At 27.2% G+C, this 72,089-nt stretch overlaps 3 protein-coding genes and 1 pseudogene across 3 annotated transcripts; 3 read left to right on the top strand and 1 right to left on the bottom strand.

Annotated features, from left to right (window-relative positions):
- The first annotated feature begins 19,687 nt into the window (after window positions 1–19,687).
- LOC115706418 (protein BIG GRAIN 1-like B) lies at window positions 19,688–21,148 on the top strand. Its single transcript, XM_030634068.2, has one exon. It carries the CDS (start codon window positions 19,847–19,849, stop codon window positions 21,002–21,004), a length of 1,158 nt encoding a protein of 385 aa, XP_030489928.2. The 5' UTR covers window positions 19,688–19,846; the 3' UTR covers window positions 21,005–21,148.
- A 13,329-nt stretch (window positions 21,149–34,477) lies between these two features.
- LOC115702424 (serine/threonine-protein kinase STY17-like) lies at window positions 34,478–44,692 on the top strand. Its single transcript, XM_030629886.2, has 5 exons — window positions 34,478–34,774; window positions 36,602–36,859; window positions 38,000–38,525; window positions 40,643–40,785; window positions 44,370–44,692. The coding sequence occupies exons 1-5, from the start codon at window positions 34,580–34,582 to the stop codon at window positions 44,592–44,594; spliced, it is 1,347 nt and encodes a 448-aa protein (XP_030485746.2). The 5' UTR covers window positions 34,478–34,579; the 3' UTR covers window positions 44,595–44,692.
- A 402-nt stretch (window positions 44,693–45,094) lies between these two features.
- LOC133032467 (protein ALP1-like) lies at window positions 45,095–46,628 on the bottom strand (annotated as a pseudogene).
- A 315-nt stretch (window positions 46,629–46,943) lies between these two features.
- Window positions 46,944–48,134, top strand: LOC115706154 (uncharacterized). The gene is made up of 2 exons (XM_061106424.1): window positions 46,944–47,234; window positions 47,323–48,134. Exons 1-2 carry the CDS (start codon window positions 46,944–46,946, stop codon window positions 48,079–48,081), a joined length of 1,050 nt encoding a protein of 349 aa, XP_060962407.1. The 3' UTR covers window positions 48,082–48,134.
- The last annotated feature ends 23,955 nt before the right edge of the window (window positions 48,135–72,089 follow it).

Here is a 72,089-nt window from a genome sequence, read left to right as displayed (position 1 = left end):
TATGAGGTGCACGTGACAGATAGAGACTCAAAGAAAGCTGCACGTGGGTCGCACCATATATGTAATATGTATATATATTATATATATGAAAGGGTTTTAATTTATTATTTGAATTAATGAGAGAGACAAAGAGATAGCTCTAAGAAAAAGAGAGCCATTTTTGGCTATATATGATGTATTGCATGCATATCAGAACAAATTAAATTATTTATTAGATGTGAAAGACTCATATAATACAAATCCTAGATATATAAATATATCTAGTCAATATAAAATGTGGTTATATAACAGAATTTTTAGTTTATGAAAAATTATTGGATGATTTTTTGTAAAAATAAAAAAAAATAACAAATTATTATTATTATAACCATTTGTACGGTATACATTTAATTAACAAAGTTGTGAGTTGTGGTTTAGGATATATATATATATACTAAAAACTTGTTTGTGTTTCATATATCGATCTCAGCCATGTCACTATCAGGTTTCATCATTTTCATAAATTCATACTCCAATTAATTAGCTAGTTTTATCAATAATTTCCACGCACAAATTTATATGAAAGAAATTTATTTTAATATTCTTACCTTTATTATCTATAGATATAAAAAATACTCCTACTTATATATTTTTCTTTCTTTTTTTACCTGTACTCTCATCTCATCTCAAAATTTTTTATTTTTTTGTTACTTAATTAAAATATCTTTTGTAAAATAAAAAAGTTGTTCTACAGTTCAAATACTATTGTGTGGTATATATTTATTCTATATAAAATTAAAAAAAAAAACAAATTATTAGATGTTGCCACGTAAAGGGTCAGCATTCATGTAATTTTTTTTTTTTTTTGAGATGAAGCATCCATGTAATTAGTCAAACCTAAATATAATTAATCCACCTAAAGTGTTGCAATTAATAATAAATTTGCTCATATTGTTTATTTTTTTATTAAAACTTATTTTCAAATTTTGCTATTTACTCCGAAAATCTAAAGCTAAATAATAGTATAATAATAGTATAATAAAATTTTTAAATCACTATTAAAATTATTGCAATGATCCTAATGTCATTTTCATTAATTCCAAAGATAAATTTAGGACGAATTATAATTTTTTTTAATTACTATTACAAAGTATAATAGTAATTTTTGTTTTTATTTAAATCACTATTATACTTTCAAATTTTAATGATTATCACTACATTGAGTATTATTAATTTTAAAATTGTGATATTAAAAAAAATTAACATAATTGACACGTAACATCTATCTAGTATATATATACCTTTCAACTGCCCTTTAAATTTTCTGATTTATTATCGAAAATTATACTTAAGCATATTGATCACGTCACAAACTATATTATATATATTATATATTTTGGGATTAAATATGTGTTTTGTTCACTCCATGAAATAGTTGAAATATTCTAGATCAGATGATTATATATTAATTATTAATTAGTTAAACCAAAAATTATTGTTTTAAAGAAAATTGTTACTTTATTAATTTTTTTATTAATTTTTTGTTAATTTTTTAACAGCACTTAACTTTCAATATTTAAAAATAGTAATGTGATATATGTTTAGGGTTCTATATGCTATCGATCCCCATAAGATGGGAAAAAGGAGATAAAGTTTAAATATTTAGGTATTATTTAAGTTTAAATTAAATATTTATATGATGAGATAATAACTTTAAATTTAAACTATATTAAAGAGTAATATTTTTTGTTTTATCAAAAAAAAAAACTTTATTAATTAAAATATAAAAATAGAAACAAATAAGGTCAAAACCTTATTACAAACTACCCTTCCCTACTACCAAGACCGATCCTGAAATTTAGTGAGTTTAATTTAAGGACAAAATAAATATTTATGGGGCTTTAGGCGCAAGCATAGTCCAGGGCGACCAACCCTGCCTGCCTATCCTAACATTACATAATACATACTCAGGGCCAGTCCTAGGCATAGGCGGGCTAGGCCCGTGCCTAGGGCCCACTCATTTTAGGGGTCCAAATAAAAAAAATAACCTTTTAAAAAATACAATATATATTTTTAGTAATTTTTAAAAATATCATTTATCTTTATATTAAGGGTCTAATTTTTTTTTTTTGCCTATATATAACCCATTTCAACTCGAAACCGGCGATGTGCATACTCTTAAATAACTATATTATATAATATAAAAAAGAGATTAAATTAAATTATTAATAAGGGGTTTTAATTATTATTACTTATTATTTAGTATAGTCAGTTTCATGCATGGCCATGCATTTATATATCACGTACGTACTCTATACACGTAGTTTTTTTTTTATCTCTTATATATAATTATAATTAGGGCTCCTAATAATATATTAAGTTATATATCTAATTAAGGTATATCCCTTTAATTATTATTTGATTATAACGTGTACAAATCTTCAGACAAAACGGGTTTTGAAAACGTTGTATGCCTCATACGTACCAGACAAGATCCTCCGAGGGTTTAAATTACATAATTAATTAGAGATAATGATATTTTTGTTTTTATTAATGCCTTGAGAAAATTATAATACAAATTATTTATTATATAACTTTATACATAATATAGTTATTTATTATTATTAGGATATATATAAATATAAATATATCATACCATGATTGGGTATTATCCATGAATGGTTACTAATCAAATTTAACTATAAATATTAATTTTAAAAATATCAAATCATCGAATTTTGATCTAATAACGAATAATGAAATCATAAATTTGAATTTCTATGCTTAATTTAACTACTTAATTAAAAAAAATATAAAAAAAAATATCTCTTTTTAATTACACTATTGTTGAGCGTCTGCCTATTGTTGAGTGCTCTGTGGCAGTTACAAGTCCTTCAAGGTTTTCAGTTTTTTACAGTTTTTTTTTTTTTCTGGTTTCCATCTTTCTTCTTTCACTAAATCAACTTCAATCTCCTTCCTGGGTGTAATTGCTACTGTAATTTCATCCCACTCCATTGCCTGACAGTTGTGTAACTTTCCCTCATCATGGATCTGTTGAAAGATAAAATGAAGGGCAAGATTAATCTTACAGAGGAGGAGGAGACTGTGTTTGCATTTGATCTGGGCGAGCCTTTTCAGTGTGGGTCTGAAATTGAAAGTGTCTTATATGCCAGAATTTTAACAACAAAAAAGGTATGGCTCACCACTCTTCAGAGGCAAATGGCTGAACATTGGGATGGTAGGTTCCCTGTCAAAATTTCTGAAGATGAAGATATGTTCTTACTAACATTTGGTTGTGAGGGTGATAAGCAAAGGGTATTGAATAAAGAACCCTTCCATTTTTAGAACCATCACATAGTTCTGCATACGCCAAATGTTTGTGAAAATGTCTCCTCAACAAACCTTATTTACACACCCTTTTGGGTGCGAATATACAGGTTGCCCTTCATGAGTAAAACAAAGGAATTGGCAAAGGCACTTGGGAACTTAATTGGTGAATTCATTGAAGTGTTTGATGATTCGTTAAATGAAGGATGGGGTTCCGTTTTTAAGGGTGCGAGTCATGATCGATATCACCAAACCACTAAAAAGAGGGCGAATGATAACTCTTTCACAAGTTCGGGATCAATTTTGGGTTGAATTTCGCTATGAACGATTACCCGAATACTGCATGGAATGTGGAAGAATTGGTCATCCATACAACAAATGTATCACTTTTCTTGAGAAGCTTGACAATGGTGAAGAACCGGAACTTGAATACAGACCCACCATGAAAGGTTCAGCACTCCCAACTTCAGGCTATGATCGGTATCGCACAGATTTTGCAAAAGGAAACGCTTGGCCTCTCCTCACACGTTTGGCCCGAAACACTTTGACATCCACTGTACCACTACTTAATGGTCGAACTCAACCACAACCAAGACAATTATTTCTTGGAGAATCTTCACAGCATGACATCAACGTGCCAACAAATTCCCAAAACAATGCTATTCTCACAAACCAGAGGTTTCAGCCATTTGCCTCTCATCAACTAAGGGATGCACAAGGGAGTCCAGTAATGCTACAAACTCAAAGTACTGCTGTTAATTCATACCAGATGCAGCAACATCTCACCACTGACCAAACAAATTCTGCTCAAAAGAATCAAGGAAAAGCCACACACAACACTGCTATTATGTCTAATCTGATGCAGCAGGGACTTTTTTCCAACAAAGTCAGTGATGTTCAAGGCAATCATATGGCTTCTACTACTGGTAAATCGAGTATCTTTACTGATAATCTTACACCAGTTACCCACACATCTGTGTACCAGTCAAGCCTGAAAACTCATATCGCACCAGTAATTGGAAACAAGAGTAATATCACTGGCCAAGACTCTCCTAACCCTTCTGAACTAGATATGGTTATTGATCTCTCAAGCATATATATGCCACTTACAGGGCTTGGAATCAACTCTAACACATTTGCCACTTACCCACCTATTAACCAAAACTCTATAAACCATAACAAAGGTACCTTGACTGCATCATTCACCAACTCTGCAACATCTTCATCGGTTGTTGTTTCAACTCGGGCAGAGAGAGATAAGGAAAATAACTCTCCAAACTGTAGTGTCAAAAGACAGCCAGAGGGAGGATCACTTCGAGACACTCTTAAGAGGTGCAGAGGCAATCAACCAAGTGTGTTCACACCAACCTTGTCAGTTGAAGATGAACGAAACCAGCATGTTTCTACTGTAGATATGGATTCTACTGGTTATCCTGACAACGCTGCGGAGGTTGTGTTCCAGCCCCGCAAACAGCCATGAAACTCCTTAGTTGGAATGCGCGTGGTTTGGGGAATCCTAGCGCACTTCGTCATCTCCGTCTGCTTGTAAAAGAGCAATCCCCACATGTACTTTTTTTAATGGAAACTAAGTTAGGTCCAAATGTTGTTTCTCACTTTCGTAATGTATTACATTTTAATAATGGACTTGAAGTCCCTAGAGTAGGTTTGGGGGGTGGGTTAATGTTGCTTTGGAAAGATGATGTAGATGTATCCCTTTTGAATTTTAATACAAATGTATTTGACTGTTACATCAGCTTCACTAATCAACCTCGGTTGCATTTTACTGCATTTTATGGATCTCCTTCAGTCCAGTTACGACCACAAACTTGGACTCTCTTGGATAGACTAAAAGATGTTGCACCTTTATCACCATGGCTGGTAATTGGTGATTTCAACGAGATCTTATCTAATGGAAACAAACTGGGAGGGGCTTTACGTATGAAGTGCAAATGGATGATTTCAGACGAACATTGGATAGCTGCCACCTACATGAACAACCTTTTGAGGGTGACCCATACACATGGATTAAAGGAAGACATTCTGTGGACACAATTAAAGAGCGATTGGACTGGTGTTTCGTGAATGACTTTTGGACAAACACATTTGATTCCATTATGACACACCATTTGGATTATTACAACTCCGATCACAGAGCTATTGCAGTCCATGTTAACCCGATTCATAGTGAAGCACACCAGCAACAAAGACATACTCGGTTCAGGTTTGAGCAACTTTGGCTTAAACATGAAGAAGCCTCCAACATCATTCAGCAACAATGGCTCTCTTCAAACTCGGGTACTGCCATGGAAATTTTTTTGAACAAAATTGGAGCTTGTGCTAGTTCTTTACAAAAATGGCATGTATCTAAGTTTGGAAACTTTAAGAAGAATATTGCTAAAGCACAACAGCAAGTTTCAAACTTGAATAATGCTGTGACTAGAACATCTTCTACAATGGATGAATTGAAGAAATCTGAGAGTGTTCTTGATGAATTATTGGCACAAGAAGAAGAGTATTGGCAACAACGATCTAGAGTCGATTGGCTACAAAGTGGAGACCAAAACACAAAGTTTTTCCACGCACATGCCTCATCGCGTAAAGCAGGAAATAAAATCTCTTCTCTCATGGACTGCAATGAAAATAAAATAACATCAAAGGCTGGAATGACCACTATTATACAAGATTATTTCAATGATCTCTTCTCAGCCTCAACGATTGATCTTCAAGCCTTGGATCTTGTGACAGCCACCATTCCAACAACAATTAATGCAGAAATTAATGACACACTCACTCAGCCTTTCACTGTAGCCGATGTTACAAATGCTCTGAAGACAATGAGTCCTGATAAGAGCTCGGGAAGCGATGGTATGTCAGCAATGTTCTATCAAAGTTATTGGCACATTGTGGGTAATTCCGTCACTGATGTGGTTTTAGGGATACTCAATGAGGGACAAAGCATGGAATCGATTAATAATGCCATTATCACACTGATTCCAAAGACCAACTCACCTGCTGCTATGACGGATTATCGCCCTATAAGCTTATGTAATGTCATTTACAAGCTTGTATCTAAAATGATAGTCCTGCGTTTGAAGGATGCTTTACCGCTTGTAATCTCAGTAACTCAAAGCGCCTTTCTCTCCAATAGGCTTATAACAGATAACATTTTGGTTTCTTTTGAACTCGTGCACCGTATCCAACACAGAACAAGAGGTGGTAAAAGTTACTTAGCACTCAAATTAGACATGAGCAAAGTGTTTGATAGGGTAGAGTGGCCTTTTCTTTGGGCAGTCATGAAGAAAATGGGCTTCGATAGTAACTGGATTGCATTGATACAGAATTGCTTGACCTCATCAAGCTTATCATTCTCCATTAATGGGGAAGTTACAGGCTATGTCAAACCGTCAAGAGGTCTACGCTAGGGCGATCCCCTTTCACCATATCTTTTTCTGATCTGCTCAGAAGGACTCTCAAGACTACTGCAGCATGAAGAAGCTATTGGTAACCTCCAAGGACTACGCCTTACTAGGAGAGCACCTTCTATTTCTCATCTCCTTTTTGCGGATGATAGCTTGCTTTTTTGTGAAACAACAAATAGTTCTGCATTGGCAATCGACAGAACACTAAACTTATATCATCGTGCTTCGGGTCAGATGCTTAACAATCAAAAATCGGTAATGTCCTTCTCTCCAAACACTCCAGTTGCTTCGAAATTTTTTTTCCAACAAACACTGAACATGCCGATTAGCGAGTGTCATGAGCGTTATCTTGGACTCCCTTCGTACTCTGGCCGGGACAAAAAAGAGCTCTTTAGTCATATTAAAGAACGAGTTTGGAAGTTGATGCATGCTTGGAATGATAAATTGTTTTCAGTTGGGGGAAAAGAGGTTTTGCTCAAAGTCGTTGTTCAATCAATTCCAACCTATGCAATGAGTTGCTTTCGCTTCACGAAAACTTTTTGTCAACAATTGGAAAGCATGATGGCTAATTTCTGGTGGGGTTCGAACAAAGATGGATCCAAAATTCATTGGAAAAGATGAAAATTGCTTTGTAAGTCGAAATTTGAAAGAGGGATGGGCTTTCGATCTTTCGTTCATTATAACCAGGCGCTCTTGGCCGAGCAAGCATGGAGAATTTTCGAAATGCCTACATCATTGTTAAGTCGGCTTCTAAAATGCAGATATTTCTCCAACAACTCTTTTTTGGAAGCTAACCTAGGCCATTCTCCTTTGCTTACATGGCAAAGCATCCATTGGGGTCGTGAACTTCTTCTCAAAGGGCTCAGATTCAAAGTTGGAAATGGTTTTAATATTCAGTGTGGACAAGACAAATGGATACCTGGTTTTACTGAGTTTAAACCCATCACTTACACAGGACCTACCTCTATGTTGATTGCTAATTTCATAACAGAAGAAAGGGAGTGGAATATAGGGCTGCTGGAAAATTATTTTGGTCAGTTAGATGTGGAAAAAATTATCTCAATCCCGCTGAGTTTCTTCCCTACTTCAGACAGATTAATATGGCATCACACAACCTCGGGCATATATACAGTAAAGTCAGGCTTCCACTTAGCTGCTGCCTTAGATGAACAACCAGAAGCCTCGGCTTCAGATTTAAATAGTAAATGGTGGAAATCCTTTTGGCACTTGAAACTTCCATCCAAGATCAAAATTTTTGCTTGGAAGGTCATGCACAATGCCATCCCAACTGTTGCTGCTTTACATCGCAGAAAAGTTATTGACTCGGCTGCATGTTCCATGTGCTCTAATGCTTGGGAATCCATAGGCCATGCTCTATTCACTTGCTCACATGCCAAATCGACATGGAAACACTCGGGTTTCTCCATGGATTTCAGGAAAGCACAAATCATGCATGATGGTGATTTTATTTTTCACCTCTCCACTATACACTCACAACCAGATTTTGAGTTTATCATTTGCACTATGTGAGCAATATGGTCGCATCGAAATAAAGTGCTACATGGAGGAGTTTTTAGAGAAGGGAAGATTACAGCAAGATTTGCCAAAGACTACCTAGGGAAGTATCATGCTTCTACAACGCAAGCCCATACAACACCAGCTGTAACAAGTGTCTCACCTACTGCTGTACACACCAGTAAAAAACCAGCAAGCAGAGACACTCCATGGCAGCCCCCTCCGGCATCAGGCTTGAAGCTCAATGTTGATGCAGCCGTTAATGCTACCTCGAAAACCTTGGGAGTAGGTGCCATTGTACGGGATCATAAAGGCCTTGTTGTTGCTTCCATCTCAAAGCCTGTCCAAGGGTGCTTCCGTTCCGATGAAATGGAAGCTAAAGCTCTATTTCATAGTCTCAGTTGGGCAATCCAGCAGCAGCTACAAGTCACACATATTGAGACTGATGCGCTAAGAGTCTTTAATGCTTTAATTTATACATCTACAGATTTATCTTGTTTTTCAGATTTAATCATAGATGTTTGTTGTCTTTTGTCCTTTTCCCTGAAGCTACTATTTCTCATGCGATGAGAAATGCTAATCATGCTGCTCATGGTTTAGCAAAGCATGCTTTAGAGTTGGACCAAGACATTTGTTGGGTAGGAGAAATTTCCTATCCTATTTTCACTACTGTTGTAAATGATTGTTAATTTATAATAATAGTGAAACTTTCTCAAAAAAAAAAAATTACACTATATCAAAAATATGTTCATACAAAAATATTTAATTCATATACTTAACTTTTTTTTTTCTTATTTTTTTTGCTAAAAAACTTTTTAATTTTCTTTTTTACCGATGGAACAATCTGAACCCATATGATATAAAAATGAGAGTTTTTTTTTAATTAGATAAAAAAATCAAGCATAAAAACTCAAAATTTTCTAATTTTACCCATTCATGGATATTAATACCCATTAAAAGTGCACCTATATATATATATATATATATATCAACAACGCCACAAATTTGTGAAATATGAAAAATTTACTGTTTTTTTTTTTTTTGAATGAAAGTATGGCATTTTATTAATAAAGTGAATCATGTTTAACAACTCTTCACGAGAATTATCATGAGAAAATACGCGAACTGGGGAATAACAAGCACTACGCGCCAGAAAATGTGCGGCCTTAACAAACTTTAAAGAAATAGAACCCAACTCAGACAAGAGTTTCTTACAATCCCAAGCAACCCTCCCAAAGGTGGATGGCATTTGTGTAGTGCTGCTTATACCTTGAACAACCAACAAAGAGTCGGTTTCAAGGGACACATTATGCCAACGGTTGCCTTTTATCCAACTTAGTGCCTCCTTGATTCCACAAATTTCTGCAATTTCAAGAAAAATATTGCCAAAATCGCATTTGGAACCAGCTTCAATGATTCTACCTTCACTGTTCCTTGCTATGAAACCTTATTAATATAATGGTTTATATGCAATTAATATAATATGTACTATGTTGCATCGTACATTAATTACGAAATTATTTGTTTTCTAATTTATAAATATATATCTATATGTTATTAAATCTACTTTTATATCAATTAATAATAATAATGTTATTACTTTTGTAATTGATTGATGTATATCCATTTAATTAATATTAATTTATATATATTTTGTATATACAATATAAATATACAAGATCAATATAAAATAAACTATCATAAATTAAAAATATATATAATTCACAGCTGGAAATTAAGAAAGACTGTATCTATACATAAATATAAATACTTATTAAATATCATGACCTAATAGTATAAATTTTATCTATTATTCTTAAAAAAAAAAACTGTATAACTCCCTATTTATTTTAGCATATAAGATCTTTCTTATTTTTTTTTATCATAATTTGCTATATATATGTTGTAATTATTTAAAATTAAATTTATTTGTAATTTTTTTAAAAAATTTGAATGTTATATACAGGCCATTACTCCTAATGTGAGACGAAGCGGCCGCTTAGGCCCCCGACAAAAAAATAATTAAAACAAGAGTTAGTTATTAACAACTTTGGAGGCGAAGAGTTCAAATTTCAACATCTCCATCTTTTATATGCAGAAGTCTCAATTTTTATTTTTGACTAAAAAAAATCACAGAGAGCCGACCTTGAGAGTATATATTTTCATGGGTAGTTAGGTTTTACTATTTTGGTTGATTTTGTGTATGTGGACGGTCTCGACTCGATCGTTACTTATAGTATTAGGTTTTGATTGTTGTTTAGTTTTAATTGTGCAAATGAAAACCTTTGTGTTTTTTAGCATAATTTTTATACTGTTAAGTATGTAAGTGAGTTGATTAAGTAGAGCATTAAAGTTCGTTTTGGTTGTTTAGGTAGCAAGAAAATATCTTCAAAAGATGTACATGTAAACAATTGATAATATTTCCAGGTCTGAGCTTGTTTTAACTTTTGTTGTTGGGAGTTGTTTAATTTAGTGAGAATTCTTCCCCTTTCATCAAATAAAAAAAGTTCAATCAATTATTTATTATGCATATAAAATAAGCAATCATGCACAAAATATTTAAATTTTATTTTTAATATTAAAAACTATTTTAATTTTTTAAAAAGTAAAGAATAGTCCTAAAATGTTTTATTTTATTTTTCTGTGATAAAATAACTAAAAATGTTATACATTATTTATTCAAATTTTACAAAACAAATTAATTAAAATCTTAAAATCACCTAAACTAACATTAAAATTAAAGGAATATATTTTATTTAATAAAAATATTAGTTTTAATTAAAAAAGAACATTGCTATTGAGTTGTCCAACACCTTTTATAAGTTACATCTTACAATTAATTAATAATATTTGTTATTTTCTTAAATTACATAAAATTTAATACTTAATTATACTAATAATAATATAATATTAAATAAAATATTACACATCAATAATATTTTTTAAAAATTTAAATTATATATCAAACATTAAAAATTAATTATTTACGATATTCTCAAGAAAGTGGTAATGAGAATAAACATAAAACACGTGGCGAGATTTGATAGGAGAAGAGAAAGAGAGGTGTTCCTAAGTGGGAAGCTAATAAATGATTGAGGATGACACGTGTACGTTATGCTGCAAAAAATAGTGCCCTCCCGTGGCCACACGTGTCAGTAAGTGCAGTTAATGGTTCACGTGCCAGTGCGTGGTCCCCACGCTCTCCCTCTCACGGAACCATCTCTATTGGGTCCCACACACTTCACACATCTGCATCTCCTTTTAATATTATATATATATATTTATTATATTAATTAGTATTTTTTTTCCCGAACTTTAACATGAACAAAATTATGCTCTCTAAATTTTTTTAGCCGTTAAAAATTATCCCTAAACTATTGAGATTATTAGATTTAAGGATTTTTATCTAATTTTAGTAAAGAAAATCTAACATAGATGAAAATTTAAAAACATGATTTAGTACATATCACAGTTTGAGGGGTATAATTTGATAAATATCAAAGTTTGTGGAACATGGTTTAGTACATAAACAATCACTGAAACAGTAAAATTGAATGAAATTAGACAAAAATCCTTAAATTTAACAATCTTAATAATTCAGGAGGAATTTTTAACGGCAAAAAAAGTTTAGGATACATGATTTAGTATATGTCAAAGTTCGGAAAAAAAAATACTAATCAACCTATTTATTATTACAAAATTCTAAATATTATTAATAGTTATATATTCACTGAGAAAATAACAATTCTTAAAAAAGATAAAAGAAAAATAATAATGGGTAAGTTTAATGTAAATCACTTTAATAGTAAGCACGTTTAATTGAAATAGAATAATTAATATAAAAATAAATTAGTTTAAAATATAAAATAATCGAAAAGAATATATTTTATTTTGTCATTTACTAAACATCGGAAAAAAAAAAATTAGAATCATTTTATTTTATTTACAAAACTAAAAAATGTAAATAAAATACTTTAATTTGACTATAAATGGTCATTGTTAGAAATACAATGTAATTGACTTATGCATAAATAGACTCCCTTTTATTTTTTATATCGTAAACTTGATGTATTCTATCTTCTAATCGAATCTTGCTAAAACTTCAAGTGCTTGAACTCCCTTCAATCTCCTCGAAGAGTGCTTGCTTCCTCCCGAGGCAAGACTTGAAAAGCAATCTCCCGAAAGTTTTGTAAAACCTTCTCCTGAAGGTAGCTTTGTTATTCTTCTTCTTTGTAGGTTGAATACAGACTCAAGACAATACAAAATACCAATAAACAGAGTAAGAGTCAAACAAACTCTTCTCTACAAAACAAAGACTCTCTTTTCTAAAGATATGAGTGAAATACAAAGATACAAAAGAGGTACAAGACCTAGCTGCTATAAGTGTATTTATAATAATATACACCTTATTGACAGCTCACACACACAAGACCATAACGGCCACTAGACAATTCTCTAAAATAGATCTTCAATCAGTCCAGGAATTTCTAATTCTATACCTACAGAATTGTGAGTAGTAAGTACGAATTTCCTTTTATAGAAAAGTAAAATTTTGCTCTAGTTTTATCCTCAAAAAATATGATCAAACAAAATAGGAAACTCATACAAGATCAAAATATCACATCATGGATAGCTAGATAGAAAAAAATTAAGTAACCAAACTTACTATTTTTATCTTATTTTTCATAAATAGAAAAGCTATATACAACTTTCATTCCAAAAATAAATTGATTAACATAAAAGTCAAATACAAAATATAGAAACTAATTTAATTACCACAGCCAAAATTAAACAATAAATAATAAATATTTCTATCACATTAAAGATGTCAAAAATGGAATTAACAAATATATTAATATATATATATACATATTATCAGTAGTTAATTTTTATTTTTTTTATCATTTTTATTAAAAAAAAACCAAGCCATAATATACATAGGTGAAAAAAAGGAGTTTGTACCATAAAAATCTATAAATACACTACATAATTCCATTTTAATAATTTTTATGTTTCATAAAATATATATATCTTTAATTATATTAGTAATTTTTTTTTAAAAAAAATATACTTATTAAATAAAAATAAATTATATTTAAATATTATAACAAAAAAAATTATGAAATTTTATTAGAGAAAAAAATAAAAAGAAAATTATACATAAATCCTAGCAGAAATGACTTATTAAATCAATCAATCAAGCACTAATTAACTATATTTTTATTGAATAAATTTAATATCATTTTTCTTCCATCAAAATATATTTTTCAAATTCCATAAATATTTGTTTAAATAGATAGGTAATGATTATTTGACAAATATATTTGTATATGGTACTGCATCATTTCAAAACTATTGACAAAAGTTACATCATTATATAATTATCTTCAATATTTTTCATACAAATTATATCAGTAGTACTACATATACATAAATATCATTTTTTTTTGTGATAAATATCAATTGTGAGAAATCTGATAATCAGTGATTAATATTATAATTCTTAACACATGAATAATATTGAAATTCTCCCAGCCATATGTATTTTCTTTTTCTTTTGTATAATTGTTTAATTGTTTCATTTAATTTTTGTTTGAATATTAATTGCTGGTGTAATATTATCATAATTAATAATTGAAACTAGTATGTAAAGTATATAATTAAAGATTGTAGACTTGTCTTCCTATTGATATAACAGTACTAATTAACTTTAATTATTTTGAAGATTAATAAAATCAAAAAGCATACGTTTACATTAATAAATTAATGCATATATATATATATATAATACATATAATATAGAGTGTGTGCAATTAAACTCAAAAAATTAGACAAAAAAAAAATCCCTAAAATGTATCTTAATTTTTTGATCTAATTAATCCCATTTAGTTGTATTTTGTACTTCAATCAGTCGTTGTATATAATTTCATTGCTATATTGAGTTATAACTTGTTGTCTACATATATAAATATGTATATTAATTTGCTTAAATTATAAATTTTCAATTTCATATAGTACTTATAAATTATATAAATGGAATAAGTATTAAGTACGTACAATCATAGTTATCTGATAATTAATAATTAATAATCATCATATGAGATTTTCAAGTTACGTACGTACGTACGTAAATAATATTTAAAAATCAGTGAAATTATATTTCATGCATAAATATATATAGATCATTAATTTTTATTTATTTATTTTTTTTTTAAAAAAAGCAACGTAAAAAAAAATTATTTGGACCTCACAAATTTATAAATACATCTCATTTCAATAATTTTTATCTATATTATTACATAAAATATATATCTTTATTAATTATTATATTAGTTTATTTTTTAATTTTTTTTATTCCAATTCATATTCTTAAAAAAATCTAACTATAGAAAAAATTATATTTTAAATATTATAACAAAGAAATTAAAATAAAAAAAATATTATAAACATTATACATGATTAATTTAAAAAAATATAAAAATAAAATAAGTATTACAATTAGCACAAAATAATGTAAGAAATTTTTTTTAAAAATATTAAGAGTGATTTTTAAAAATTATTTAAGCCTAACATTTTATTTTATTTTTTTTTTTGAAAATTAAGCTTAACATTAAAATGGATGGTCTCCAATTCTGAACACAGCACCAAACATGGCCCTACCAAATAATAAATCACTCTCCAAAGATCCATTGACATCAGATTTGGAAAGTACATCTTTAGGATTATTATTGTCTAACCACTGTTGGAATATGAAAATAATAATTAATCAATGTATATATATGAACTTATTATAATCTTTATAAAAATAAATAAATAAATAGGGTTACAAAAATCCTTCAATTTTGGGTTTCAAAAATCAGTACGTACCCACCATGTCTTGGATTGGATGATCACAAAAAAATTCTATATTTTTGAGGAAAAAAACATGCATGTGATGTTGGCAAGGATTATGGGGGCAAAGGGGCAAACCCTATAGTTTTGGTAATATATTTTTATATATATATATATATATATTTATATATATACATTTATATGAGTTTTGGGGGGCAAAGTGGTAGGGTTGCTTTGGATCTTTGATGTAATTCCAAAACCCAAATCCTTTTCAGACTTAATAATGTTGTTTCCATTATAGGGAAATTCTTAAAAATATAATTTATTTATGTTTTATTTATAATTTTATTGTAAAATTTTTATTTATAAAAATATATTTTATGCAGTAAAAAAAAATGACTGATGCATTAATTTATTATAAAAAAAATATATAATTTGAGAAATTAAAAATATATATGTGGCTATTTTAATGTGGTTTGCACTAAACAATCATCACGTTTGTTAAAATTAAACTTAGCAGAAGAACTAATAAGTTAAACAAACAATTAATCATAGGACACAAATATACATAAATCATAGTTTCGGAAGCAAAAACCCTAAAAGAAACCTGGTCCTCTATATATAAATGGGGATAAATATATATAATGTTATTACATATCCTTCTCACCTTAGACCTTGCTATATATATAATATATATATATAGATGAATATGTATGTATAAATATAGTTAAATGTTAGATCAGAAACCGTGTTTTGAGTTATGCTCAGTCTTTAACATTCTGGGACTTTCACTGCCATATATTAATAAACTTTAATTATTAAGCTTTTATTCTTCTTAGAGACATATAATAATTAATATATCCAGCTAGCTATGTAGTACTATGATATATGTAATTAAATGTGTTCATTATTATTTGGCTACTAGATCTTATTACGATTTAATATAGTGCTTCATCATGTTACGAAAATAAAAGATAAAAATTTGGATTTCTCACTGTGTACAATCTATGTGTTGCACTAAAAAGAAAAATCACATTTAAAAAAATTAAATTTTTTTTCAATTAATTAAATAATAAAAAAGCCCCCATAAAATAATTATAATTTTTAATTAAGTAAATATAAATATCTTTTATAATAATTAATTAAGCTCGTAGAATAAAAATCTTAATTTAACTTTCGATTTTAGATAAATACCTAATTATATTTTAATTCAAAGTCAAAATTGAGTTTGTTCTTAATTAATTAATGAGTAATTTATACTTATGTTTAACTTCTGGTTTCAAATAAATACTTAAGTTTATTTTTTCACAGTAATAATACAATTATATATATTTTTGGAACTTTCGTAAGTATCAAATCAATATCAACATTTTATTTTCTTATTAATATATTTAAATGAATTTTTAAGTAAAAAATAAAATTTAATGACCTGAACTAATCATGGATTGTCATATAGTCATTGACTTGACATTTAAAGGTCAGATACCTACTGAAGTTTTAATAATATAATTTTTAAGCATTATTATCGTTAAAAATTAAACTTAATTAAGGCTAATTAGCAATTTTTTCCCCTAAACTTTGACATGTACTAAATCATGCCCTTGAATTTTTTTGGCCGTTAAAAATTCCCCCTGAACTATTAAGATTGTTAAATTTAAGGACTTTTGTCTAATTTTAGTAAAAAAATTCTAACATGGATAAAAGTTTAGGGGGCATGATTTAGTACATATCAAAGTTTGAGAGGCATAATTTAGTAGATATTAAAGTCTTGGGAGCATGTTTTAGTACATAAACAATCACTGAAACAGTAAAATTGAATGAAATTAGACAAAAGTCCTTAAATCTAACAATCTCAATAGTTCAGGAAGAATTTTTAACGGCTAAAAAGGTTCAGGAGTATGATTTGATGTATGTCAAAGTTTAGGAAAAATTACTAATTAGCCCTTAATTAAATACATTTATCTACAATTGAAAATTAAATTGAGATATTTACACTATAAATTACTATTAATTAATTATAATTATACGTATATATGTCCATTATAGACATGCATGCATGTGATCAGATCAATGCTTTATAATTTTTCTTTATTTTTTTTTTATCAAAATGTAAAAAATAAAAATAAATCATATATAGTTAGAGAGAGACAGAAAGGCTCCTCTGTTTAAATTGTTCATGATTAAAGCTAAAAAGAAATAATTATAAATTTTTAAGGCTCCCTTGGATTTATAAGTTATTTACCCCAAAGGTTAAAAACAATTAATATATAAAAGAAGGGATATATAATTAATTACTGTCATTAATTTCTACATTTCGATCCTTTTTTTTTTTGGTAATAGAGCTTGATCAATATCTACCTTTTTTATTATTTATTTATGTATTAAACTTGAATTCAACTATTGTTTCAAAATTCAAATATTCATAATAACATATTATATGTTTGGTCTTTTTTAGAAGATCTAGCAACTTTTTGGTAAAATGTTTTCTTTGTATTTTGTAAAATAGTCTGCGAATAGTATCACTCATTATTATTTAGCTTGAGATTTATGTTCTAATTATGATGATCGTAATTTTTTGGAGTCTACTATTTACAAGATGTTTATTCAACTTGTTTGGTTAATCTTTGATCAATTGAATAAAATTATTTTTTTAAAAAAAAATAAATAAATAATAGCTTTGAAAGCCGCTCAAATTAAATTAGTAGTTTGTGTACCTAACAAACTTAATTATATATCGTACATGATTAATTAAATAAGTTTGTTGTATATAATATTCATTTAATTTCTATATACAATTAATTAAATATTGCCAGTATATACTCTAAAAGCTATACTAATTTATCATTATTGTTATATATATTTCAAAAAAAAAAAGTTAATTTACCACGCGTATAAGAAAAAATAATCGTGAGTGTAACAAAATATATGAATTATATTTTCTGCATGATAAACTATTTGAAGTTTTTTGAAAATTTATAATAAGTGGTCCTAAATAATTATTATTACGTACACGATCATAAAAAAATTAACTAAGAAACTCTTTTTTTAGTATGCTGAAACAGATAAGAGGAGCCTACTACTAATTGGACCCTTTATTTTATTAAATGACAAAATAAACTTTATATTTTTCAAAATGGTAAAAATAAGATCTTGAGCTTAATTTTTAATAAATTTACTTTTTAATATAACCAACTATAGGATAATTTTGATACAAAAAATGTAACCAGTTTTATCATAACATCTATAGATTAGATTATTATTAAGTTTTATTTTGATAAAAAATTAAAGCATTGTTCTATTTGTATAATTTTAAAAAGTAAAAAGTCTATTTTATTATTTAAGAAAATAAAGAATCTAATTAATAATTTTTGTAAAAACACAAAGTTGAATCGAAGATGATATTTATTCTAAATTTTTTAATATATATATACATAGTATATTATTTGTTTTGGAAATAATAATGGTCTTTTATTGACGAACGAACAATTTCAATTTGATCGAATGTAATGTCCAATCCATTATTTATTATAATTACTTTAGGACAAAGATAACAAAAAAAAGAGAGAGATATTGTTGGAGAATTAATATATATGTAATAATATATAAATGTTGATTCACTTATTCTAATTATTATTAAATTTCCCCATAACTCAAGGTTACCCTAATTTATAAATTTTGGATAAGGTTTCAATGAAAAAACAATTAAAATAACATAATTTTAAATAAAAAAACTCTATTAAAAAATAAAAATCGTTATGAAACAATCCTTAAAAATGTGAGATAAACACAATATATTATTGTACATATTCAAGACTTTGTGAAGAAAAAAAATTATTTACAAATCTAATATTATAATAAAAAATGTATAAATTAACAATAATAATCATAGCTCGAGAATTTCTGGTTCGGCATCCATAACATTATTTTAATTTATTTAATATCACGTGTAAATTTTTTAAAAATTTCAAATAATTTACAGTGTTAAAAATAAAATTTAACAGCTACTTACCATTTATTATGCAGCAAAATATTTAAACGCTAAAAATTTACAAATATCTATATCTTATATAATTATAAAAAAAAAATTAAAAATTGTTTTAAATTTCAAAATAAATAAAAATATATATACTATATAGACGCATAACAATTTTCTTTAAAAAAAAAAAAGTAGCACATTTAATAACATCTTCAATTTCTTCCACCAATAAAATTCATCAACTGAATTTAATATGAAAAATAAGTGTTGAATTCGTAAATTTAAAAATAGAATTAAAAAAAAAAGGTAAAATTCCTCTGTGACTAATTAATGCCCTTAACTCGAGCTAGTTCCGAATCTCATGCCGACATTTGGACCACCTATTATTACAGACTCCACACATATTCCCATACACCTTAACCACACCCAATAAAAACCCAACTAAAAAATCGGTTTAAAATTCGAAACTTTAACTTCAGGGACTAAAACTCAATTTCCCATAAAACCAGGGGTATAATTATAGAAACAAAATCCACGTCAGCAGATTACAACCTGGCTCCTACTCCAGCTAGGATTGAAATGCACGCGCGTGATTAGACACTCTCTCTCACTTTCTCTCTCTATAAAAGCTCTCTCTCTCTCTCCCCTTCGTTTCACCAGCGTGCAGTTTAGTTCTCATTAGCCTTTCTCTCTCTAAAATCACTTCGCTCTCTCTATATATAGATATATATATACAGAACATAATCATCGAGCTTTTCTTTCATTCCCAAGACTAAAAAATCGAATCTTTACTACATATATGTATGAAATGTATAGATACAGAGAAAAAACTCCATCTTTCTCATCGACTCTTCTGGAAAAAATCTACCGTTCGATCGACGAAGGTAATAATACAACGATGGCCGAAACAACGAAATCAGATAATCAGCATTTGAAGTTTTACAGAGAAACAACAATGGCGGCGAGAAAACAGAGCAAAGTGAAAATTTACAGAGCCGGTGAAAACGAAGAAGATGAAATGGATAGGTTGAGGAGAGCTTGTTTAATCGATAAATGGATTGGGAAAAAAGTTGGAAATAATCGAAGAAGAGATTACAACGAGTGTTCTGAATTTGAAGATGGGATTTTTTTCAGTTCAACTTCGAGTTCTTCCGATTCAAGCTCCGGTGGTTTTTCTTCCTCTGATTCTGATTCAATTTACTTTAATGCCCCTGCCAGGTCAGCATCGAACTCTTTCCCGGGCCCAGCACTACCAAAACCGGTTCGAATTACAGAGAAGAATAAAACGACGACGTTTTACGAAACTTCTAAACTCGAAAACGACGACGTTTTGATTAAGTCAAAGTCAAGAGCTTTAAGGATTTACAGTAATCTGAAAAAAGTGAAGCAACCCATTTCGCCGGGAGGAAAGTTAGCCACTTTCATCAACTCTCTCTTCACTTCCGGCAACGGAAAGAAGAGTTCATCAAAATCCGTACAACAAACCCATGAAACGACGCCGTGTTCTTCGGCTTCATCGTTTTCAAGGTCGTGTCTGAGCAAGAATTCTTCGGCGAGTAGAAGAGAGAAGAGATCGGTCCGGTTCTGCCCTGACGAAGATATCCGTAAAAAAAAAGACGAAAATTTCCCGGCGGTTCGAGTACCGACGGCGTGGAAGATCGGACCTTCGCCGGCGCCGGTGGAGAAAAGTCGACGAGTTGTTAGTGACGTGGCAAAAGAGTTTCTTAAAGAGTACAGACAAAATCAACAAAAGGGTTTTAAAAACGACAATGTTAAGAGAGGAAACGATGTCGTTTTGGTTAGTTCCGGTGAAGAAAATGACGGCGGCGCCGCCTTTGACGACGGAGCAAGTTGTTCAAGTTCGGATCTTTTTGAGCTTGATCATTTGGAAGAGCTTCCTGTGTATGAAACTACTCGTGTTAATAATAAAAATCGAGTCATTTCTTTTGGCCGATAATTAATTAAGTAATTAAATTATAATTATTATTAAAATTAATTATGTTGATTTTTAAATTAATAATGTTATTTATGGTATAGAGTATATATAGAGAATATAGACAGATTGTTGTTGTTCTATAAATAAATTTTAGTTTTGGTTTCACTCCTTTTATTTGTCTTGTCTTTATATTTTATTTTATTTTTTGTATATAAATGGTATTGATTTTGTGTTAACACAATATGACAAAATTCATTATTGATATTTATTTATGTTTATAAATATAGTTTGTTTTGGATACAAAATTTATATGCAAATTACATTAATAATATAGTTATAGTATATTATATTTCATATATTATATAGCATCTAAATATGTTGTTGTATAGAGATATGTTGTGAAATGATTACAATCATGGGTTATGAAGCATAGAAGTCCAAAATGGTGGCTAATGTTTTGAATTAAAATATATATATTTCTTGAAAATTATTAAAAAATAAAATATTATTGATACTTAATTTTTTTATTATTATTAATGTAATTAAGTGTCAAGTTTTATATAAATTTAAAAAATAATTTTTAAAAAATATCGTAATAATTATAAAACATCACTTATACAAAATACTAGATACGTCCAATATTAATTCTATTTTCCTTTTTATGTGGTCAAATTAAATAACTGAATTTACAAAATTTTAACATTTTATCTTATATAATGTATTTTTTTAAAAAATACCATTTATTATAGTTGAAAGAAAACTATATTATAGTTAAAATTTATGTAAATATATACTAATGGAATATTTTTAAAATATGTATTCTATTAAAAGGCTAAATTACATATATAAAATATAAAAAATTTATATAGTAGACTTTCGTTTTGGTAGATCTTTTTAATTTATCTATTTTGGTATCACAAAAAAATTTAGTCTAATTTTTATTTTCATGATCGTGTACCTTGTAGTTATTTAGAGCTACTTATAAATTTTGAAAAATTATAAATAGTTTACAGTACTAAAAATTAAGTTTTACTAGTTACCTACTATGAGTATAAGGGAAAAATAATTGTGCTAATAATAAAATATGTAAATCTTATTTTTAATATTATTATAAACTATTTATTATTTTTTTTTTTTTTGAGAATTTACAAGTGGTCTTAAAAAATTATAAGTAAGCAATTATAAATATATACAACGATATTATATTATTATTTGTATAATTAAATAATTTTTTTATATATATTAATTTAATAATTATTATAAAAAATTATTAATTGTAAACTAGTCTACTTGTATTATTTTTTTTTTCATATCAATGACCCTCTTAAGTATCATTTTTTATTTGTTTTGGTATCTAAGAAGTATTTTGATTTATTATTTCTTTCGTAATCGTGTATGTTGTAATTATTTAGAATATTTTTAAATTTTTCAAAAAATTTAAATAATTTAAAATACAAAAAATAAAGTTTAAATATTATATTACATAAGTGACTATTATTTATTATTTGCATGATAATTTATAGCTTTTTAAATTTTATTTTCCGGTATACTATAAACTATTTATTATTGTTTGCGTGGTTCTAAAAACTACAAATTAAGCATATGTGATCACTTAAAAGTTTTTCTGAATATCTAAATAGCCTTTTAAGTATGGGTGTATAGTACCATACATTTTTTCTAATATTACTTTGTTGAATAAGAAAGAGTGTATTGCAGTACTTGATATAATTCTCTCATTAATTAATTATATATGTATATATAGGTGTATATATATGAGTATGGGTGTAGTTGTAGTCTTGTAGATGGAGATGTTCAAAAGAGAGAGAAGAAAAGGAAAAAGTGAGTAAAGAGTGAGTGAGAGAGTAGTTTTGATATCTGAAAAAGAAAGAAAGAAAGATTTAAAAGAGAGATAGAATCCAGTGGGGATTCGTTAAGTGTTGATATTTCATCTAATTAAAAATGTAACATTCATATCAATACACACTCACTCACACAATTATATATATGTGAAAAAGAAAGAAAGAAAGAAAGAAAATGAAATATTCGAGATCGTAATGACAAGCAAAGAAGATGATGATCATGATCATAGATCTTAGATCTTAGATCATAAAAAGATTATATAAATTATTATATAAATATTTGGAATTTTATTTGGTAGGGTCTATTTTAAGGTATATGGGCTTGAGATAAAATTAAATTTGAGGCCTTTTACTTCTTTATTTAAAATTACCATTATATTAAATACTATTTTATTATTATTTAATATTTTATCTATATACTGGTAATTTTTTTTTACAATTTTAATGCTCTGAGCGTGTGGAGGCCTAAAGTATACAACTGGCTCGTCTCATCTCAGGTCGACCCTCAATATATAGGACATGTTTTTTTAAGTATTTTTTAAAAAATAAAATTAGACCTCTCGATCATTATAAATGATATATTTTCTCCGGTAATAATGATAAGTCAATTATAACAGTTAGATTCTGGCCAAAAACTCACCTAGTTATATTATGAGCTGCAAATTTTTTACACGAGTAGCATGAGTAGAAGTATTTCTATTTTTTGATAAGTAGGTAAAATATAATTTAATTTTTAACTATTAAAAATTTTCAAATAATTTACACTGAATATTAATCTAAAATAATTTATTTATTAGCATATAAAGTAAGTTTCAAAAAACGTTATTTTCATATTTAATTTCAACACATCAATAATTTTTTTCAATGCCGAAATTTATTATTTCACAAAGCATAATAAGTTGTTTTAAAGTTTGTATTTAAAATTAAAATTAAATTAGTTAAAATTTTATAAAAATTAGTTATTCTTACCAACGAAAATGAATTGTATTATACATATGCCATCCCCTTTCGATTGGATCAAACTGAATTGTGATGTTCGTGTGTAGATGAAAGATATATGTTTAGCGATTGTTGCTCGTAAGTCGTAACCACTTTGGTGAGGTGGTCTGGGTGATGACTTATAAGAGATTATGTTTCATTGACCTCTTTTGCGGCGAGGCTGCGACTTGTTGTTTGGCTCTAGATACGGTGGTGGAGCGGGCCACCATTTTGTAATTGTGGAAAGCGTCGATGTCTAGTGTAGTTATTAACACTCTTAATGGTGTTTGTGCTAAATGAGAGATTGATAACTATGTTAACTATTGTAAAAGACTTTCCTCTTCTTTTATTGGTTGTATTTTTTCTAAGATTGTAAGAACTTATAATGTTTTGCCTATAATGTAGTAAAATAAGGGTTTATCTACACGAGGATTAGTATTCTATACCAAAAAATATTTTATATAATGACCGTGAGGTTTAATTTATTTTATCAATAATACAAAAAAGAGTAGACTAAGTGTATACGTACATTTTATATTAATTAATTTTTAACCTTATTTTAATCAAACAAATTCTAAGTTCTGGGGTAGATCACTATTAATATATTAATATATAATAAGACAAATAATTATGACTTTTTAATTAGCTTCACAAAATAATCTCAACCAATTTTGTGATCCTAGAAAATAAATAATTGAAGTAGATACATATATATAATAGAATATTATTATTGAACACCAGTAATGTTCAATATCTTTTATAGGTAGGGCTTTAATTGGTTATCGATATTCTCTAAAATATATTTTATTAAGTTATATGAAATTCACTACTTAATTACACCAATAACAATAAAATACCAAAAAAAATAATATAAATACCAAATGAACTACACCCCCTTCTTTCTTATTAATTAGTTAAGAGCCTCATTTATTTTTCTTAAAGTACAATAATTATTTTATAATTTTCTGGCATTAAAAATTTTTGTGACCTGATTTTTGGTTGAGAGAGCTTTCATTAGAATCTTGTTTGCTAACTACCTATATATATATAGGTTTGCATGTATATATATAATACAGGTCTATCCAATGTACATATTATATTTATTTGGGTGTTTAAATAGATTCGAATTTAATTATAAGGAAATAAATTATTGGATTCGTAGCTAAATCATAATTAATTTCAATTGATAAATTTTCAATTAGACATTCAAGCTAAAAAATATTGTAATAGTTTAGGAAAAAATAAACCTTACAAATTTATGAAAAATCAATTATATTTCTTACAATAAAATTTCACTAGAAATAATTAAATTATAATAAAAAGCATCATTATATACTTTTTTTATCGTTAAAAATTAATTGTAAAAATTACAATTTATTAGTATTAATTCATCAACATCATATTATGTCATCATTAAATTATAAATCATGAAATGACAATCTATTATATTGTTAATAGAGTAAAACTAAACTAGTAATATAATTTGAAAATCAATAATATTACATATTTAATCTTTTCTATGATTAAAGTAAAATTTATAAACATATATATCTATCAGTAAAAAAAATAGTTTTGTGACTCATCATTTTATTTGTGAGAGAGAAAATATGAAATAAATATATTGGGATAGCTAAAAATTTGAAGTGATGCTGTAAATACTCAAAATTTACTCATAAAAAATGTATTATAACATGTGTTATATTATAATCATGAATTATTATTCCTTTTTTAAAAGGGGAAAGTTCATTGAGGGCAAATCTAGGTTACATATAAGTTCAAAATCCAAAGATTAATTAAAAGTTCAATATTAACTGATTAATATTTAAAGAATGGTAATTTGGTGGATGGGTCCGCCCTAAAATTTAGTAGACCATAAAAAAAAATTCAGGCCCTTATTTAAAAAACATATAGTATTTTTCAAAATCAATAAAAAAATATACATATTTTAAAAGAGGATTTCTTTTGGCTTCTGAATTAGGCACAGGTCTAGCCCACCTATGCTTAAGGCAGGGCAAGTACCAATTACTAATTAATCTGTGTAAAATTATTCCTGAAAAAAATGTGTAAAATTAACAATTTACTTTTAGTTTCTTGTATATTAAGGTAGTTATTCTTTTACATTTATTTACTTACTTTATTAAAATTAAAAAAAGAGAGAAAACTAATTTTTTTATTAAAAATATCATTAAGGGTAATGAATTTTATTTATTTTTATTTTATTTTTTAATATTAAATATATAATGAGAATTTTATCCTTTATAAATATGTCTTACAAAATAACTACAAACTATAATTTAACTCAAAAGGGTAATTTAGTCAATTTAAATATTTTGATTAGGTTTTCTCGTAAAGTAAAAAAGATAAATCATTATTATTTCATTTCTAAATAATTTTAGTAAACAACATATTACAAATATTTATTCTGATTATTTTTTAATTATTATATTATATTTTTCCATTAATTTATTTGAATTCTGAATATACTATATAGTAAGTAGTAAGTGTACAGCTTCGAACATATTCATTATCCTTAATTAATTCTATATCAACTAATATATATTTTTATGTGTTAATTTGGGGTTGGTAGGTATGGTATATGGAGATTATTATTATTCTAATTTTATTATATGTATTTATAAACTAATAACAAGATTTGAATTCCACATGCAATTAATTGTATGTCTTAAAAAATTAAATTTAATTAAAAATAAAATAAATGATTGATTGAGAATATATATGTTAATAATTAAGATACTATACGTGAAATTTTTCTGGTACGAAAAAGAATCTCACACCATGTGCATCCTTGAATATTATTATCCCAATCATCAAACCTTTTCTTATATGAATAAATATTTCCTTTAAAAAAATTAAAAAATTATAAATAATTCAAGTATATAAATTTGTAACACACTATTTCAATTTTGGTATCTACATATTAATTATATGAGATTTTTTTTATAAAAATTTGTAATAAGCTGAGTAAATGTCTCATATAATATGCCATGTGAAAAAAATTACGGTATAAATACTTAAATTTAATTTCAAGTTGTAAATAAATATTTAAATTTAATTTTAGACGGCAATAATACCTAAGTTATAATTATGTAAGTACTTAATTATTAAGTGTCAAGTAAATTGTGACAGTCTCTGATTGATTCAGGTCATTAATTTTTTTTATTTAAAAATTAATTTATTAGAATATATATAAATCTATTTTTTTACGGAATAAATCTAATTTATTAGAATATATATTAAAAAAAAGTTTTAACCATTTTTCAGAAATTAATTAATATTAAAAGACGTAAATAATACTTATATAAAAAATAATATCTCTATAGCTATTACATATTTTAATTTAATAATTATAGTATATAAAATATAAAACTGCTAATTATTTATATAAAATGAACATTACTAGTGTTTGATAATTAATAATTTTAATTTTTAGTCTCATAACCTATTTATCATTAATTAATTAAGATACAAAGTGAGATCTTTATGCTTTTTATAAAAGTAAAATTATATTAAAGAGTTTAATGTGGAATTAGGACATATATTAAAAGGTATAATTAATTAATTAATTAATTAAATGTAATTTATGCCACTTATAGTAATGATCGGTTTTTCTACTTTTAGTACAATTAGTCCACAATTATAAAGTGGAAATAATTAAATATTATCAAGCTATGCTAATTAATGCTTAATTAATATCTTGGGTTTCATTACTTATATTTTAAATAATGTAAGCTGTGTTTTAATCTTGCTTTCCTATCAAGACTGATTATTTTTTTTTTTGTTGAATGCATGTGTGGCTTTTCATTATTTTATTATTATTAATTCAATGTAGGAAATGATTTATTTAGGATTAGGGTGAGTTTTTATGGGGATTGGAGTTGGATAATAATAGCCAAATTGAGAAACGAAAACAAGAAATAAGATTGATATATAGAGATAAGACTTAATTAGGTTCTTGGTGATTTTTAATGAAATTTTTGTATCATATATATATATGGGTGAAGCCACATAGAGCTTAAGTAGGGGGACCATCGTCTCACTTTAAATTTGACTCGATTTTAAATTATTTAGGGTTTAGACACTTCATAAAAAGTGCTATATAGGCATGGATTTTTTAATTACTAAAATTGTGATAATAAAATTATTTTCTATCGCTTATTAACTCAGTATTATTAGGGTTTAAGAACTACTAGAAGAGCATATTTATCTTACCTCAAAGTATTATTTATCTTAATCAAGACTATAGTTGGTGCTGGTAATTAAAATCTTATCACTTGAGAAAGATTTTTAGTAAGCAAAATATAACAACATGGGAAGCTTTACAATAACCTTTTGCAACAGCTATAAGTGTTTTTTAAGCAATCAGGTGGAGTCGTTTAAGCCTTCCTAAACATAGATTTATGCTTTGACAGGCAATAAACTCCCACTTGTTGACTATAAGCAAGCAAGGGATGCTTTGATTGTGAACGCGGCCATTGCAGCTTCTATGAATGGCGTTTGGCTCAACCGAAATAAGTGTATTCTTGAAGATTATTCTTATATGGTGGTGTGTATGTAGTGAAGACAATCAAACAAATTCTTTAGTGTAGAATTATTAATGTGAGACACTGCCCTACATGGAATAAATAGTAAAATATTGAGCCACGTATAAGAATATGAGTTACTCCACTTATTAACAATTAGTTTTGAGATGGAACTCATGATTCTCAACATAATATCAAAGTCATATCTCTTGCAGACAGGTAATCCTCTCGATCTGCAAATATACAGATAGCTAGTACCCTCTATAAGAACATATAGAGTAGACATCTTCACTTATTATCAATTAAATTTAAGATAGAACTTGATAAGTCTCAGGGTAAATACATTTGGACTCTGTATTTTGTAAAGGTTATCAATTGAATTTTCTGTTTTATTAAATGACAAAATAGACCCTATATTTTTTAAAATAGTAAAAATAGAACCATAAGCTCAATTTTCAAAAAAAAAATATATTTTTTAATATAACCAACTTTAAGACAAATTCTAACACGAACAAATCTAGAAAATGTAATCAGTTTTGTCATAACATCTCTATATTATTATTAAGTTTTATTTTGACAAAAAATCAGTTCAGTGTCATATTTGTACAATTTTAGAAAATACATAGTTCATTTTGTTATTTAACAAAACAGAGGGTCCAATTAGTAATTTTTGTAAAACACAAGGTCCAAAATAATATTTACCCTTCTCAATAAGAATATATAGTGCAAAATTAAAAGAGGTTGATCAATGAATTTTTTTTTCTTTGATAAAAAAAAATTTATTGTCTATCTCTATATAACATAAATTATATTTTTTTCTAAAATAAATTACTTTCTTATATAATATAAGTCCATATATACTTAATGAAATTGGTGTGCATTATTACCCATATTCAAATCTCTCTTACCCTAATGTGAAAATATACATATATATATATTATGATTTTTTTACACCAGAAAAAATTCATATTCATCTATTAAATTATACAAAAAAAACAAAAAAAGAAAAAGTTATGAATTCATTAATCTACTTTTAATTATTTTTTTCTGAAAAATATTAATAATTAAAACCCAAACACATCATTCAAGTTACATATATATAAAATGTAATTAAGCCTATATGATTAGGATTAGGGTTAGGGTTCAGTATATGAACACTGTAATTACTAATATCGATATATATAATTAATGTGGCCTTTTACCAGCCGAAATAGGAAGACTTTTGAGAACAACTAATGTGCCTCGAACACACTTATAATACCAACTCAATATTTAATTTATATAAATATGTATTAATTAAACAAGTATTTTTATAGGTAACATTTTATAATTGGTAGCGATATTTTTTAAAAATTAATTTTTTAAGTTATATAGGATTCAATACTTAATCATATTAATAGTTGTATATGAAACTAAAATATTATACATCAATAATATCTTTTAACAATTCTCTAATTAATTAAACATGTTTGACATTATTTCTTTTAAAAAAAAACATGCATGACATATAATAAATAAAATAAATAAATAAACACATGCTAAAGAAGAGATCATTTTTGTTAGAGTAGACTTAATGATAATGTCCAATCAATTTAATTAGATTATTAATTAGCTATAATATGTCGAACCCACTTAAAAGAAAAAGTAACTTTTAAAAAAAATATATAAGAACTTTCACTATATTGCACTACTATAATTAGGTATTTTTACATTTCTATCTATTTTGGCATTCGAAAAAAAAAATAATCTATTTATTTTAATGATATGGTAAGTTATAATTTTTTAGAGTCTCATGTGTAAACTTTTAAAAAACTCTAAGTAATTTACAATATCGAAAAATAAGATTTACATATTTTATTACTCGTGAGATTATTTTTCTTATACATGATATAAGTAATTATTTAAACTTTATTCTTGACATTGTATAATTTTCTAAAAATCGATCAATAATCTTTTTTTTTTTATCAATAATTTTAAATAGCTACAATATTTTAAAAAGTTATTCTGATGCGGAAACAAATATAAGTTTACAGATTCTACTACAAAAGTTTCCAACAAAATTATTTATTTATAAGTTGTGGTGGATTCTTAACTAATTATTCAATATTAAAAATGTAGTTATATATAGGGTACTAATTACTATTAATAATTTATGATTTCCTAACTGGATGCTTTTAGTTTGAACTATAGTCTCTTAAAGTTAAAATATTTTTTTAGTGAAATAAAAAGTTGATTAATAAAGATGAGGTTAAGATTGAACTAGTATAATTAATTAATTTGTTATTAATTAGGGTTAAAATAATATATTAATCATTTGATTAGCTAATTACATTAATTAATTAAGATAGTGTACAGTAGGTATATTGGTGGGGAAGTTGGTAGTAGCAATTAATTATGATCGATGAGATAAAAGGATATTAATATTAATATTCAATTGTTTTTGTGGTGGGGAGAGATTATAAGAATAAAAATAAGAGCAAACCCTAGCTAATTAATTAACTACCTATATTTAAGCTCTCTATATATATAACACCTAATTTATTAAGTAATTATTATATGAGAGATATCATATTATATATAGTGACAAACTTAAAATTTGGAAGTGGTGTGGTTAATTTGTACGAGATTCTATCTTAAAAAATTAATTGGTTATGAAAAGAATAGTCTATTTATTATTCTATATATGATATTTTATTTTTACACATAGCGATTTGGCGGTAAAGATTAAAATTAAGTCTTTTATTAAAAAACAAAAAAAATTATCGATCAATATTTTTAATAGACAAGAAATTTAAAATCATGGCTATTAAGATTACAAGATTTTATCAATTTTTTTTATTCTTTTTGTAAGTGCATATTTACTCTTATGAATATTTATTATGTACATCATAAAAAAAATATTTATTACATTATATATATTAAGGGATAATAAAAAAAAGAATCTTTTAATATAGACAGTCTTGTGCTATGACTTAAGCTGCCATATGTTAAGATCCCTATTCATATATTAGTAATCTGGAACTAACTCTATTAAGAGTTGCCCACGCTTGCCTCTATACAGGTTCACTCGTGACTATTAATCACTACTAGAAAAATAAATTTTAACTATTTGTATAATTAAGTTCCAGATCTTAAAATCACAACAATGCTCATCATATTGTCTCTTTCTCTCGTTGTCATTGATACTTTTCGTTGCTTAAAAATACTTTTTGTCGATCATCTCTCTCCATCACTCTGTCTCTTCCGTTGATCCCATCGTTCGATCGCATTTTAATATTTATCATTTATACAACTAAAAATATGGTCAAACAACCTAAATAACTTCCCTTTTGCATTTTTTTTTTCTTATTAACATATGCAAGTGATTTTTTTATAACACATAACTTGATCATCCTTAATTAGCATCTTTATTTTCCTTTTCTTTCTTCTTCTTTTTATCAATTTAATTTCTACAATAAAGGGGCAATGTGAAATCTTATCTTCTTTGAAAATGATATATGTATATATTAGTTATAGAGACAACCCATTATAGTGTTTGCATTTTGTGTGACATTATTGTTTTTTGCTACTAATGATTTTGTGGTGTAGTACTATAAATATATATATAAATATATAAATAATAAATGAATGTATTAATTTATATATTTATAATATAGCTATACCACAGCCATATCTTAGTTAAGTAATTAAGAACATTTAATTTGAATAAGAAAGGTAATTAGTGAGCTATTGATAAAAGGAAACCAAACCCTATTGATGTGCCCTTTCAACCTATTATTATAGTAAGTATATAACTACTCAATAAATTTCATCTCTATCTCATTATCCACATATTAGGGTTTTTATAGTTATAGATAGTCCATTAAAAAAAGTGGGGCTAAAAGAAAGAAGAAAAAAAGGTCAAGTAAAATTAATATAGTTTGTTGAGGAAAAAATAATAATAAAAAGTAGGGATTTTTTAATTTTTATACTTCGAAATAATTTTTTTTTTTTTACATTTTTACTGAGTTCTACATAAAAATTTCTATTGCAACTACCGCTACAACCTAAATTGCAACGAAAAATCGTATAGAAATTCCTATTGCAATTAGCGCTGCAACACCACTTTAGAAACCCAAACCGTAAATTTGAAAGGAAAAAAAGATTAAAAAAATAGTATATAATTTTCCTAAAAAAATATTATTAGTACTATAATAGCTTAAATCAAGAGTTCAAAAAAATCATATATAATGCTTTCATACTTTCTTGGATTTTGGATTTTAAAGGACAAATGTTATTTTAAATTTTGTATTTTATAAAAGTTATTAATTGTACTATCTGTTTTATTAAATGATAAATTTGACTCTGTATTTTTTTAAAATATAATATCTTAGTTTTTTGTCCAAATAAAATTTTATAATAACTCAATATAAAGGTATTATGACAAAACTGATTATATTTTTTGTATTTATTTGTATTATGAATTAAGTTGGTTATATTATTGAAAATTGAGCTTAGAGAGTCTTATATATTTGTTCTATTCTCGAAAATATAGCATTTATTTTATCATTTAAAAATACAGAGAGTCTAATCGGTAATTTTTGTAAAATACAAGATCTAAACTAGTATTAACCCTTTAATTAAATGAAAAAATTTTAGTGATTGAAATATACTGAAAGAAATAATTTGAGAAATATATTTCTTAAAATTTTATTTAAAAAACTTTTTTTTTTTTGTTTTTCTAAGGAAATTCATTTTAATTTTTTTTTTTAAAAAAGTACCAACCTTTTTTTTTTTTGAATATATATAATAATTCTAAGTATATTCCTGTTCTAGTTTTGTTTTTTTCTAAAGAATTTCTTAATTTTTGTTTAAATTAATCTAAGTTAAATAAATAAATAAATAGACAAATTCATTCCCTCTTTTCATTCTAAAATTCGAAATCCAAATAGAGGATAATTAAATGTTGCAAATTAATCGATCATATTAGTATGTATAAGCAATACAAAAGAAAAAAAATCAAAGTCACCTTTCTTTTTAGTCATACCATAATTTATTTTTAACTAAATTTAACTTTTAGTCACAATAAAAAATTATTTAAAATATAGTAATAAGATATAAGTTATCACTAATTTAGCTTTAGTCACAGTATATTTAGTCACAACAAAGAATTGTAATTTTTGTGACTAATATTTTTAGTCACGGACCTTTTAATCGCAACAACTTTTTATTTCTAATCACAAATTTTATTATAACTAAAAGTAAAAAAATTTGTAGTGAAAATATATATACATGTAACATGCATAATATATATAATATATTGTCCGTTTTCTATCTAAACTTCTCACCGATTTATTTTTAAGCACTTTCTAAAAAAAAAAAATTATCTATGTACCAATTGTAAAACTTTGATTGCACCTTACTAAAATTATAGTTGTTGTTTAGTCAATAATGTATATAAAAACCTATTCCTTACATTATTATAATCAACTACTAATCACCAAATTAAAATTAATTTATTTCTTAGAATAAAATTAATTAAATTAAATAAAATAAAAATAGTTTCTTAGGATTTGTTTTTAATTTGCCATACTAAGTATTACTAATTAACCACTACTTTCATTTATACATAGAAATATAATAATGATCGAAAAGAGGATGTTTCTGCAAACCACTTCATCGAAATTCATAAATATATATTTTTTTTCTTTTTCTATAAACAATATTAAGATTGACCAATTCAAATTTTGATATTAATTCATTGACTTTTTAGCTATTTTTAGACCAATATATATACTTCGTATATTCATATACATATATATAGGACCACAACATGAAAATATGGGCATTGCATGTGGTCCAATAAGCCAATATATATAATTTTTCACCTAATTGTGTAGAATATAATATACATATATATATCAACATATATATATATATATAATTATTTCACTTATTTCTCAAATAATAAATACAAATCCCAAAGTAACAAAAAAATCTTTCATTGACAATATCGCCTATATATATTTTAAGATTATAGAACAATAAATATTATAATCATATATATATATGAACCCCTTGAATCCATCAAACCCTAACAATTAATATTAAAAATAACGCCCAAAAAATGTATTTTATTTGACCTAATAAGTAACAAAACTATTATTTATTATATATAATCCCCAATATTATCACTTCATTAATTTTTCCCCAATCCTCTTCATTTGATCAAAAAAGTCATGTTCAAGAAGTCCTTCTTCCACCACCACGACGAATTAGAGAATTCCTCTCGATCTGACACAACCGCCGCCATCCAGCCACAGTCAGCTAGTGGCGGATGTTTTCTAGGGTTTAACAAGTGCTTCGAAATGGGTTCAATCGTTTCCACCGACCAACGTCGGGAGGAACCTTCAATCTCCAAACTCAATCATAAGGTAAATTTTTTTAAAAAAAATTTGGACCACATTTTCTTTTATAGACTTTAGTAGGAATATTTAAATTCAATTATTAAATATTGATGATTTTTTCTTTGTCTATAACCAAACTTTTGGACCACTACAAGAGAGGAGTACTATCTATAGTAATTATGTGCATGCATGCAAAATTAGGGTTCATGAGAGTGTGTGTATTTATTAATTAGGTGAATATGAAAACCAAAATTTTTTGCAATTTTCAAAATTTCGGAAAAAGTATGCATAGCTAGTGTACAAATTTTTGTACCACATTTAATTCAAGCATGCCAAAAAAAATATTAATATATTTTGAAAAATAAAGTGTTTTTTATTTTTTAATAAATAAATAAATAAATTTTAAATTTTGAGAGTGAAATAAAAGTAGATTCGATGGACCAACTTTTTGAATTTTGTCTGTAGGCTTTTTTTTCTTTCTTGGGTGAAGATCAAGACTAGGGAAGGACTATTTTGTTGTTCTATAGTGAGTTGTTCTTCACTTTTTTGAGTGTTTGGAAAGAAAAAGAAAGATAAAAAAAATGTATAAAAGCAAAGTGTATAGATGGGCTTTCATATATACACTACTAGACTAGTCATAAGAGTTGTGGTGGTGGGCTTAATTTGTAAATTAAGTAGCCTTATTATAAGGTCTATACTAGTCCTAGTGTGATATGTAGGTTGTATTTAGTTTATAATTTTTTAAAAAAATATTTTAAAAGTCTCTATTTAAAAAGATGTGTCACCGTCTAATTGGTCGGAAACTTATAAGAATTGTCGAATAGTTACTTTTTGTAAGTTATCGATTAATTGGAAGATGATACGTCAATTCGAGAGCACTTTTAAGTGAGTTGTCGAATATTATAAGGGTAAATTTACCAATTAGACTATTTGTTTAAATGACATGACAGTTCAGAATCTATGTTTTTTAATATAGTATAAAAAATAGACTCTAGATTTAATTTTTGTCAAATTAAAATTTAATAATAATTTGACCTTAATATATTATGACAAAATTAGTTATATTTTTTGCATCTGTTCATGCTAAAACTATAGCTTCAGGTTAATTATTTTTTAAAAAAAAAAAGACAAAATTTGAGTTAATGGTCTATTTTGTACTATTTTAAAAAATACGAAATGTCTAGAAAAGCGAAATAGGACATCGAACAAAAACTAATGTACTAATGTCAAGTTGAAAAATTTATAAACCTTATTAACAATCATATTATTAAAATAAAACCAAATTTTATGACTTTTTTTTTATTGAAATGCACAAGTTTCATGATTAAGAGATGATTTGGTATGTCATATTATATTGTACTATATTATATAATATAAAACATAATTTAATATAATATTATACAATACAATATAACTGAATACAATGTTACCAAAATAACCTTAAATTACTAAGCTTATATCAAGGGCCAACTTACTCAAGAGGGCGTTAATACGATTTTAAAAGCCCAACAAAACAAAAATTAGTATGAGTGAAAATTGTAAAAGTTTGTGTTGTCACTTTCTATAGAGATTTTTTACAAGATAATTTTCCTATCGCATAATTATTAAAAATATATATTTATATTTTACCAAGTACTCTTAACAATTAAAAGGGTTCATTGATGTACCTCTGATCTGTTTAATATTTGAGAGAATTTTTTAATCTAATTTTTTTATAAATGTCTTAAATATCTATAATGTAGACGATCATAAAAAAAAAATATACTAAAAAAATTATATCAAATACTGAAACAGATATAAATGTATTGTAAAAAATATCCTTATAACTTATTAATGTGTTTGCGGATGTTAAAGGTGTTAGACCTAGAAAGACAAGTCCAAAAGCACAAGGAACTTCAATTCACATACAAGAAAAGAATGGAAAGAACACAAGATTATTTGAAACATTGTCTTCAAATAGCACAAGAAAATGGATTTTTAGACCTTATTATACAAAACAATGATCCTCCCCCTTCTCCTCCTGGAAGAAATCCTACATTGCAACACCACTCCGAACTAGTTGCCCTAGTTGACACAGCAAATCGAAACGGATGGTACATTGCTCCACGTGAGGTACATACATTATAATATGTTATAGTAATATGTAAGTTTTTGATATTTTTCTTGTTTTTAGGGTATAAAATATTTCATATTATATATATGAGATAAGTATGTATAATATTAATGTTATCAGGCTCGATTTTGGACATAGGCAGACTAGGCATGTGCTTAGAACTCACCTAATTTATGGGCCAAAAGAAAAATCTTTCCCTTTCAAAATTATATAAATTTTTTACTGATTTGAAAAAATATAATATATTTTTTTTTAAAGAAAGACTGAAAAATTATTTTTTTTCCTAATTCGACCCTGAATGTTATGTAGTTTTATTTGTGTTGATAATCATGCATGAATTTACTCATTCATCTTGAGCTAAATTTATTTTGGAGGGCTAGTATATCCATATATTAATACATCTTTTAATGTGATTATAATAATATATGTATTTTTTAAAAAAGAATATATTTAGGATGTTTCTACAACACATCTTTTTGAAAAGAGTTCATTAATGTATTTTTTATTTGTTTCGACATTTAGGAGAATTTTTTATTCAATTTTTTTTCATAATCATGTACATTATAGTTATTTAAGACATGATCCTGTAAATTTTGAGAAATTCAGAATAATTTACAATATAGAAAGCAATGTTCAAACAGGCTATTTCACATTCGTATAAAATAAAATAGTCACGTATGCAATAAACTGCATTTAGCTCTATTTTCGGCGTGTTAAATTTTTATGAATTTCTTAAATTTTTGTAGAATGTTTTAATAAATAACTACAACGTACACGAGTACGAAAAAAAAATTAAACTAAAAATTTCTCTCATATATCAAAATTGATAGGGGTGCATTTTAAATTTTTTAATTATGTGTTTATTATACATTATATTTATATTAGTTCTTTTCTATGAGATCCTATTTTTAACTTACCCAGATCATAAAAAAATTGACTAAAAAATTCATCCATATGCAAAAGCAAATAATGATCTACCGAAAAACCCTAATCCTCATTACATTTGTAGCAATTTATTAATTTAGTAATGACAATTACAAAAATTACAATATATAGATTATCAAAGCATTATTTTTTTTCTACTTATATTATACGTATGTATTAATTAATAAATAAATAAATAATTATCAACGGATCAGATTGAATTACACGAGAAAATAGGGGAAGGAAGTACGGCCAATATTTACAGAGGAACATGGCGAGGATCTGACGTGGCAGTCAAATGTATAAACCCACACTTCTTCACCTCCAACGACAAGGCCGTGACTTTCTTCGCCCAAGAAATCGAGACTTTAGCTAAGCAACGACACCGTTTCGTGTTACAACTAACGGGCGCGTGTTTCGACCCGCCCAATCGCGCGTGGTTTGTGACGGAGCTCTTGACCATGACGCTTGAGGAGTGGCTTCATGGGCCGGGCGGCAGGCCCAAACAGCCGATGACAACGAGAAGACCTGGGCCTGTTCCTTCATTGGGCTTGAGACTTGCTAGAGCCTTGGAAATAGCCCAGGCAATGCAGTATCTACATGAGCAAAGGCCCAAAGTGATCCATAGAGATTTAAAGCCCAGTAATATTTTTTTGGACAATGATTTGCATGTTAGAGTTGGGGATTTTGGTCATGCTAGGTTTTTGAGAGATGAAGAAATGGCTCTCTCTGGTGATACAGGTGAGTTATATTTAATTATATTTTACTTATTTATTTATATATATAGGTTTCGGATGTAATTTCGTTCTTGAAACTGGTCTCGGTGTCGGTGTATATGATAGTAATGTATAGTATAATACATTTCCCACACCGAGACCAATTCAAGAACAAAATTCTTTCCAAATATAATCTATAACAACATGAGTTTCGCCCTTTAAAATTTATAGTCTTAACGAAGAAAATAACATTTATAAAACTATAACAATTACAAATTTACAAATTTTAATTTTTTTATAAATATACGGAGTGTTATTATTTTATTATTTTCAAGTTACTATTACGAAACAATGTGTAAAAAATAAGTGAAAAACTTAAAAAAAATCATCAAAATATCTTTATATATTAAAAGTGCCTATCTAACGGCATTTCTTGGTTTAACAAAATATTCTGTTAAATTTAACGATTGATCTCCCGTTAACAAATAAACCCAATAATTAACCCAATTAATTAAACAATCTTTTAAATATTAATAATTTCTTTTTAAATTAAAAAAATCATCTTACCATATATCTCTCTAACAAATTTTTTATTAAGCTGCGGCAAATTACTGTAATTTTCTCTCTCTGCGTCTCACTCTCACCCTCCACGATTCCCTCTCTCTTCTCGGCTGCTATTGCCGGCGTCGATCTCCACCACCCTTCTCTCTCCGTTTCACTCATCTCTCTCCCCTTCTCGGCACTCAGCATCTCCCAGCTCCGGCCTCTCCCTCCCTCCCTCCCTCCCTCAACTCTTTCTTTCTGACGGCACCAATGCGACTTTAGTGATTTCAAGACCTCCTAATTCATTTCCTAGAAATTGGTAATCTTTCTCTCCATATATACTTAAACAATTTATTTTTGTGTTCGATTAATTTGTATGGTTCGATAGTGAAAATATAGACCACGCTCTGTAAAGATGGTTATAGAATTCCAACCGTCTAACACTTGCTTCCTTGAGTTTGCTAATTGAAATAATTTGGATTTAATTTGTTTCAGCTTCCGTGTATGCTATTATAAGTTTGTTTCGTGAAAATTGAGATTTGCATTGTCTCCGACTCCCACACTATTATCGGCTATATATTTAAAGCACTCATTCCTGAAAACATTTATAATTTGCATTGTCTCCCACACTATATCATCTCCAGGTGCTTGTTGTCGGTTCCTTTCATTAATCATTATCACTCGAAGAACATAGCTTCATCAAGAACTTTTTATATTTATGTATTCCTCGCTATTGATCATCTCCAGAGACTTATTTAGTCTATTATTCAAAGAAATATATATGTGAACATATAGATGTATGTATATACCTCTCTATTGATCGACTTGAAGTTAGCTTTTGCAGTGGCTTTGTCTTCTATGTTCTCCAGATGAACTTGGCTTCCCTGCAAAACCAATCAAATAAATAAAATAAAAAAAAAACATTTAACTTTTCACATAATTAGTTTAATATATAATATATCCAGCTTTCCTACCAATCTAACATTGAGACCCATTTAATGTACCACGAAATCCATTCCGTGAAATTATATCACAGGACAAAATCGTGTCCCTACAAATTATAATATATATATACGAGGATTTTTTTTTTTATTTTTACAAATCAAAATAGTTTTTTTTCTTTTTTATTATTTTTACAGAATTTTACATAAAAATCTCATAGCAACTAACGGAACAATTTAAATCGTAACTAAAAATATCCACATAGCAACTCACATTAAATCCACTAAAATCGTAATTAACCATACGTGCATATGCACGTAATTTTCCCCTAGTATACATAAAAAGTCCCATTTTAAGTATTTTCCGTAAATTTCTAAAAAAATATTCTTCTATTATATTCCGTCTATTTTATAAGTACAAGTCACATCAACAAACGGTTACAAAAACAGACGAAATAGAGAAAATTAACCCATTTTTTAATTCTCACCACACAAAAATATTCAATAACAAAATTTTACAAAATCCATAATTTGGAAGAAATAAAAAAAAAAAACCCTAGCTACTTGTCATATTATAAAGTTAGCATATATTGTTTTTAAAATATTGTCTTATGTGTTGGTGTAGTATTGATATTTGAAATTTATGTATGTTTTTTAGGTACTTATGTGTATATGGCCCCAGAAGTTATAAAGTGCGAAGCATATAATGAAAAATGTGATGTTTATAGCTTTGGTATCATTATGAATGAACTTATTACAACAGAATATCCTTACATCCAAATCCATTATGGTCCTGCTCAGGTACTTCTCTGCAAACCAAATATACCTATAATAAAACAACAATTTTAGGTCAAATCTAATGTGTCCAAAAGTTTAGGGTTATTATATAATTTATATCGCTCCTCTCAAGCCAATCGGAGTCTTCCACCAAAAATTTAATTGAGTTTATATATATATATATATATATATATATATATATGGGTATGCCTTAATGGGTATTACCCATGTATGGGTATTTTATTCTTTGACGAATTTGGATCAAATATCTAATGGTTGATATTTATAATCATTAATTAAATATTAAAAAATTAATATTTCCTATTTTGTTATTCTCTATATTCCTAAAATAGATAAAACTATTAATAGAAATAAAAAATTTATAAATGGAATTGTTATTTAAAAAATAAAACACAACTAAAAAAATTAACAAACTATTTTTTTTAATAAAAATCATTTTAAAGATTAAAAAGAAAAAAAGTGTATATTTATCTTTTTATAAAAAAATTTCATACTAGAATTCTAAATTGCATTATTGAAAATAAAAAAATAATAATTTTAAGCTTTAAACTGTAATACACATAAAATGTATAAGATTTTTTTTAAACCTAAAATCTTTAATTTTATAATAATTAACAATTATTTATATATTTTTATTTTTTAAAAAATACTTAAGCTTACCAAATCTATAAGAACAAAACTAATGAAGAAAATTTTAACAAAAAAAAAATGAAAGAAGAAAAAAGTGTCATAAACATTATTGAATAATGGCAATTGCCAACACAAGAATTTTAGCACAAAAAAATTATATTTGACCCCTAGACAAGATTAACATATTCCAATCCTAAAAATATAAATAATGAGCAACACATCATTAGTTATTCTAGGAGAATGATTCATGGTAATATCAAAAAAATCATTGGATGGTAATAATATTTTTTTAACAATGATAGCCTAAGTAAGAACTAAGAAGTATTGTAGCGTTTTATTTTTAAGAATATGAATAATATTAAGACAATTGGATTCCACAATCAAGCTCCTATTCTTCTAATAAAAAAAACACATTAATATACATGTAAATGATTTTTACTTTTACAATAATAAATTATTAATAAACTCATAATTTCATAAAATAATAAAGTAGTAATTTTAATTAATTTTTTTAAAAAAATTTATAATTTTTTTTTTCAAATTATTAGTTGTAATTATTATTTCCAATTTTATAAAAAATAAATATATATTTTTTTTAAAAAAAAAATAATTTTTAGAAACTTTCCATAAAAAGGTTATTGGATTATTACCTTATTAATTTTTTTTAGTTCCCATCAATGGGTATTACCCATTAAGAAGTGTTCCATATATATATATTTAGGGAAATTTACATGGTATACTAACTTTTGCTATTTTTCTACAAAAATACTGCCAGGCGGTATTTTTTACTTTTTTACTGTGTTTTTTTATAAATTTCATACTGCAGTATACAGTGTTAAGTTTTCACTGGTGTTCTACTAGTGTTTTACTGGTGTTCTACTGTTGTTTTGAGTTGTTCTGCTTTGTGTTTTACTGGTGTTTTATTAAAACACAGTATTTTTGAAAAGATTTCCGTGTGACAGTATTTTTGTAAAAGTTAACCCAAATTCCAGTATTTTTGTAAGTTTTCCTATATTTATATATATATATATATTGTATATTGTGCAAGGTCGGTCCTGAAATTTAGTGGACCATAAGAAAGAAAAAACTATTTTTAGGCCTTTGTTTAAAAAAATATTGTATTTTTCAAAATCATTAACAAAAAATTTGTATATTTTCAAAAGGAAATCAAAGTTTTGGGCCTCTGGGCTTAGTGGGCCCTAGGTACGACAAAGGCCTAATCTGCCTATGCCTAGGGCCAAACCTGATATAGTAGTAAAAATCTTAAGTATAGTATTTTAAAAATATAATTGGACCTTTTTTCTAAATAAAATATTAAATGTAGTATCTTAAAAAATAAATTAAGTATTTTTTTTAAAAAAAAAGTCATACTTTTTAATAAATAATAGTAAAAATATTAAATAGTATTATAAAAAAAAATGAGGCATTTTTTAAAGAGGAAATTACACTCTATACCCTTTTTATATTGTCCTCTTTTATTTTTACCTTCTTTTTTAAAATCTATCATTTTTACCTATTTTTTTAAATATTGTACCAATTTTGCCCCTGTCACTTCAAGATACTCTGCATGTGATTCTCTTATGTAAGGGTATTTTGGGTACAATACATATAAAAAGAGGTATGTTTCAAATAAATATAAAATTATAGGTAAATTTGATTAATTGATGAATAAAAGAGGCATTTTTCAACTTACCCCTTTTTTAAAGGATTTTTTAGGCTAAGATGGGGGATGACATGAGCCCATGCTACCCCACCCTTGAGCCGACCTTGTATAGTAAACCCTCTAAACAGGTCATTTTGGTATACCTCTAAAACTAAAATATTGTTTATTAGGAATTTTCTAAAAATTTATATGTATTCTTAAAAAACTAAACTACATGTGATTATGAAAAAAAGTAAGAATAATTTTTTTTCTTAGATGTCGAAATAGATAGGGAGTATTATACCAAAATAACTTTTTAAGAAGCGAATTATAGATATGAAGAAACAAACACATATCATGTGGTATAGTGGTAGGAATACATTTATTGGCATTATCCCACAAAATATATGATAATTTTTATTAGTTTTTACTTTTTAACAGAAATATAATAATTTTTTAAAATATTAAGTCCAAATAGAGTCACTTATATTTTAAGACCATAATATTTATTCTTCTGAGAAAAGAAAGGGTCATTTTAGTGTAACACAAAATATGTTGATAGAGTATAACTAATTATTCAAAAATAACATTATAACTCTCTAAACATTACTATTAACCCTAATAAGAGAAAAATAAATTCTTCTTTCTATCATGATCTCAATTATTAAAATTCGTGAAATAATTAATAATAAACATTAATTATTCATTTATATAACTATAACTTTAATTATGTGTGATTAAATTTGCAAAAATATTTTATTTAGTATAATTAAATTTATTTAAAAAATGACTAATACTAGATACATACACACTCAAAAAGGGCACAATTATAAAGCGCAAAGAGCACATGATTCTTCTCAACTTTTAATAATTATTGTATTAATTTTTTGGATATTTGCATTTTTGCCCTTACAATTTTTTTTGTCACCATATATTTTCATTTTACCTTTATAAATTTATATTTCTCATTTTTATTTGTATATTTTTTATATTAATTCTCATATATTTAATTGTCTTCGTGAAATTTATATTTTTTCTCTAATAAAAATAATATTTTTTTATTAGTGCTTTTTTTTTTATCAAAATAATTCTTTTGCCCCCATAAAATTCGTGTGGCTGACTCAGCCACTTGTGAAGTTATAATGTGTATTAAATATTAACCATTCATAATTTTAAGTAGAGAGCATAAACTTTTAATTTAATTGTGTAGTTAAGATTAATGAAATATTATTGTATGTTTGAATTATTATTATAAAAAAATAATATCAAAATATGATCATATAACTAATTATTGATATTGAATATATTGTGTTAGATTGCCATGGAAGTAGTAGAAGGAAATCTAAGGCCAAGATTAGTTGAAGACAAGAATGATAATATTATTATTAGAGAAGTTATTGACTTGATTTGCCAATCATGGAATGGAGATCCTTCTAAAAGACCCTCCTTTACTACAATCACTTCTCTTCTTAAGAAGATTATTGTTATTCAAAACACAATGATGGAATCTACTAATACTATTAATCTTAATTTAATGTAAAATATATGTCCAAAGTTGCATGTGCTAGATAACTATGATCACAACTAATATATGTGTAATGTATTTTTTTTCTCTCCAAAATTAATGAGATTTGATGATTGAAATTGATATTCCTATTCTTTATAATTATTGGTTCTTTAAAATATATATTACATATTTATTATAATTAGATATTAAGTATTAAATTATATTTCTTCACACTAGCTAGTCCTAAATGGGTGAGGCTTAATACAAAATTTGTTATTGCTAAATTTTTTGTATATTAATTATACTAAGAGCATCTCCAAAGAGACACCAAATTTGGTGTTACACTATCACCAAATTTGGTGTCAAAAATTATTTCTACTCCAACCACAACACCAAAAATTATACTAAAAAAAATATTCCTTATTATTATATTAATTTTTTAATAAATTTAAAAAATAATATCATATTAATTAATAAAAATTACCACAATTGTTATATTTAAATAAACTTACTAATGTGATTAAAGACAATAATACTGTAAAATCGGCGAAATTCGATAAATTAAAATATCATATTGCAATAACATAAATATTACATTACTAGAGAACAAACATTACATTCATGACAAAAAAATTACATTAAATTAAATTAAACTTGAAACACACACTTAAAATTAATTAAATTATATTAATTTTGTGAGTTACCATATTCGTCCCACAAGTGTTCGATTAATGCATTTCGAAGCTCAATGTGAGCATCTTTATCTTTAATTTTTCTATGTCTGGCAAGAAATTCTTGAAACCGAGCATTATCATCTTCTACCATCTCAACTTCTGGACTTGGCACTTCAACACGCTCTTCAATTGGTGCATTTAGATCACGTTCATCTTCTATTATCATATTATGCATAATAATACATGAAGTCATTATATCATGTAAAACCGTTTTATTCCAAAGACGTGCCGGTCCAGCAATAATTGCAAATCTAGATTGCAATACTCCAAATGCACGTTCAACATCTTTTCTACATGCTTCTTGTTTCATTGCAAATAGTTTCTTTTTTGGACCACGTGGATCATGGATAGTTTGAACAAGAGTGGACCATTTTGGATATATACCATCGGCTAAATAATAACCCATATTGTACTCTTTTCCTTTAATAACATAATTAGCGGGTGGAGCAATACCTTCAGCCAGATTAGCAAAAAGATGGGATGCCTCTAACACATTAATGTCATTATTAGATCCTGGTAAGCCAAAATATGCATGCCATATCCAGAGATCATAGTCAGCTACTGCTTCAAGAATAATAGTCGGGGACCCACTACGACCGGCATATTGTCCTCCCCAAGGAGTTGGACAATTTTTCCATTTTCAATGCATACAATCAAAACTTCCCAACATTTTTGGAAAACCTCGACGTTCACCAATGTGGAGTAGTCTTGCAACATCATGAGCGTTGGGTGATCGGAGATAGTGGGCTCCAAACACCTCAACAACAGCACGACAAAATCGCTTCAAGCTTTCTAAAGTTGTAGATTCTCCTATTTTGATGTATTCATCGGTAGCATCTGCCGGCATACCATATGCTAGCATACGAAATACAGCTGTAACTTTTTGCAAGCCTGATAACCCGAGTTTTCCCATTCTATCCCTTCGCTGGAGAAAGTAATTGTCATGTCTTTGTATAGCATCCAAAATACGAAGGAATAAAGGACGACCCATTCGAAATCTTCGGCGAAACATCAAATCGGTAAATCGAGGATTCTCTGCAAAATAGTCGTTGAAAAGATTACGATCAGTATTTTCCCGGTCACGGTTAATAACTATATGACCAGGAATCGAGCCTCGACGTGAGCTTTGATTTTGTTGGTGTTGAGCGATACAAAAATTATTGTTAGCAGTGATTTAACCTACCACTTGCATTTCTATATCATCATAATATTCATCATCTGAAGAAGACGATGATGATAAATACGATGAACTACCAGGATAAGAATTCATATTTTTTTTCAAAGTTAAATTGTATATATTTTTGGTGTGCCTCATATCATGTATCATATCCATATTTTATAGTGTAAACATTCTTATCTTCTGATTCCAAAATTAAAAGATAAGAAATCTAGTGATTTAATCTTGGCCGCTGAAATTATTTCACCACGATCTCAACCGTTGCAGTGTGTTGTCACATCACATCCTTATCTTCTGATTCCAAAATTAAAAGACAAGAAATCTCACAGTTTAATCTTGGCCGCTGATATCATTTCACCACGATCTCAACCGTTGCAATGTATTTTCCTTTCCTATATAATCTCACACTTCTCATTCAATTTGATCACATCTCTTCAACATATTTCCTAAATAGCTATATTTTCTTCAAAAATGTCTTCCATTCGCGGTTCTTCTTACTCAGTAGAGGAAGATGTGCACTTGTGTCATGTCTATGTTGACATTTCTCAAGATCCAATCGTAGGAAGAAACCAATCAGGTAATAATCTTTGGGCAAGAGTTCAATCAGAGTACCACAAAGATGGAAAATTTAGTAATAAACCTCGCCCAGTAAGATCTTTGCAAACTCGAATGTCTGCTATTAATAGTGCAGTTGCAAAATTAAGGGGATGTATCAACCAAATTGAAAATAAAAATCCAAGTGGTGCTTCAGCAGAAGACATTGTAAGTGTTTGTTATTATAATTTATTTATTATTACTATCTTATTTTTCAATTTTCATTAACGTTATTACTTAATTTATATTGCAACAGTTAATTCAAGCGAAGATGTTATTAGCCCAAGATAAAAAGTACGATAAAGGCTTTAAATTTGATCATGTGTGGCACATCCTCAAAGGTATTCAAAAGTTTTCAAATGATGAAAACATCAATGCACCACGTAGATTCCAACACGAAGGTCCTAGTTTCACTTCATCGAAATCATCATCTCACAATTTTGAGTCTCCAACATCGGCATCCACTGGTATGAGTTCATTTGATCTAAACATGAATAATGAGGAAATGAATACTTATCCAACAGAAAGACCATGTGGTGTAAAAAAAGCAAAGGAAAAACAATTAGGTAATGATCAATTCAACAAACTAATGGAACAAAATAAAGAACTCATTAAAGTTATTGAAAAGAGTAACAAGGATAGAAATGAACGTCACAGAAGAAAGGCTGGCGAAAAAATTTTATTCACGGATTTGAATTCTATATCCGATCCAGAGTTTCATAAGTACATTCAAAGTGAAATAAGACGAATTTACAAAGAAAGGGCACAAACATCCGAAGTTGGAGAACAAGGAGAAGGATCTCAATATGAGGGATCTCAATATCAGGGATATCCAAATCAGGGATCACAATATGAGGGGTCACAATATCGAGCATCTCAAGATTCGGGACATGGCGTTGAAGATGAAGATCAACGATCTCAAGATCAAGGTGAAAGAGCTGAAAATGACTCACAAGTTTATAGTCCGTATTATGACTATCTTGGCGGATCAAGAAATAATCTTCCACATTATTAAATTGTTGTATCTCATTTTGTCTTTGAAGGTTCGTATCTGTGTTATTACTTTTCCGTTTAATGTTTGGTGTGTTGTATTTTAATTTTTAAATGTATGTTTAAGTTTGTAATGTTTTTATTATGTATTATTGAGTGTGCTTTAATTTTATAATGTTCTGTTGTGTAATATAAAATATGTGTACTATTGATTAATAAGAATATGATGTTTTAGTGTGTTTAATTTTAATTTTAATATGTGTTCAATTTTAAAAATTATTTTTATTGTTTAATATAAAAAAATATAATAAATTTTTACTTAAATTATAATTAAAAGAAAAAAATAATTTATGATATTCACATTTAAATTTAACCAAAAATAAATATTATAAGGTGCTTTTACAATGTATTCTTCTAAATAAAAGAGTCACGCAACAGAAAGTTTGAATTTTATTTTCGGCATGTTAAATTTTTTTAAATTTTTTAAAATTTTGCAAGATGTTTTAAATAACTATAATGTACACGACCATAAAAAAAAAAAGACTAAACAAGTCTCCCGAATGCCGAAACAGGTAGGAGTAAATCAGTGCACCACTTTTTAAAGAAGTGCTTTATTTTCGGCTTATTAAATTTTTCTAAATTTTTTTAAATTTTACAGGATGTCTTAAATAATTATAATATACACTACTATATAAAAAAAATAGACTAAAAAAGTTTGTCGGGTGCCGAAATAAATAGGAGTAGATTCGTACATCACTTTTAAAAATGTGTATTAAAAAATTTCCCAAAAAATAATTCTTAATTTTACAAATATAATAATATAAATATATATAAATATTAATTAAATTATTAAAAAAACTAAAAAAAAAAAAAACCATCAATGTCGTGGCTACAGTGCACGGCATATAAGCCGTGCACTGTAGACAAACCCTCATTTTGCAGTGATAGTTGCTGCCTCCTTGGAGCATTAACCACTTCATTTTTCAATTTTTGCTGCCTCCTTGGAGGTGCTCTAAATCTTGTGAAAGAGCCATTCTAATACATCTTCCTATTTAGGAGAATTTTTTAGTTTTTTTTTGTATAATTATATATGTTATAGTTATTTAGAATGTTTTGAAAAATTTCAAAAAAAAATTAAATATTTTATAGTATAAAAATAAAATTTAAATATTTTATTATAAATGTGACTGTTTTTTTTATAAATATGGTAAATAAAAAATTCATATATATTTTTAAATACGTAAGCGTACACATTATAAAAGAATAAATGGACAAAAGTACTCAAAAATATCAACACTGATGAAAATTATATTAAAATGATCCTTTTGGGATATCGAATATTATAGATATTTTTTCAAAATTTTATTTTTTATAAATTGTTTTTTTATATATACAAAAATGACATTTTTGAAAATTGAGCCTCATTTCCAAGCACACATATGACCCTCTTGTGTTCAAAACCGACCTTGACAATTAGTCTATTTGTTGTTTGTTTAGGGCATGTTTGGCACTGCTTTTGGAAAAACTAAAAGCTGTTTTTTTTAAAAAGTTGTGATAAAAATGTGTTTGGTAAACAGTGAAAAAATAGATTTTTGAAGAATTTTTTGAGAAACTACAGCTAAAAGCTGAAACTGCTCCAACTCAACTTTTAGAAAAAATTATTTTGATTAAAAGACTATAATAATTTTTTTTTGTACTAAAATCATATTTACTTATTTATTATATATTAAAAAGTTTAAAATAAACTAATTGTAATAAAATAAATAATTATTAAATCTCTTATTTTTTAAAACAAAAAATAATTTATATTTTATTTTAATATTAACAAACAACATCAACTTAGAATTTTTCTTAGTCTATTCGTTGACAATTAACAAATGTTAAATGTGAAGAAATAAAAAAGAAAGGCTAATTAGGATTTTCGCCCCCTAAACTTTGACATGTATCAAATCCTGCCCCTGAACTTTTAAGGTCATTGAATATGCCCCCCTAACTATTGAGATTGTTGAATTTAAGGATTTTTTTCTAATTTTAGTAAAAAAGTTTAACATGGATGAAAGTTCAGGGGGCATAATTTAATACATGTCAAAGTTCGAAGGGCATGATTTGATAAATATCAAAGTCTGAGGAACATGGTTTAGTACATAAACAATCACTGAAATAGTAAAATTAAATGAAATTAGACAAAAGTCCTTGAATCCAACAATCTTAATAGTTCAGGGGATATTTTTAACGACCTTAAAACTTAAAGGGGCATGATTTAGTACATGTTAAAGTTCAGGGGACAAAAATACTAATTAGCCAAAAAAGAAAAAAAGAAAAAAAAGAAAGTTGAAAATTGTAAACATTTGTTTGTTTTTTAGTCTAACAATTAACAAGAGAAGAATATAGCATTAACTAACATTGGAACTTGTGCAATAAATAATATTTATATATGTATATATGATCCATTAGTGCCGTAAAAAAAGGTGGCTAATTATACTTAGGTAACCTAATCAGCTAATCTACAAAAAGTCTTCTTACAACATTTAATAGTAAAAGTCACAAAGTTTTTATAATATGTTGGAGTTTTTAGACACTTGGTACAATTAACTAACTGAACTGTTTTGTTTTGATTTGAAAGTTAAGTAGTTTGTTGTTTTGTTTTGTTTTGATTTGAAAGTTAAGTAGTTTGCTAGTTAGGTGAAATTTGGCTTAACATGCTTAGATTAAATATGAAATATGGTTTTTAATATAGGGTTCAATTAAAAATAAAGTATTTATACTTTTAATATCTTTTACTCTCAAAAGAAAGAGAGATGCACTTTTTAAATGTAAAAATATTTTTGGAAAGAAAAAATATTAAAAGTATAAAAACTCTATTTTTAATTAGGTAGTATATTAAAGGGATAATTATACAAGACACCTTTTTTGTAAAAAAAAATTACATTTTTACGTTTAAGGAATTTTTTTTTACATTTTTACAGTTTTCCATAGAAATAACATGAAAACAACAAGAAAATTACATAAAAGTAACATGAAAATGACATTTAAATAACATCAAAATAATAACAAAAAATAACATACATATAACAAAAAATCAACAACAAATTAACAAGATAACAACATAAAAATACCGTATTTTCTGTAAATAAAATAAAAAAAAAACTGTAAAAATATTTAAAATTCCGTGAAACCATATTTTTGTAATTTTTTTTTATTGTTTTTGTGTATTTGTGAAATTATTCCTATATTAAAACACCATGATTTACATTTAAACATGTTAGGCCAAATTTCCTTTTAAAAGTCTATATAAGGGTCATTAATGCAAAGCTTTTAGATGACTATCTAAATAAAGAATGACCTCAGGGCAGTTCCTCTTCAGAGTTAGATCCAAGCTACTATGGCTTGAGATTGAACCTCGTTAATTCTTGTTTATTAGTTTACAATGCTACAACATTATAGCATTATTGTAGTTAGTTGTTGAATTTTAATTTTAATGTTGAGACTCATAGATTGACTTAACATGTTCTTTGACTAAATGATGAGTTCTCTTCAAAGAAGCTCCTCCCCCACATGTAATTGTGTTTAACTCGAATGTTAATTCAATATAGTATTCCTTACAAAAGAATATATATTAAATATTAATTTACTCTAGTTTTAAAAAAATATAATTGTTAATTAACATTCTTATGGACTAGTGCTATAAATATGAGTTAGACTTTTTGATAGGTACGAAATTGGTACTAAATTAGCACGAGCATGATTGAACATGAAAAAATACGTGTTTAGGCACGACAAGACATTCCACAAAAAATATGAGCTTAAACAAGATACGACACGAAAAATATGAGTTTTGACACGACACGGCATAACAAGCCCGAAAGCACAGTACGCAAACATGAATAAATTAGAGAATCTCAATAATTTGATAACAATAACAGTAATAAATATATATATAAATTAAAATAATAGTAGTATTAAAATTATAATAATTATAATTATTTGTTATAAAATATACACATATATTTTAGTATTTAACTCATCAATTTACAACACGAATTTAAGCCTGTAGAAAACAGTTGTTGGTCTATATAAGAGAAATAAGCTGGTACGAATAAAATACGATACGAATTTGAGCACGGTACTAAATTACTAGACTTGCGGGCCGTATCGAACTTATCCTATAGAATTGTTGCACGACACGTTATGACCTATATTCGGGACCGGCCAGAGGGTGGGGCAGCCGGGGCATACGCCCCAGGCCCCGAAAAAATTTAAATAATATATATACATATATAAAAACTTATAATATATAAATACTAACATGAATGAAAATTTTATGGTAGAACTGGTAATTGAGGTTATCTATGAGTGGAGAGGTTGTAGGTTCGATCCTTGCCATCTTCATTTTTTATATTTTAAAAAGTTATTTATGTTATTCTTTCATTTCAAAGTCATAACAAAGAAAAAATTAACTATAAAGATAATAATAAATAAATAAATAATATTAATGTTTCAAAAAGAATTATACTGTAGTTATTTTATTTTTAAGATATTTACTTTTTTTAATAGTACTATAAATAATGTATATTTATTATGTATTTTTTAAAAAAATTATAAATATGTAAAAAAATTATATAATTTTTAACATATTATTTTTTAAAAAAGAATATGCTAAAATATATAACACTTCAATAGAGATGTTCGTAATAATTAATTAAATATTACTTTATCGAGTTAGCTTATGTGGCAAAAATTTATTTATTACATAAAATAATTAAAATTGATATTGTGTCAAAAATTTAATTAATATTTATCTATAATTTTTATATAAAAAAAGGCCTATTTTTAAATTTTGCCCCAGACCTCTTCTCACCTTGAGACGGCCTACCTATATTATTTTATGGCACTATATAACCTATATTTTTTTATAGCCTGACACAATTCGACCCGTATTTTAAAAAGTAAAAAAATATGAGTGGGGCTAACACGAAATTTATTTACGCATGAAGTGTGTAGTGATAGAATTTTTATCAATCATGCATGGACTTGTGTATATAATAAAAAGTTGAAACGTACACACACTTAAGTTCAAGTATAATAATTTCATTTCCAATGTTTGAATGGTATTCAATATAGTGAGTGATGATTAATGAATGCACTATATATGGACTTTTTTTTTGATAAGTCACTATATATGGACTTGAAAAATATAATATAGCACTATATGTATCTACATGTGCTATAATAGCTATCTCCTCATGATTTCAAAGTGGGCACAATGTTTACTTTTCATTTTTCACTAGTACTGCATCCATATATATCTCTTTCATCAAACCCTAACATTCCATCTATATATATTATTGAAAATTTTGGTAGTAGATGTAAGTGGTTGTTTTGATAGATCTTTTATTTATTTTGGTATTGAGAAAAAATTGTTAGTCTAATTTTTTTTCATGATTCTATACGTTGTAGTTATTTAAGATTATTTGTAAATTTTTAGAAAATTCTGAATAGTTTACAGTACTAAAAAATTAGGTTTAAATAGCTACTTACTATGCGGGTAAGAAAAAATAGTTGCACATGCAATAAAATATGTAAAAAAAATTTTGGCATCGTAAACTATTTAAATTTTTTTTAATATTTACAAATAATTCTAAATAACTATAACGTACGCACATAAAAAAATATTGACTAAAAAATATCTCAGTATGTCAAAATAGATAAAGACTTTACTGAATACTCTTTTAAAAGAGTGTACTGTAATCCCACTCTATATTATATACATAAAAATATACAGTACATATATACCGATATTTCGATTAGCCTCTTATCTATTTTAATATATATAAAAGTTCTTTAACTTTTTTTTATAATCATGTATTATTTAATATTATTTGTAAATATTTAAAAAATTATTCTAAATAATTTATAGGATCAAAAATTAAAATTCAAATATTTTATTAAATACTCAATTTACCCTTACATATAAACACTGATTTAAAATTAAGTGTATATTACACTGTCTTTAATTAAAAGAGCATTGCTATTAGGTACCAGTGGTGCTTAGTACCTTCTCGATATGCCGCGTTGTGATTGACTAGCGATATTCCCTAAAAACTATTATATTAAATTATATGGGACCTTACTTAATTGGACCAATAGCAATATTAACACATAGGAAATGCTAGCACCAGGGTCGGTCCTAAAGTATATGGGGCCTAAGGCAAAATTAAATTTTGGGGTCCCTATATATAGTCTAACTATAATAAAAATGATAGATTTAGTGCTTAGTGTAATGGTAAAGTTTTTAAAAAAAACTTAAGAGATCTAAGGTTTAATCCCTCATAACTACACATTAAATATTTTACTACAAGAAATGTCATTTTTACCAGCACAGTTCGTTACTGCGCTTACCAGCGCATTTCACAAACTGCGCTGGCAAAGAGGTCAAGGTTTTACCAGCGTACATTTGTAGTGACTAAAATTTAACTTTTACCAGCGCATTTACGCGCTGGGAAAAGTCATTTTTGCCAGCGCTTTTCATTTTATGCTGGCAAAAGTTCTAATACTAACATTAATTTGCCAACCCCCTTTTGCCAACACATCACAAGTAAATTCTATTTTATCAGCGCAATACCAATTTTTGCCAGCACAAAAATATGTTGGCAAAAGTGTCATGTACCTTTTTCCATTACACCAAACAATTTTTATTATATTTTCTTCATATTTAATATTTTATTTATATATTAATATTTTTTTTTCACAATTTCGGGGCCCTGAGTGTTCGGGGGTCCGAAGCGCACGTCTAGCCCGCCTACCCTCAAAACCGGCCCTAACTAACACTAATGGTACCCTTTAGCATTTCTCTATTTAAAAATACACCGAAAACATAAATGTGTATGACATATATGTATGGAACCAAAATGATACACCTCATGAATTTATATACCTATTATAGGCTATAGTGGAATACAACTCACCTTATGTCTCCAATATTGTTAGTAGTAGTAGTGTCTATGTCTCTTCACGTGCTAAAATTGGATTTTAAAGAACTGCATCAAATAATATCAAGACTTTATTTCTAAATTCATTTCATTGGCCTTTTGCAATAATAATAAAAATAATACTATTATATATCCTAGTTATATAATTACAACATTTGCCTATTATATGCTAAAGTAAAATTAGTCATAATAACTCACATATGTAAGTGTTATTATATAGGGAGGTAAAACCACATGAATTTTATATTTTTAATACTTAATAAAAAAAAATTAAAATTTTGACGGTAAAATTTATTGAACCTCTATTCCATTTTGCTCATTACATTTTCATTTAAAAACTTTAGTTAAATGTCACAATAAACTGTCTACGTATACACTTTATACACATGGAGAATTTTTAATGAACAACATGATATTAATTATTAAAATATTACAAAAAATAATTGAAAATTATAAAAATAAATAAATTATATAAAAAAATATTTTTTTTCTTTTCTTTTCTTTTCTTTTATTTTTCTTGAAACCCTAATTCTCTCCACCCTAACTTATGTTCCTTTCCCTTCTTCTTCTTCTCCATTGACCGCCACCATAGTCACTACCACCAAAACCACCACCACTTTAACCTAAATCTAAAATTATAAACAAAATCAGGACCCCAAAATACTCAATCAGGATCTAAAACCTTTCAATGAGGGGAAAACAAAACTGAGCTTTGATTGGCTGAATAGGACTCGAAGATAGCTCAATCTGAATCATAGTGCTTTCAACTTCAGTGAGGTCCACCACGAAGAGAGAGAAGCGAAGAGAGAGAAGGGACAAGAAAGAGAAAGAGAGTGAAAAATCTACATTAAAAGGGAAAAATACAAAAACGTTTCTTTTTGTGGTAAAAATAAACTTGAAATAATAAAATTATTACATGGAAAAAATAAATTGATACTATACTTATAAAAATATCTCTATAAGGTGTGGACAACATTTATACTTTTTATGTGCTTTTAATTATCAAAATACCTCTTACACTATCATTTACACAATCAGACGATGGTTGCTGGTTGTTAGGTAGTTGGCCGAAGGTTTCAATCAGACAAAGGTTGTTGGGTGATTGGCCGAAGGTTGCATCAGACGAAATAACTGTTAGCAAAATATTTATGCAACTGTTATGAAACATTAAAAACCAGAACACTATTTCCACGTACGTAACTCTATTTATATGTCTCTTCATGATTTAATATGAACAAATTCGCCATTAAAAATTTAGAAAACAATAAAAATACACCAAGATGAACATTTTACTATAGTATTAATGTAATTTTTTTTTAATTATACTTGAGTTGGATTGTCTAGGAAGTCTAGTTCAACTTTTTGAGATCTGCATTTCACGGATTTGAAAATTGAAGTCAGCACATTAGTTTTATGCAAATTAAATTGGATTTCTGGTTGAATTTTAGTTTCGTAGTAGTTTTTCTACACTTTTTTTTTTCATGAATTCAAAACAGTCCATGTTTTGATTGATTTTGGTCGTCTTCTCAGGTAAAGTCGTCAGAATTAATGATGGTTTGAATTTTTATTTCGGTTGCGTTGGGTTGTTGCGTGGTTGCGCGATGGTTGCCCAGGAATCGTAGATGGTGTGTGTAATTGGTATTTGTGTATTTTTTTTATTTAGACTGTATATTTGTATATTTGGCTAGCTGAAAGTATTTTTGTAATATTGTTACTTTTTTTGGTTAAAACTAAAAAACGCCCTTAAATAATTGGGTGATTTTTTTTATTATTATTATAGAAAAATTATACAATGTACTCCTTTGAAAGGGGGTCCACTGATGCACCACTTAAATTTTGGTATTTGGAAGAATTTTTAATCCAACTCTTTTTATGGTCGTTTATGTTGTAATTATTTAGGGCATCCTGTAAATTTTTTAGAGATTCTAATAAAAATTTAACACGTCAAAAATAGGGTTCAAACAGTCTATTTCACACATATATAAAATAATAAAAAAAAAATCTCATGTGTAACAAACTATTTGAACCATATTTTCGACGTGTTAAATTTTTTCGTATCTCAAAATTTTACATTTCAAATAACTACAACGTAGACCACTATAAAAAAAATTAAAAAATTCTCTTAAATACTAAAATAAATAGAAAGTGCATTACTGGACCCGCATATAAAAAGTATCCTTTATTATATATTAAGAGAAAAATTTGTGGATGATCTTAAAAGAAACATTCTTTTTGAATATTTGTGATATGTCACAGTCCCAAAATTTTGTCAATGCCCACTAAAATATTTCCATTCATGTCACTTTTATTTTTCTTTTGTCTTTTTTTTTTTAGGGTAGCATAAATAAATAATGCAATTTAAAATTCATAGACATAGCAAATTAATATATCCCTAAAATTATAGCAATTAAGTTAGTATTTTGCTAGCCATATACACACTTATTTTGATTGTTTGATTAACTTTCATAATATATATTTCTAATATCTATATCTATATATATCTATAATTCTGTTGTTAAGCTTGATGATGTGGCAGCCTAATTATTGAGAATCAAAATTTTCTATTTTGTGAATTTTTTAGATTTTTCTTCAATTTTTAGATTATTTTAATTAATATTATTTAAGGTCATTAATTAATTATTTTTTCTTTTGAAAAGTCATACTGTACCGATTATTCTTCCTAATTTATTTTCCTTAAAAGAAAGCATAAATTTAAGTAACTGATTATAATTATTCTGACCTATCCTACCATTTTCCTTTTTTATATTAGTCAATATTAATATTAATTATTAATTAATATTTATTAATACACCAATAGTCCGGTTACAAAATTGTATAACCTTACATAAAAAAAAAAAATATTTCAACTTTGTCTCTTGATCTCTCCCTCCCACTCACTCCAGTGCACTCATGGAGACCAGGTAAGTCAATCTATTGTTTCATATTCTCTAATTGTTGTTGTTTTATCTTATATAATTTATTTTATCTAATTTATGTCTACTTTCTTTGCTTTATCTATTGTTTGAGACTCACTTTTTGTACAATTATTTTCTCTTCATGCAACAATATATACGCCACAATGGGGTGTTAGAAGTTATATGTATGAGTATTGTTATATTTCATTTTATTTGTATTAATTTAATTTCAAATAGTAGATGGTGGCATTTCTTTTAGAGTAAATACAATTTTGTCAACGCCAAAGACTTTCTCACTCTCTACAGATTTTGATTAGCAAATATGTATATTTTGTGTTTATAATTCTTCTTTTTCCTTTTGTTTATGTATTAATATAAAGTTTTGATATTATGTTAGGGAAAGATTTTTCTAATTTCAAAATATAGAAATTTTCATCTTAATATATTTGTTTCTACAATGGAAGTGTCTCAAATACTTTATTGCCTTGATTTCAAAAAAAAAAAAATACTTTATTGCCTCAGGTTCATTTTTACTTATGGTAAGCTCTCTATCTCAAGTTAATTCATTTCTCTTATTCTTTTATTTTATTGATACTGATTTTTAAATAATAAGAGAAAATTATTGATATATATTCTAATGCTATAGCAGTTAATAATAGTATATTTGTCATGGTATTTTTTTTTCTCTATTCAAGTAATTTACGTGTTAATAATTACATAAACAGATTTTTTTTAAGATATTTTTATACACGATCTCCATTTATTTATATATTACATTTTCTTTACTGTCTTTATTTTATTTTTCATACTCAAGAGGTGATAAATTAAATTGTGCTTTTTATGATCTAACATAATATATTTCAAATTACTATAGGACATATCTCCAAATAGGCGTAGAAGTAAATTTTGAGTCATATTAAGACTACAATGCAAGACAAAGTGTTGTTTTAGATTAACACAAATATATAGCATTTTTCAATTATGTGTTTTTCTCATTTGTTTCTTCTCTTTCTATGGATATCTTTCGTATGATTTTTTTATTGATTTCTATTCATTGGTTATTTTGGCAAGACTATCCCACAAATATTTTGGAATAATTTAGTGTATAGTGTATACTAATTTAATAGTTTTTGTTGCTGTGTATTATTTTTTAGTAATTTTTTTCCTAAATTAGGGATGCAAGTATTTTTTTTAAAGAAGTTTAATTTTTAATATAAATCTAAAATAAAATAAATTAGACAATACACATCTAACTTAATACTGTACTTATCATTTAATTATTTATTTTACTTAATTAACAGGCAAAATTGTTAGACTAGTAAATATTTCATTATGGAAAAAATTAGTCTTTTAGATCATAGATTACTTCTTTTTTTTTTAATTATTATAATTTAAGGTATAAATTTTTCTTTGCAAAATTTACTAAAACTAATCCTTTCATCTAAACAATTTATATATAAAAAAATTCTATCACTAGCATTTCTCTCATTTTCAACTTTCAAAAATAAATAAGTGCGATCTTTATTATAGTTGTCATTCTATATTCATTTTTGTGGACAAGGTACTACAAAATAAAATACAAAAAATTTCATAAAAAGTAATTAAATTAATTTTGTAACTGTTTCTTTTCGCAGGAAAAAATAAAAGTCTACAAATTCTTTTAAATGGAAAAAATACATCATGACTCACAAGCTCAATTTACAAAATTTAAAAATTGTTTTCTTTTTCTTTTAAAAAAATACAATTTTTTTTGCTAATTCCATCATTTGATGTTTGCCACAAAATTGCCATCATAATACATATTTTTAAGATAACAAATGATACTTCTAATTTTAAAAAATATATAGGGGCTTTTTTATTTTTACACTTCAAAATAATTTTTTTTTTTTTTGCATTTTTACGAAATTCTACATAGAAACTCCTATTGCAACTAGCGTTGCAACCTAAATTGCAATAAAAAATCGTACAGAAACTCTTATTATAACTAGCGCTGCAACCAGTTTAGAAACCCAAACTGTAAATTTTAAGAAAAATTTAAAAAAATAGTATATGAAATAATTCCCCAAATTTATATTACTCATTCAATAATACAAATTTATATACTAGATATTAGTTTGCATGTTTAGACTTGCATTGGTTTTATTACCTAATTATTAATTAAAATATTAAATCTAATGTAATTAATTCTATAAAAAAATAAATTCAAATTTAAATTTAGACTTGTATTGAAAAATATCTAGCTAATTTATGAACACTTTTAAATAATTAGATAAGTTACATTTTAATAAATAATAAAATTAAAAATTTAAAAATAAATATTTTATAAAGAATGATAAATGAATTAGTTGAAAAAAGTAATTAATTATTTGATTTAACATTTAATGCAAATTTTAATTAAGATTCATTTAAAACTTAATTTTTTTTTTATATTTTAAATAATTAGATAAATTATATTTTCATAAACAATAAAATAAAATTTATATTTTTTTAGGGTAAATACTATTTTGGACTTTGTGTTTTGTAAAAGTTACAGATTGGATCTTCTGTTTCGTTAAATGGCAAAATAGACCTTAAATTTTTTATTATGGTACAAATAAGACTTTTAGCCCAATTTTCGACGGTTTTTTTAATAACCAACTTTAAGATAATTTTTAACATGAACAAATGTAAAAAATTTAACCAGCTTTATCATAACACTTTCAGGTCGAATTATTATTATTAAGTTTTATTTTGACAAAAAATCAGTTCAGTGTCTTATTTATATCATTTTAGAAAATACAAGGTTCATTTTATCATTTAACAAAATAGAGTGTCCAATCTGTAATTTTTACAAAACACAAAGTCCAAAATGATATTTGTCATTTTTTGTTAAAGAAAGAACTTTTTTTTTTTTTTAATGGAAAAAGATAACAAAAAATTGATTTAAACATTAATTTTAATAGAAAAATAACAAAAATATACATTTAAAAATTACAAAAATTGATTGTGTTTAAAAAAAAAATACAAAAATTGAGCAACACCAAATTGTAGTACAGAATCATCTCCAAAGATCTCGATCAAAGCAGGCATATGCCAAACGTGAATACCCCCTGAAGCTACAGGTAGAACACTTGGTAAAGAGACCTTTTCGTACTTATCCTAATTGTTGGTTCAATTTATGCATGGCGAAAAGGAGTATTGGAATGATCTTAGCTCTTGAATATTTATATGACAATAAAAAAAAAAAAAGATAAAACACAAAAAAGAGATTTATAAATTTATTTATTTATTTATTAGTTAATCAAATACACACAAAAAATAATGATAGTTGTAATTATTTCTCTATAACTGTATTTACTATTTTTTTTTATCTCAAACGCATTATTAAATAAAAATATTATTTCTTAAAATAAATATAATTTTAAAAATATCATATATATATATAAGCTACGCAAAGCGAGGTCTGTCATCAAGAAGCTGGTGGGAGGTCTTTGTATTTCAGGATTCTTGAGATTTTTAGGCTGGCCGTGAACCCTGTTCTGGGGTTGGTTTTCATCATCGATGACGAGAGCCTTCTACAACAATTACCTGATGAAATCAGAGGGACCTATTGTTGGATCTTGGGTGGAATTCTATCATCGAAGTCTAAAGTCGTGGTTTGAACACTAAAACATCATCGCATGGGATTAATTTTTAAATGAATTGACATATCAATTAGAAACATTACTAATATAATTTCAAAAACTGATAGCTTCTTAAGTCGCAAATTTTTATTTAAGGGTATCTATTAGACTATCAACATCAATCTAAACAATTAGAAGTTTATGTCGCAAAATATAATTAATTTAGTATTGCTTAATTAATTGTATATTTTTGGATGAATGCAAGAAAGATTCTTGAATTTTTTAATATTTTGTCAAAATTTTAAAATTTAAATTAATCTTTAATTATTTTTAAAAATAAAAACAAAGCTTTATTTAAAAAGAATTGTCAAATAATAGAAGATTATAATTTATATTTTGTCTTGCTATTTATGGTATAAGTTTTATACTTTAAACTTATGTAAAATTAATTATAAATTAATAAAATTATATATTTTTTTTGTCAATTATTGAAAGGACCGCGCAACGCGCGGTTACGTTACCTAGTTAATAAATAATATTTAATAAAAATTTGCATGTCACTAATTTTGTGGCATTTAACCATAAACTTTATATTTATTAAATTGAATATCATTTATATATAGTTTAGTTCTAATTAATTAATATATGCTATATGATCATATGTTATTTAACTATTATAAATTTAAAACGTGTCTAAATATTCACACAATAAAATGTAAGATCATCGTCATCTCAAAGAATAGGTCATTGACCAATTAATTAATAAAATTTTGTATTTATACGATTCTATTAAATATTTATATCAACAAGTAATCCTACCTTAATTAAATAATTAATATATATAATAATTTGAGTCATGATATGAACTAAAACTATATAATATTTATCACATGTATTGCATGCATATAATTTTTTTAAGTTTTCGTATAGATATTAGATAGGATGTTAGTTGCAAAATTATTTGAATTAAATATTTTGTCACACTTAATCATACAAATTGATATTTCAGTGGGGCAATTCTCCAAATTACTATTTTGTTTTGCTTAAAAGATTTTGTTAAGTGTCAAATTGACTGCACAAATATACATGTGACAAATTTTTAATATAGTACATATAATATCAATAATTAAAATAATTATAAAATACATTTTAAAAATTATAAAATCATTTAAAATGAATAAAATATAAATATAAGTTAAATAAATTATTTTTTTTTTCTTTTCTATCTTTATTTATTCTTTTTGCTCTACTTTATTATTTTTTTTTTCATTTTCCTAAAGCACGATCTTTTCCTTTTTTTTTTCTTTCCATTAATAAAAAAACATGATCTGTTTTTCTCATTCTTCTTCTTCTTCTTCGTTGCCATGGACTTCAGACCCCTCTCAAAGACTCACGACAAGCCCCAACCTAAAACCCCAAAGCCTTGAGACCCACGATGAAAGGGTTCGACAACTCTAAATCAGAGATCCCCAACCCTTAGAATCGCATCGTTGAGCCTATGTGCTAACACGGTTGGGTTCGAGACACCCCAAATTTGAGCCATAATCTATTATCCCCGGATCTGAACTCGCAAGGAGATGATGAGTGAGTTGAGCTTTGGCTCTACTTCCCTCGTAGTATGTGGGACCCAACATATGGAGTGTTTTGACCAGGTTAATGTCATGGGAGTTGGTGTGGATGGTGTTTCAAATGAAGTCTCGAAAAACAAAGTGTTGGTAGGTTCTGATTCCCAGGCCCACCGTTCCTCATGAGTATTCTTGGCTAGAATTATCGTGGGCTTAGGAACCCATGGATCATTCAATTTTTTAAGGATCCTTGTGGTCCAAAAGAAGCCTAATTTTATTTTTTTATGTGAAACTTTAAATCGTAAGGAGATTTTGGAGTGTGTGCGTGTTGTTGAGTTTTGATGATGTGTTTGCTCTCAATGCTAGGGGTCACAATGGATGTGTTGCTTTGCTTTGGCATCATATGGAAGAGGATGAGTTGTTGGGGTATTCTGTTAGAAAATTAATAATATACCCAAGATCTATTTGTATATAACATAGAACACAATAGTAATATATAATAATTAGGTATGTGTACCTGATTGATCCATAGCAATTATCTCTGTTTGATCCACAGCAGTTACTCCAATTTGATAGTGCAATACTATCAACTAAGTCTTCCTCCCTAGATCTCTAAATCAGAAGCAGTTTATTTATCTGATTATCAAAAGGTATACAATTGTGATGAGACAATATGTATTTATAGAGTTAGGGAGGGGACTTAGCTACAAAACCCTAGTTGGGCTGGGCCTGCTCATCAAAGGCTTCAGTCAACTAGAAAAGCCCACACTTCTGCTTCACCTGGACTTTACACACAGATGCTAAGCCCATTAACAATTGATCACCAACAACATGGGCTAACAACAAAGAACTATCCAATCAACCCAAGTTTTAATAAAATCAATAAAAGTTAATGTAAGCCCAAATAAAAAGTCTAACATTCTCCCACTTGGGCTACATTAATTTTAATACATATATATTATATATCAAAATAATTTTGTTTGAAAACGACTCATGGGTTGAACAACAGGAAAATATTTGTTGCCACTTTAAAAAATGATAGTTCTCTGATAGCATCTCAACACACCGATCCAATTTAACCTTTGATAATGAACTATGACAGTCATATTGTTTTTAAATCAACAAAAGACATTCATAATCACAAATACCAAAGTATTAAATCGACATGGTCAATAAGTCTAGTAGTGTGGTAAGGATTTATGTTCAACATGTGATCAATTTAAATAACATAATATCCTTATCAGTCCTCAATTTCACTGATACCGTGATGCTTAATGAATAAGCCAGTGAAATTAACCATACACTACTTAATAAATAAGTAAGTGTCACTAAACATGCTTAAAAATTAAGCCAACAAAATATCATTGTCATTAAGCAAATATACTTAAAACACAATGATCACAACAAGATATGAACTACATGCTTTCAATTCAATTATTCTCGAGAATATAACAAAGCCTAACTGAAAGCATAAACATCCAATAATCAAAAAAGTATTGGCCCACAAAGTAGTTCATAACATCAACAAGTAAATTACATATAAATGTATTCTCAAAAGATAAAGCAAGAAACTCCCACTAATCCAAAGGAGCAAAAGATTATAAAATGCTCATATCAAAAACATGTTTATCAAACAATATGACACTTAATCCTTTGGTTAGAGGATTAAAAGAAAGAGAATTTAATGAGGAATAAAATCCCTAAACTTTTAAGATTGAAAAACAAAAAATTCAACATAAAATAACAACGAAATTAATATGTAATTGAAGAAAATTAACATATACATAGTTATACAAATTATAGGTTCTAAATCATATACAATTGGCAATCTGATACCACATGTTAGAAAATTAATAATATACCCAAGATCTATTTGTATATAACATAGAACACAATAGTAATATATAATAATTAGGTATGTGTACCTGATTGATCCATAGCAATTATCTCTGTTTGATCCACAGCAGTTACTCCAATTTGATAGTGCAATACTATCAACTAAGTCTTCCTCCCTAGATCTCTAAATCAGAAGCAGTTTATTTATTTGATTATCAAAAGGTATTTATAGAGTTAAGGAGGGGACTTAGCTACAAAACCCTAGTTGGGCTGTGCCTGCTCATCAAAGGCTTCAGTCAACTAGAAAAGCCCACACTTCTGCTTCACCTAGACTTTACACACAGATGCTAAGCCCATAACAATTGATCACCAACAACATGGGCTAACACAACAAAGAACTATCCAATCAACCCAAGTTTTAATAAAACCAATAAAAGTTAATGTAAGCCCAAATAAAAAGTCTAACATATTCTTCTTGTCATATTGATGTGAACATTTCGATTGAGAGGATGGTGCAGTGGAGGTTGACGGGTCTTTATGGTGAACCCAATAGGAATATGTGTAGTAAAACTTAGGACCCCATTCGGTCTCTAGCTTTAAACTCTTAGTTGTCTTAGTGTGTTATTGGGGATCTCAATAATGTTCTTTCTCAAGAGGATAAGCGTGGGGGGTAATCCTTGTCCCTCTTGGCTTATAGATGGATTTAAAAAGGTTGTTAGTGATTGTGATGTCCAGGATATGGAGTTAGTTGGCCATCCGTCCACTTGGGAGCGAGGTAAAGGTACTGATATTTGGATTGAGGCTCAACCAGATTGGGCGTTGGTTAATTCTAGTTGGAATCAACTTTTCAGTTCAACCTAATTGTTTAATCTCTAAGTTTCTTTGTCGGATCATTTTCTGTTGTTGCTTGAGCCTATGGTTCGTATTTTCTCCCATACGTTTCACATGTTTAGATTTAAAAATGCTTGGCTTTGTGAGCCAACATGTTTGCAAATTGTTAAGGACAATTGAGATTTGTGTGCTGGTCAAAGGGTTGTTGATGAAATTCGATATTGTGGCGAACATTTGCTTGCTTGGGCAAAGACTTTACATGAAACTTTAAGGAAAGAATTCATCTTTGTAAGCAGGATATTCATCGATTTAAGAAGGGTCGTGATGTTGATTCTATAGGGCGATGGCAGACAACTTTTTGGAAACAATGTTAGTTGAGGGAAGGAGACCAAAATATCAATTTTTCATGCTAAAGCTACTTCTCAGAAGAAACATAATTCTATCTAAGCTTTGCAAAACTCTTTGTGAGTTTTGGTGGATTGGAATTCAAGTTCGTCTAAAGTAATTATAGATTATTTTTCTAATTTGTTCACCCCTCTAAGTTGGCTTGTCATGAGGTGGTGGATGGTATTAGCTCTTTTATTGCTCTCAAGAAGAATACAGAGTTGATTTGCCCTATTTCAATTGAGAAAGTTAAGGGTGCTTTATTTCAAATGCATCCTGATAAGTCACATAGTCTTGATGGTATGATTCCGGGATTTTACCAGAAGTTTTGGGAGGTTGTTGGGTCGGATATGTTTTCTCTTGTTCATGATTTATTTCAGTCAGATTCTCTTCCTACTAGATTAAATCACACAAATATTGTCTTGATTCGAAGAAAAAAATATTTGTGCACTATGGGTGATTTGAGGCCTATCTCTCTTTGTAATGTATTGTATAAGGTGATTTCGAAGGTGTTGGCTAATCGATTGAAGATGGTTCTTCCTTTGATTATTTAAAATACACAATCTACTTTTATTCCAAAGAGACTGATTTTTGATAACAATATGATATCTTTTGAAGTCATGCATTGCCTTGAATGAAAGTGGTAAGGGAAGATGGGTCTTACGGTTTTGAAGCTTGATCTTAGCAAATCCTATGACCGGGTTGTGTAACGCCCTTACTTACGTAAAATAAGATGCCATAAATAAACTGGCGTTAAGATACTAATGTTGCCTTTATAAAAAAAAATAACAATTTTCAAAACATGGCTACCCAGTTGAAAATAAAGTATTACCACTTAGGGAAAAGTAATAGAAAATTTAAACGACAACATCCTCGATAAGTTTAATAAATTAAAAAAAACTTCCAAGTACCTGGAACATAATTAAACAGCCATATACAATCCATCGACAAAACACTATTTCACCAAAACCATCACATTCCACAGTTTCAATATAATTTATTCAAGCAGTCATACTAGGTACTCAAACCATATAAAAAGCAAGTATAAAGTATAATTATTTTTCTTTACCTCAACTCCGCTGTAATTAACTCCATACCTTCTAGGCCCTATAACATTTAACGAAACCCTTAGTCCACCGATAAACTCAATATATTTATTACTCTTACTGTACAGCAACTTTAGCCTAGAATTTGACTTATAAAACGTTTGAATTATAAGTCCTACTATTCACAAAGTTTTTAGTTAATTGAAAGACCTTTCTAATGGTATAAAGATCATCAAAATCAGAGCTATAACCTAGGAGTTATGCATGTTTTCTCAAAACAGTTTCTTTAAAATCCTGGATCATGCCGATTTCTGAATACAGCCTAAAAATAAAAGTTTTAAAAATAGTTACACCCCGATCTAGACAATACTTTCTTCATAAAAAAATGTAGCTATTTTTCTAAGCTTTAAAACGAGATAAAGATCTTTTAAAATGGATCAAAAGTGAGAGAGATATTGAATTTTTACTGAAGACACTTTTTCTGAAATAAAACTTAAAACGAAATATCATAACCGAGTAAAGATACTAACTTTTGACTGGTAAGAACTCCGAATTAGGGAAAGGTTTCTTCAAAGAAAATATGGATTATTGAATTATCTTTCTAACAGTACAAGAATCGCTGGAAAATAATAGATATCGAGAGAGATATCACACTTTTACTAAGGCAATATCGAAAAAAAATTTAAAAAAACTGTAATTCGACAGTCAGTGTAAAACATGAATTTTTTGACATCGAAATAATCAGAATTAGGAAAGAGTTTCTTCATGAAAAATGTAGAACATTAAATTATCTTTAAAACGGTACCTAGATCTTTGAAAACAGACATACAAAGAGAGAGATATGGTAGTTTTATGAAAACCTATTTCTCTGAAAACGAAAATAAAACATACTTACGAAAAACCTACATCCAACCCCGACATTAAGAGACAGTAAAAGTTTTTACCTTAGAAATCGAATACTGTGATAGAGGCTTCAATTTATGCTATGCTGTAATTTGGTGTGATAGAGGCTATGAGAGATTTAGGAATTATCTAAGTGGAGAGAAAGAAGTAGAGAATGAAATTTGTGTTCATCGTTTCATTGAATGGTAAAACCATACCGTATATATTCAACTGATTAGATAAAATCTAGGAATTTAAAATTTAAACTCAGCTATACCTTTTCTTTTTTTAAGGAATAAAATATTGATTAATTACTAATATAAAATTCCTCATTATTTTAATTTAAATTCAACTAAGTCAAATATCCTAAACTAACTTCCCCATTCTTCTCTCACTCTCACGTGTCCCTCTCTCTATTCATCTATTACTATAGCCTTTACAAATATATATATATTTTATTATCAAGCTTATACAAAATATATATATATATTCCTATTATAAATACCACTAGTCTTATTTATTTAATAAACCTATACGTATAAAATAGTATACTAATTTTATCTATATTCCTATTACATGTATAACAAATCTTATCACTTAATCATACAACTATTTACTAATAACTTATTCTCTAATATAATTAATATTAATTAATACTTAATCTAATTAACTATATAATTGTACTTAGCAAATACCAATAATATTCATATTTTATTTAATGCAACAATAACATATCAAAACACACAATAATATACCAAAAATAATATACTTGTACTGGATATTACAGGTTGATTAGAATTTTCTTTATCCATTGATGAGTAAGGTGGATTTTGATTCACGATTGGTTGATTTGGTCCTTTGCTACTATTACTTATGTTCGTTATAATGTTGTTCACGGGTGAGCTTGGGCTGATAACTCCTGGTAGGGGTATTCGTCAAGGCAATCTTTTGTCTCTTTATTTATTTCTTTTTTGTGTTGAAAGTTTCTATTCGTTGATTAAGAAGTTTGAATGAAATAGCGATCTCCATGGGTGTAAAGTTTCTAATGGTGCCTCTATTATTTCTTACATACTTTTTACGGGTGATAGCTACATATATTGTCGTGCTAGCAAAGATGAGGCTGCTAACGTGCTTTAGTTACTCCAGTTGTTTGAAGTTGCTACTGCCGAACAGGTGAACTATGCCAAATCCTCGATATTTTTTAGCTCTGATATCGCTGCTGAGTTACATGCCTGTCTTTGTAATAAGCTGTGTATGTTAGAAGATGGTGATAATAGTATGTACTTAGATTTTCCATGCATTATGTATCGTAATAAATCAATTATCTTAGGTTTCCTTATAGATTAAATTCATAAGCAAATTCAAAGTTGAGAAGGTTAGTTTCTCTTGAAAGTGGGTCGTGAGATTCTATTGAAAATTGTTGCTCAAGTGTGTTGCCTAGTTCTGATATGTCTATTTTCTTTCTCCCTTTGGATACATGTAGTCAGTGAAAGGATGATGTCTAAGTATTGGTGAGGTTCTTCTTCTAATCGCTTTAGAGATGAGTTGAAATCTTTTTAGTCGCCATAAGACTTTTGGAGGGCTTAGCTTTCAAAATTTGCATGATTATAATCTTGCTCTCCTTGTCAAGCAAGGTTGGTGGTTGCTTTCATATGTCAATTATATGGTGGGTCGTGTTTTTAAGGCCCAATACTATCCTCATGGTTTGTTCTTAACAACATCTTTGGGCCATAATTTTAGTTTCATTTGGCATAGCATTTTTGCGGCATACATTTTAATGGGTACTTGTTTGAAAATTGGTTCTGGTTTTGTTGATGTTCTTAATACTCATTGGCTACATTGTCAGAGAAATCTTTTTGTTACTTATACTCACCCAGCTCTTGTAAATTGTCAACTGTATTAGTTGTTAAAGTTGGACACTAGGCAATGGAATGAATATATTATAAGGGACTTCTTTGATTTGAAAGAAGGAAATCTTATTCTTAGTCTTCCTCTTAGCACAGTTCCCTTGAATAATACTTGATATTGGAGGTATGAGAACTCGAGTTTCTTTTCAGTGAAAAGTGCGTATCACTTTCTGCAATCTTCCAAAGACGAATGGAGTGTTGAATTGGTTTTGGATATGTGGTGGCGTCTTTGGAAAATTAAATTATCGACCAAAGTGTTGCATTTTATTTAGAAGGCTCTCACACGGTGTTTGCCAACTCATACTCAATTTTCATCCAAACATGTTCTAATTGGTCTATGTTGCCTATTCTGTCAGATTGTCGAGGAGTCCATTTTGCATGTGTTGGTATCGTGTTCCTTTGCCCAATCGGTTTGGAATTGGTCTGGTGTGAATGGCAGTATTCGATCTGTTGGGGACTTCTATGTTTAGTTTGAAAAGGTGCTAAGTTGGTGGAGGATGTAGTGTGGTCTTTGTAGAAGGCTCACAATGAATTAGTGTGGAATAATAAAGTTAGTGTAGCCGTTGAAGTTGTCTTTGTTGCAAAATCAGTACTTGATCAATGAAAACATGCTCAAGTGTCTCGTTTTGAGCCATTGTTGGTCCCTTGTGGTGTTATCAACAATGGAGAGCATCTGACTAAACTAGTCAATAGTTTGATCAAGATAAATGTGGATGGAACAACTTTTGAGACATCTAATGCTTTTGGGGCTAGTATTATTGTTCGTGATAACTCCGATTCTGTTGTGAAGCTTTCAGCATGTATAGACTGGGCTATGTTCAATCGAGGGTTATTGAAGTAATTGGCGCGAAGGAGGCTCTGAATTGGATCAAGCAAAAGAATTGGCCGGCGGTGTTTTTGAGACTGATTCTCTAGTCACGATTCAAGCTATCAAGAGTTTAGTATCCATGTCATCTATTTTTTGTCTATTAATTTATGAATATCAATTATTATTATCTAGTTTGAATAATGTTCAAATTTGTTTTGTTGAATGTTCTACAAATAAAGTTGTTTGTTGTTTTGCTTGTGTCTATTGTTTATAGTTTGATCATATTAACAATATTTATTGATTGTTCTTCATTAATAAATTGTTGCTTTTTATTAAAAAAAAATATAGATGTACCATTTATAATAGGCTAATTAGTAATTTTTCTCTCTCAACTTTGACATGTATCAAATCGTGTCTCTTGAACTTTTTTGGCCGTTAAAAATTCCCCTCGAACTATTGAGATTGTTAAATTTAAGGACTTTTGTCTAATTTCATTCAATTTTACTGTTTCAGTGATTGTTTATGTACTAAACCATGCTCTCCAGACTTTGATATCTACCAACTCATGCCCCTTAAACTTTGATATGTACTAAATCATGCCCATTGAACTTTCATCCATGTTAGAATTTTTTTACTAAAATTAGACAAAAGTCCTTAAATCTAACAATCTCAATAGTTCAAGGGGAATTTTTAACGACCAAAAAAGTTCAGGGGGCATGATTTGGTACATGTCAAAGTTCGAGGAAATTTTTTTTACTAATTAGCCTTTATAATAAATAATAAATTTAAAATAAATAACAAATAAACCTTTGGGTACTTCTACAATGTACCTCTTTTAAAAAAGGTACTGATGCACTCCTATCTATTTTCATGTTTGAGAGAATTTTTTAGTTCAATTTTTTTATGATCGTCTAAGTTGTAGTTATTTAAGACATCCTGCAAAATTTTAAGAGATTCAGAAAAATTTAACACCCTGAAAAAATAGTTTAAACAGTCTGTTACACGCGAGACTCTTTTATTTTATACGCGTATAAAATAAACAATTTTAATCCTATTTTCGGCGTGTTAAATTTTTTCAAAGATGTCTCAATAACTACAATATAGACGACCATAAAAAAATTGAACTAAAAAATTCTTCCCAATATAAATATGGGGTGCATGAATAGACCCCTTTTAAAAGGATCTATTGTAGAATCTTTTTAAACTTTATTAAAAAAAATACATTTATAAATAATTTAAGGTATTTCTACAATATACTCTTTTAAAAG

Source organism: Cannabis sativa, chromosome X (genome assembly GCF_029168945.1).
Source record: "Cannabis sativa cultivar Pink pepper isolate KNU-18-1 chromosome X, ASM2916894v1, whole genome shotgun sequence".
Taxonomy (NCBI): Eukaryota; Viridiplantae; Streptophyta; class Magnoliopsida; order Rosales; family Cannabaceae; genus Cannabis; species Cannabis sativa.
The sequence above is the reverse complement of the archived record's forward strand: the minus strand, read 5'-3'. Positions and strand labels throughout refer to the sequence as shown.

Bases quoted from the DNA above. Each gene is read 5' to 3' on its own strand.
- LOC115706418 (XM_030634068.2), top strand. From the start codon at position 19,847: ATGTATGAAATGTATAGATACAGAGAAAAAACTCCATCTTTCTCATCG.
- LOC115702424 (XM_030629886.2), top strand. From the start codon at position 34,580: ATGTTCAAGAAGTCCTTCTTCCACCACCACGACGAATTAGAGAATTCC. The intron at 36,860-37,999 runs GTACATACATTA...TCAACGGATCAG, and splicing joins GGTACATTGCTCCACGTGAG to ATTGAATTACACGAGAAAAT. The intron at 40,786-44,369 runs GTACTTCTCTGC...ATATTGTGTTAG, and splicing joins TCCATTATGGTCCTGCTCAG to ATTGCCATGGAAGTAGTAGA.
- LOC115706154 (XM_061106424.1), top strand. From the start codon at position 46,944: ATGTCTTCCATTCGCGGTTCTTCTTACTCAGTAGAGGAAGATGTGCAC. The intron at 47,235-47,322 runs GTAAGTGTTTGT...ATATTGCAACAG, and splicing joins GTGCTTCAGCAGAAGACATT to TTAATTCAAGCGAAGATGTT.